We start from the raw sequence: 64,343 nt of genomic DNA on the forward strand, positions 1-64,343 counted from the left end.
GCCAGTTGTACAACAGTAATGCTCGCCCTTTGCTCTGTAAGTGGGTGTTGCGGAGCGCCAACTATAGGTTCCTCAAACTATAAGCGCTCACTGGTGAGCCACAACAACCTGCTTCGAGAGGTCAAAGCGTTACCGCAGCGGCGTATAACGAGGAGGTGACAATGTGCGGTGTCGGGGTTTTTTTTTGGCACGTTTCTCAGAGGTCTTTTGTTGGACTACTTGCTGAAATTTTAATGAAAGGCAGATCGTAAAAGAAGTGGAAATAAGGGGTTTTAAAACAACAAAAGTTTGTGTCGAACTTGCACCTTTACAATGTACTATAGCAAAGCTACTGGAACACAAAATGCTCATAAGCCAAAACAAATGATGATTGATATATTAAGCATATTTAAGTCACTAACTGCCATTGACGGCTATAGACGTCAAATATCCACTTTAACGGTGCTAAATAAATACAATTAATTACTTACAATACTAAAATTTCCTCCCAAAAAGACAATGACAGACCATTTTAAAGAAAAACCCCATGTTAAATATAGCTTGTTTTTTTCTTAAAATTACATAAAACGAATGGAAATTTCCTTTTCTTCTATTCTGATCGTAAAACACAAAAGGGTGGCCAATAAAATCTTGATCTCTACAACACTAATCTACAGTCAATCAGCATTTAGTCCAATGTGTAACTAATTTCATTTGAGAATGCATTAAAAAATAATATCAGGAAAGAGAGGAAGTCATCATTTAAGAAATAGCAGCGTTGACACAATTTGTTCATTTTTCTCGACGGATGTGTTCAACTTTATCTGCAACAGCAACAAACACTTTACGATTCAACCCGACGCCTTTTCTCGCAAACACTACCGGCTCGTCGTAGGAGCGGGTGAACCTGTGAAGTTTGATTAATACAACTTCGACACAAGAGTCCAGAGAGTGAGGCCAACGCTCACAGTCGCTGCCTGAAAATAATGAGCCTTCAGCATGAAGGAATACTATGCATAGGAGAAGAGGGACACTTAAGAATCCAAGATGAATATATTCCAATGAAATGAGACGAGACCTTTCTAACTGATTAGGCTCGCCTCCGAGAGAGAGAACGGGGGGAGAAATATGTTTCCGCTCCTACGTCCATGTGTTTAACTGTCACCTCTCCGCTCTAACAGTCCAACGTGGCAGCGAAGCATTTGCATACGCCGGCTATAAATACCTGGACCTCTACCTGTAATACCGGTCGTGTTGGAGTACAGACGAGCCTTATTGGTCTTATGGGAACCCAAAAGCCACATGGGAAAGAGCCAATAGCAACACAGCGTACTCATCAAGCCGGCCGAGTTCTCATACATTATAGAGTAGGCTTTATGATTTACCTAAGCTTGTCAAAGGAGAAAAATTATCAGGCAAATGCGGGGTAATAAATTGTAATCCATGCTGCATATGCTTGACTCGTGACCCTTGGCATTTTAGAGGTTGCGTGGAGGAGTTGGAGCACACTGGAAGACAGGGAGGGTGAAGGATTGTAAAGAAACTTTGAAGACACTGTGCTTTGGACCTGGTTGGAATGGTTGTTTCAATTTAAAATGACAACAAATGTGTCATCATGCAAGTATGTTATGTTAATTGTGTGCATATAGTGTGTAGTTTGTGTGCATCGTGATGTGTTAAAATTGAAATTATTTGCTACTTTATTCTGCAGAAGATAGAATTTAAAAACAAAAAAATAATGATTATAAAATACAGTAATAGGACACTGTGTAATGCATGGTACCACGATTGTGCCACATAAATAAATATACAAAAAAAAGGTAAGGCCTGCCTTTAAGTTTATTCTTAGGAGGGTCCTTGCTGAAATTTTTGAAGGAAAGATGAAGATGAATATCCAGAGGGAATAAAAAGAGTGGCATTTCCAATGTCTTGTTTTCTTGTTTTTTGCCTTCTTTTGTTTTCTGTTGTTATTGTGCTCTTTTGTTTTTGAAATCTTTGGTGCCACTCAAGAGAATTGTGGAGCGGGATTAAGATGAATAGGAATGCTTCGAAAGTATACAGACCAAAACAAAAATAATGGATGCCGCAAGTTTGCTGCAAAGTTGTTTTTTTTGCATGGTCGAGTGAAGGGAATGTTGTGTTTATTCCAAAAACAAACATTTTTTGTTATGTACTTTCATGAAAGTATTTAGATGCATCACTTTCTTCCCTCACCTTGTATCTTTGTGTTCTCTGTTATGGTGGCAGATGTTTGCTCCCCCCTCCCCCCAAGCCTCTCACTCGTCTCCTTCTGTGGCAAGGGCAGCGGCTGGCACGGGGGCACGGAGGCCACCAGCAGTGCGTCAGGCTGACATACAAAACTGATGGGCAGGCTGGGATGGCAGGTTGAATGTTCAGCCTACTTGGCCAGCCCCCCCTGCTCGACCCAAGCACAAGCATCCCGGCGGCTGGTGGCCTCTTGCTTTGCACCCCCATAAAAATAGTCCATGCCATTATTCTTCTGCCTCCCTAGAGGGGCACAAGGTCTCCAGCATCATTACCAAGACTAAGGATCAGACTCTGCCACCACAATGTGGCAAGCAGCCCCTCCCCTAACTCCATCACCCTAATTATAGGTCAAGCACTCTGACTTTGTAAATTACAAAACCTTTGTTCTTATCAGGAAAAGTAAATGCAAAGTAGTGACGTGGTGTGAGGAATAAAAGGAAACAAGATGAAGAAAAGGAGAATGGTGTAAAAATTAGATAGGCGAGGGGGGGGGGGGGGGGGATTTTCAATTATAAAACCAAGCTAATTTGGTATGACCAGTGACTGTCATGCATGGTGACGGAGCGCTATTATGCAGTCATTTGAGCTCTTTCAAATTAGTTATGTTAATGTCCTGCATGTGAATGTAACACTTGGATGGGACAAGATTTCAGCAATTAATTTCTACAGTCAGTGGAGAGACAAGCAAATTTATTTTCCTGCTCTCAGGGAATTGGTGGAGGAGGGAGCGAGGAGGGGAGAGAGCATTCTGGAGCAGGGAACAAGCTAAACACAAGACCTAAATAAAGCCCCAACAATGGGAGCCAATGCCTCCTCATTCATTCAATTGACAATGTTTTGCAGCTTAAACCTGTTTTATTAATTATGTTTGACATTTCCTTAATTAGTTTCATTTACACCAAATCAATCCCTGCTGCCGTACAGCGTCATTTATCATTGGGAAAAAAAATTTGCATAGCCGCTGCTGACTTTTTCTACTTAATTATACATTAAAAGTGTCAGCCACGCTTGCTGCCTGGCATTATCTGAGGCAGAAAGGTTTGTGGCTGGACAGGGGCGGCATTAATCATCAGGGCAGGCGCGGGCAAGGGGCGCTCCCACTTGCAAGCGGGGAAGCCAAGCGGGGCTTCTCCTTTTCAAAGCTTCTGAGGGCCACTGTGACCTCAATGACCTACAGGCAGAGGGAGACAAAGCGGCGACCTCCAGCCAGAAAATATCTCCAGCCAGTTCAGAGAGGAACCAGGGAAAGTACGTGGAACAAGCTAGAGGTCAGCCAGGATTAAGTAAACTATTTTCTTTTTCTAAACATCGCAAACGTTGTGTGCAGTGGTTCCTAGTAAAAAGAAAGAAAACCATTCAAGGCAGAATACTAGCTTGCCTCTTTCCATGTAAATCAATACTTACAACCATTTCACTATACGCACAAAAACAACTCCGAGTCAATTTGCTGAGCTCGGCCGTTCCGTTCCCTTCGGCGACTTTGTGAACACGGCGCGAACTGACAGCTCAAACACCTGGCAAGCTTGCTCCTGAGTAAATCTTCACAGTGTTGAGGTGAACATGGCTTTACAAATCACCCATTCAGGAGGCGAGACAGAAATTGGCAGGTAGGCTGAGCTGTGGTGTCAGGAGTGAAAATTACGCGGAAATGAGGAGTCTTGCTACGGGTGAGATACAGATGGGAAATCAAACAGTTTTTATCTTCTCCATTGTTTAGCAATCAGATGGAAAACATGGGTTAATTTCACTTCAATTACTAGTTTTTGGTAAAAAAGCAGAGAAAACAAGCTTTTAGTGCTCAATCAATCTTAAAATGTTGTCCTCAATCCCAGCTTCAAAAAAAAAACCTCCAATGACTTTAATTTCTCAGAGTGTATATAAAGACGTCAACAGTACGCCAGATCCACACATTTGCATGCAACGTCCTTAAAAGGGCAACGCAAAAACATCAGGCGACAAAGTCAAGTGGATCACGCCAGACAGGAGCAGCAAGGGGGGGCAGCAGGACAAGTGCCCCACACCAAGACTCAAATAACCTCAGAGGGTTGTTAGATTAAGAAATACAGACGCAGGCAGTCACCGAAACTGGTGGATCCATTTTAGAAAAGGGAAACAACTTAATAGTCGAGGGACTGCATAAGAATTCATTCCTAACGTGACGGAATAGAAGATTCTCACACTCAAGTATTCTTAAGGCGGAAAGTCTCCATTCAGCATATTAATGTTGGCACATTAGCAGCAAAGTTTGGAGTATTTCAAAGGAGAATACTTTAAATATTCTAGTCCCGTCATGAAAATATTATAATATATACAAGTGATCACTCTAAAATGAACTTTTCCTTCTCTTTTGGCAAACCTCCCCCGCTCCCCATCCAAACATCATTTCCCCCGACCAAAAGCAGTCCTTTAAATGCAAAACATTTCCACTATCAAGGATTAGGCTTTCCTTTCAGGATATATGAAAACCCCTTTGTGGAAAATATGATGAGGAATTCACAGGCCTAAAACTCAGGGGTAGTTTTTACACCGGGAGGGGAGGGTTGGAGGAGAAAGAAAAAAAAAAAAAAAAATCACCTATTTGGCTAGCATATATTACCATTAGTCTTGCATTGTGTCTCCACTTTTTTCTAATGACGCCGATAAGTGTCCTGCTCTCAATGCGTATCCGCTGACAATGGCGGCAGACATTACTTGGTTAAAAGCTCCAGCTCCTGTGGGTAAAGCGGCCCCAAAAATAAAGTATATCCGTCACTGGCTAACGAGCTATAAGGGTAGCGCATTGCCTTTATAAATCACACGATCTTGCTGTTTATTTAAATTCATTGGTGCCTCATTATAAGTGAGCTATGCACCTTTAGGTCTGACTTGATTAGCGGCACCATAGCTCAAAATGGCTTTTAATTCGGTGAAACGTGGCTCTGACCTTGGTGCCGTAACCCTGACTAAAACACGCCGAGACTCCCACATTAATAATGATGCTACCTTTACTGGGCCATGGAGCCGTGCCGCTGCTACTTAAAATATGTATTATTAGTTAGCAAGCAAGGCACATTTATCACAGCAAATTACCCTTCGGTGCAAAACTGCTTAATTCTGGGTCCCTGTACCCCTCTGCACTATTACCTGCTCTTTAGAAAGGCCTGAAATTAAATGTAGGGATGAAATGTCAGGCTAATGGGGAAGGGGATGTGGGTCGATGAGATGCACACTTGATCATTCCCCGGTGGCTTATACTCCATGTCGGCTATATACCGAGCGTGTCTTTCTCATAACGTAAAGTCTATTTGCGCCCTGTATTGCAAACTATTAAGATGTAAATGGTAGCTGCTTTTTTTTATATATATATGTGCTCACATCCCTTGATTTAAATCACAGGGTGTCAAACACGAGGCCCGGGGGCCCGCCACATCATTTTATGCGGCCCGCAAAGACAAATTGCGCATCGAATTCATGTGTCGATACGAAAGTTGCACGTCGTCCTCACTTTTAAAAAACATTTTAAAATAGTAGAAAAGTTTTTACTCGTCTCTGATTTGAAAACTAGTTATTCATCAGTTTCTTTCGAAGCTTATAGTGAATATAATATGAGGCGTTACATTCATTTATTTGGGTTGAAAGTCATAATGGCCCACCGAAGAAAACTATGACTACGATGCAGCCCGCGCCAAAATAATTTTAATAATTTTTTTTAAATCATAATGTTAAATCTTGAATGTAAACCAGCATATTTTTCAGACTACAAGATGCACTTAAAATCCTTTAATTTTCTCAAAAATCGACAGTGGGCCTTGTATAGATGCCAAATTAAACTTAAATAAAGTTTGACTTGTTTGCAGCTTTGTTTCCCTTATTGTGCAGTACTGCATCTTATACTATAAAAAACACGGTGATCTCTATCTCACTTAATATTTAGTCAGAAAGTGAAAGTTTTGCTGAGCAAGGAAAAAAGTTACTTTTAATTCAACAAAATATTTTAGCAAACAGACACTCCAGTGACTTGGAATATGAAGCTAGATCAACCACTCCTCTGAGTTTTCTTCGGCATATATCCAGACAATTCAAAACCGAGCCTGGTAAACACGTTATTGACATCTCATGTGGCTTCCAGTACACCAACAATCGTCCAATCACGTCGTTCCTCTGCAGTGGACTCCACCTCCAGCGTTCAGATGTTTGGCGATTTTTCCCAATACAACAAAAGAAGAAAATGGCCCAAATGAGAAGACAGCAGGAGTGTAGATACGAAACAATAGGGAGCCGTCTAAACTTCAATAGATGAAACAGAGGCGTCCCCACTAAAGCGCCTCAGGAATCAATTTTGTTTACGTGGTGCGACATCGCAAAATCATGTAAAGACAATCTGAAGTGATCTAACAGATACATCAATAAGAGTATGTTGAATGTTAGCCATGTAGTTTAAAAGCCATTGTCATGAAGCCAATGGGAATACATCGGCGTACGGAATTTGTTTTCTCCAAGGGTAACAGCAAACAATAATAATTTAGAGTGCCAGGGACCCAAACTCAACGTGGACTTTACAAAGGAACATTGCTGGCATCAACATATTTCTCCTATCAAACACTGCCATATACTACATAAATATATGCACAACACATTAATGGTTGCCGCTCATCTGAGCAAGTGGCAAGGCTGGAGCAGCAAGAGACATTACACACGTTCCATCAGATGTCGAATCAATTAATCACGACCATCTTGTGGAGTCAGAAATAACCACTCGTCCTCTAGTCTCCAAGGAACCCGCAAAAGGCCCTGGCAACAGAGGAGAGATGGGAAAGAATCCCCAGACCCAAAGGGGGGGGTAAAAAAGAGAAAACGAGAGAAAAGGCGAGAAATAAATAATGCCTTCTCTTTGAGAGCGTCTCCATTTTTCCTGCCTTTCCACACGGGCGATTCTACAGAGTCAGCAGAAGTGTTTTGCAGATCAGAGGGCGTTCATTTCCGCACTGCAAACACAATGGTCATTAATATGCAATGACATTATCTCCCTAATCACACTTCAGAGAGTCGACTTTATAATGTACACAACCGCAGCACTGTCTCAAACCTTTTTTTTTTTTTTTGACAGTATCAGCCTTTTCAATGGCCTCGTGTTGGCAATGGCTACCGTGTCTTCCCCCCCCCCCCCTTAGCGCAAAGCCTTTAATCTCTTAATCTTAAGAATAAAGCGAGTGTAAACAGCCCAGAGATCATGTGACCACTTTGCAAAAAAGGTAAAAAGACACGCTTATTGCTGTGCAAAGGCAGACACAATGGTGATCCTTTCCCCGAAGGCTAAAAATAATCTAATCTGTCATGAAGGACAACAACAGCCTTACACCTGAATAGCAAGCAATGTTAGTGGGGCGAGAAAAGCTAAAGTAATGGCCCACATTCCCAACTCTTTTTGGTAATCGGGCTGAACTAAGAGATTACAGTGATTTGTATTCCATGCAGATAAAATTGAGGAAATAAAATCACACTGAAATGCAAGCAACAAATGAGTGGTGACTGTATAAAGTGGATTTAGGGAAAAATCAAAACTACAGTGAGATTTTTTGACTCATCAGGTGTGGCCACGGGGATTACAGTATAGAGAAACTCAAAAACCTTCAGTTCCCGGTCTTATTCCGTCACATTAGTTGGCTTGTGTTTGTGCCCCGGGGATCACAGCAACTCAGCCTGTGTTTAGAATACTTTGTCACATGACTCAGTGTGTGTGTGTGTGTGTGTGATTTATGAGCTCTGGAAAGGTTGCATTTCCAGCACGCGTGGACGTCCGCATGGTAAATGGGGAAATTCTGAATTTATTAACATACAATGAATGATGATTAATGTTTCGTTGTAGATCATGCTCTCCTTTAGATGACTTAGTGTGAGCCTGATATGTGCGGCGATAAAATGATATGTATATACTCAAAAGCATATTGAATGTGTGTTGAGTCCGAGACTCCATTGATGGAGTGCTTTTATATTTTATATATTCTTTTGTGATTTTATATTAAAAAAAATGTATATAAAAAACATTTTTATATAATTTTACATAAGAATTTTTTTATATATATTTATATAAGCATTATATTTTTTTTTTTCCCCTGCATATATTATCTTTCACATAAAGTGGGCTTTTCTATTTACAGCACTCATTGAGGTCGGAAGGTATAAATTAAATCCCAGAAAGTGGTACCTCAGGATGCAATTTAGAACGACATCAGAATATATTTAGAGATCCATTCATCAAAATCCACAGCATTATTAACTTTTGAATCCTACGACATCTTGTGTCTCCCTCGTCAGCGTTTTCAATATCTTCTCAAATATATTATTGCCAGTGTGGAGCGGCTATGTTCAACCTTGGCCAATTACTGCAGTGAACCATAAAGGTAAGCCCCATGGTGAGAAGTTTTTTAATCGCCTATATTTGCCCATGTGTCACATTGAGAGCCCACAATGGGAGGTGGAAAAAAACTGTCGGAATCCCACACACCGGTCTTGTCATAAGTATTCAATATGCAGCCACATGTTTCTGACAGATTTTTTTTGGACAACATTGATATGGGCGAAAGTAAGCCTCGCCACGTTTGCATCTCAAAATGGTATATCAAGGCTGACTTGTACTTTTATCATGATCTTATCAATTCACCTTGGGAATAAGGTGGAATATTGCTTTGTGCTTGGGGTGGTCCATTCAACTGTCTGTTGTGTGGCTAAAAAGGAATAAAAATGTGCACATGCATATCTTGAACTGCTTAGCAGTTTATGTACCTGGACGTGTACATGTGTGAGTATTCATGTGTGTGGATTCTAGGAGATGTCTGCAGCTCATACAAGCTGCCTGGTGATGAAGGATGAAGAGAATCAGAAACACATTGGGCCGGGAATGGGGTGTGAGCCGCAGGGTCGCCCTGGCACAAAACACAAGTGCCTCGCACATCATTACCCTCATCCCCCTTAATGTGCTCAACACTTAGAGCGACCCACAGCCACCAGTTCAGAACACACGGCAAAAACACGCTTGAAAAAAAGTTGATGTATTTTTATTTTATTATTGTATTCTTAAGTGTGTGTATTTTTATAATTTTTTTTTTATTTATATTTTAATTTTTATATTTATATCACACACACATTGCTGTCGGTCGATTGAATTAAAAAAAAAAAAAAAAAAAAAAAAAAAGGATGATTGCAATGAAATGGTTAAAGCCTATTATTCAACCGCAAGACCCTCCATAAAAATCACCACACTTTAAAACTGTTACATTGCCGCCCCCCTTTCCCGCGTGCAGGATGAGAGGTTTTTAAGAATGGTGTAATAGGGGGAGCAGTAGGGCGAAAAGGGAAAAAGAAAAGACGAAGAAGGTACGATGCAGAAGAGTGGAAGAGAGGGGGTAAGCCAAGCATAAAATAACTTCAATCTAACATCCTCTCAGCGGGGCGGTCGGAGGCAAATAGCAATCCCGCCGATGTGGCGTACTCAAGGGGGTTTTCCCCCCCACCTCTCACTGACCCGTAGAGAAGAGGATGATAGGAGAGCCGGGATGAGACAAACCCACTTCAATTAAGGCACGGCATCGTCTCGTCAGCACACCGGATGAGGTGTCAAAGAGTTCAGGCGTGGATGGATCGCATGGCCAAAAATGCTCCTGGGTCAGCACAATTAGGACTTTTCTTTTGGTCCACCATCTGTTTTCAAACCTTGCTTTCTTCACATTTCTTTGACTGCTCAGCAGATATTTTTGAATATTTCTAGGGGTGTTCAGCAACTTTGGTGTGTTGGGAATCCACTTGGGTCACTTATTGCAGGACATTGGAATATAATGACGTTCATTTTGCTTTCTTTTAACATTTCATCATTATATCTTCTCTTGAGAAAACAATGATGTCCTACCAAACCCGGATTGCATAATCTGTACATTCCGGTGAATTCCCGCCAGGCCGGACCCCAACAGCTAATCCACCCTGCCCATTAGTTCCTTCGGGCCTGCCAATGCATTCTGCAATCAGTGTCTGCATTACACTTGAATCTGACTTTCTCATCGCAAAAATAACAGTTTAGGTATTGACCGTTAGTATATTATATTTCTCACTCACTGCCTACTATTGTTACCAAATCACAATAATGTTACACCAACAGTAGCCAAAATTGAGACTAGAAACACTTTATTTGATGTTGTTGCCAAAGATTAGTGCAAGGTTAATCTGCCAGTCAAGGCTTTCATCTGAGGTAAAGCAATGAAACTCATCTCTAATTTGTGTGACACTAAGGCTGCCTCCAAAAATCGAGAAAGTCTATTGAGTGAAAAACCTCCGAGAGGGTGGTTAGGTGGGGGAGACCCTAGGTCTCTCCTACGGATTTTACGGAGATATCGCTTTCAGCGATTAGACCGACATTACCATAATATCGGCTTTGTCAGCCAACAGGCCAATCTCTAAGGAGAGTGCCATCCTTTCCTCCTTTGCCATCAAGCAGACAGACAGGAAAACATTCCAAGGTATCGGAGACACTTTCTCCCCTCGTTTAACCCCGCAAGCCCCCCATACCACCACCCTTCCTGTGAAGCTTCGCTTTGCAGATACAAGCAGGATTTGGCTCACATCCTTGCCTCTTCCCCAACACTAATTCGCCAGCGCCAACTCTCCCAGCCCAGCTGCACCGATTAGCTCAAAAAGATTATTAGCCAGACGCGGCATACTTCTTATTTTACCCATTTTTTTTTTATTCCTCCCCATTTCAATGACTGAGCACAATTTGTTAGCAGTTCTTTGTGGCTTGGTCATCAAACTGCGAGAAGAGCTGTCGTTTTTCCATTGGTCGAGCTCGCGGCTGTCCCGCTGCCAATATTTCACCTCTTAAATCTCGGCAAGTGGGCATCCTGCACTGAAACTTGTGCGCTAGCTTATCTTTAGCGCACACGCAAACATCCAGCAACTGAGGCTTCCTCCTCGCCCTGTGCCAGAAATAGGCTTGCATCCTCACACTGCATTCTCCATTCCCTCCCTCCCTCTCTCTCTCTCTCTCTCTCTGTCTGTCTCTCTCGCCCATCCTCTCTCGAGCTTTGCATTTGAAATTGAACAGACACACAGCCAATTTATCATGTGCTGACACATGTCATGTCCAAGGCCTAACCACAGGGACTTACAGTAGGCATTTCATTTATCCCCTTTGTTGTCAGCAAGGACCAAGACAATAGCAGGAGTTATTAAAAAAAAAAAGAGATAGAGGTGGAGAAAGTGCGAATGAACCGCTGAACGTAAGCGAGCTTCGCATACCTGGGTTACAGACCTTTGGAAAGTTGAAACCAACTAATTTTCCTGACCGGTAATCCGATTAGTGGGGGGAAAAAAGTTCACACTTACAATATGAGATAGGAAAATTGTTCCGTGGCTCAAACTGTTTTTATCAATCTGCAACATCCACAAATTGAAAGTTGAAAAAAATAAATAAAGATTAAATAGAGGTCTAGCATAGCTTTAATTAATGGCGGAGAAAGTGAGTCGATGACTAATGTCAGTCCCAATTAAGCCTCGTTCACGTTTTCACAAGATGTTTTCATAAGACACAACGAAAGCATTAGCGACTTTTTTAAAGCTAATCATTCTCGAGACTTGAACGGGGGTGGGACAAACTGTTAATGCGTATCATATAAAAAGCGCTGATGTTTAATCGTTTTATCACTGTATGATGGCTCGTCTCGTTTAACAAGCTCTTTAAAATAACACGTCTTTATTGTCGTACGATGTGAAGGAGGCAGGAGAGATGACCCTTGCCTGATAATACTGTCACGTCAAAGAATGGATGTAGTCCGTGTGTAGACTCGGGGAAAAGATGAGGAGAACGGGTACAGAGGCTAATGGTGTGCGTAGTTAAGTTGTGAACGCCGCGGTTATTAATTGGCACCTCTCACATCCATGGACTTTCCTTTATTCCTCTTTGACGGTAGGCTGCCCCGAGGGAAGTCGGATTCCAGCCCCCGGCTTCAACTGGCAGACGGGGTTCACAAAAAGAAGCTAAAGCAAGCTCCCTCTTTCTCATCTCACTCACAAAAGCATCATCGGCATAACTTCGTCGTTCAGCTTTGGCCATTGGCGTAATGCTAGAACAGCATACGATCAAACTTGAGCGCCTCGGAGACTGTTCATTACCCAGTGGCGAGTGACCTTTTACAAAGTAGCTTTAGAAGCCATTTTGGCTCTTCCAGTAATTAACAAGTGGTTATGCATAGGAGACAATTAACGGAAGGTCAAGCGTTTGGCCCGCTACCCTTTTAGGGACGCTATTAGGTCGAACGGGAAGTTCAGGGCCCATCAGCTTCACATCTCGGAAAAATTCATCTTTAGTAAGGTGTTGGTTTCTTTTCTAGACTTGAAGAAAAGCGGCTAAATATGTGATACGAGTCCAAAAATTGCTCGGAGGAGAAAAGATCGTTGAGAATCGCAATGGATACACCGAGGGTTCACTTTTTTTAGGCACGGCATGAGTAACACGCGCAATAACGGCGAGCGAGGTCCTATTAGATTTGGTGGCAAACATGTCCCCACTTACATATCCTGACTTATGCCACTACACAGTGGAATTATTCCACTCTCAAAGCGACGTGTTTACCCTATTTTTACTTTCGAAAGCCCGGAGGCTGATGTTGACTGCTATTAAATTTCCCCCGAGGGCACACTCCTTCAGTCACATGCTCCTATCAAATGAGCCAACAAAGCATATCAGGGTGTCGTGTTTGTAAAACACAGCATCACCTTTGTTCACCCTTCATCAACCCTCCGCCCCCATGCTATTACCCCGCCACTATTCCCTATTCCCTGCTTAACCCCTCCATTCCAGGACCGGTGTCAGTCGGAGCGCCACTCTACCGCTCTCCACATTCCGCAGTCGCTCACCTCGGCTGACATCCCACGTTGGCTTGTCACCCCGCAAGTGCGCGCATGCATACAAAGGTACCCGAGTGCACAGTGGCAAACACCAGGAGAAAAAGGTGCCGCATGCAAACACATACGACAGTTTAATAGGAAATGTGCCTGTGGATGATTAGCCCGAGGAGGGTTTGATTTCTCCAGATCTTTGCCCTTTGTAGCACAGCCGGTTCTCGTGGGAATTTAGTTGCCATAAAACATGTAATGAGCTTTAATTAGCGGCAAAGTTTTTTTTTTTTTTCCCTTCCCACAAGAGACAGCATTTGTTAAATGCTGCAAACATAAAAACGCAAATCACACCCTAACAGGTTTAGTTTACAATACTATATAAGATAGTACCAAGAGTTTCAGGATAAATAGTATATTATATGCCCTTAAAGGGGGAAATCAACTCAAACGTGTTATTCTGATCACTATTGTGTTTCCGAAATAATGAATTAAGCGGCAAAATCATTTCAGGGGGCGGCCATTTTGAGGTGGCCGAATGGACGGAAAAACGGACATTCTTCCCCAATATTTCCTTAAAGTTCCAACGTAACAAAGACCTAAAAGCACTTATAATGGCAATCATAACCAGAAACTAGTTGCTTTAAGTTTGACTTGATGGATCTTCCTTTTTAATCAGGGTTTGGAGGAGAGTGAGTCCAGGAATGTGAAAATGGGCAAAATCCTCCAAAAAAAAAGTTGTGACAATTCCCACTTCCCCTTATTCTCCACCTTCTAAAACATATGACCCATATAGTGGAGTACATAATGAAAGAAAGTGGAGCAATGCAGCCATTTGAAGTTGTGGGCCGTTGGTTGTGTATGTGTGTGCTGGTGCCACAACACCTGCTGGGCAAATCCAATCACAGTGATCATTTAAAATGGGATACAAGTTTGTCTGTGAACTAAGTCAACAAAAACCAATCCGCTTGTTTTTTTTATTTAGTCTTTAATTAAACGTACAGAGTATTTGTTCAATCACAGGTTTTTAATTTGCATTGCAAGTAACACTGCCCCCTGCCGGTAAGCAGTTGGTACTGCATTTGACAGTCAAGCAGCATTGAGTCTTCCTGAGCAAGTTGGGACTAATTTGCGACTTCTGTTGAGCTTGGAGAAAGAGCTTGAGGGGATGGATGCAGGATGGGTCAATCTACTCCAACTCTCCATCTCGTCGTGAATGACTGTGTGCATATCGACCATCTTATTGTACGGTAGCACGTATGGCAAAAAGCCCAAGGCCAAGTTAGACTTCTAGCACACATACTGATAAACAAACAAAAAAGCATTCTCTCACTGTTTGGCCTATTTGACATTCCTGACGCACTTCTGTCCTTTACTGCCCATGCAAAGTTTCTTGTTACTTTTGCTTGTTATTTTTTTTACTCCTATTGGAAAAGTAAAGTCACTGTTAGAAGGCGATATATTATTCTCAGCTTCAGGCGCACATACGGAAAGACCACAAAAATCTTGTTAAATTTACCAGTGCCACCATCTTAGGATAAATAAAGGACTCCATACAATATAGATTCAAATATTTTTAGTAATTAAATTATTTCAACAACTCTACAGGTTTCTGTATGACAGGCTGGTAACATGATATTGAGTTACAAAATGATCATTTTCATCCCTAACTTTTTGCAAATATCTTTAATCACTATTTGCCGCACAATTGTTCAGCAGTCGAAACTAATACAGCAACACAAAAGGTTCTCGGCAAAGACTCAGACAAAAGGCGGCCGTAAGGTTGTGGCATGTAAATGATTGGCTTTATAAAGCGAGTTGCAGCTTCCCGGCGAGAGGCTGTCACAGCCAGATGATAGGGACAGAGCACCACATAAACATCTATACGAAAAAAAGCCCCTGATTTTTTTTTCTTTTTAATCCAATTTGAGGATCTTTAAAGGATCTGCGTATTCACATAGTTTGATCAAATATACTTTTCCAGACGCACATTGTATTATGAAAGAATCACAAAGACGAAGCTTCACAAAATAATTTACTGTACATTCACATCACGGTGTGATTATTCAGCCTACTATTCAGTTCAGGGACAAAAAGAGGGGGAGGGCGGCTTTCCCTGGCCTCACACTGTAAACCAATCAACATCCACAGGGTGTGGCTTATGATGGCCCATGACCTCAGCCCCTGAGGGAACATCACAACACACACACACTCACATCGATGTCGACCAAAATGCATATTGCCATTTCTTTTCGACTCTGCAAATTAAAACTATCATAAAGTTATTGAAGAGAAGCAATAATCAGGAAGGTGAAAAATACACAAGTCAGGTGTGTGTGTGTGTTTTAAATATGGTCTGGGAGTGTGTGAAAGTGTTTAAGTGTGTCACTGGCTACAATGTTTCTAATGTGGTAAAGGTGACAACACAGTGCTAAGGCCCACTGAGCTCCGATTATTCAAGATGTTAGACATGTATGAATATGTGCGTACTGAGACGACAAGGCGATTTATGGCTTCTCCTTTACAGCTCGGGGCGTTTGCCATTAATTTGGACAAAAAAAAAAAAATCATGAAATCCCTTGAGTCATTTTGCAGGAGCAAAAATATAATAAATTAATGAAAGTACAATGACATTGAAAAGACGTGTTAAAATATTTTAGCCATTACTGTATAGATATCATGCGTAATGATAAATCTACCATTTTGGGGGGAAAAAATCGAAACTTGTTCTGATTAATTTTCACTTTACTTAAATATTATTGAAAAACAATTGAGAAAACACATTTTAATCGACAATATTTAAATAAATCCCCAAATTTCAATATCCAAATATTATATATATATTTAGTTAACTGAGCACACATAACAGATGATTGTTTTTATTCATGCTTCTTTGTGTAACGTGACCCCAACTTTTATACTAGTCGGCATCTTCTGAAAAGAAAATTATTCCCTTGCACCACTGTCAAATGAAAATTATTCAGAACGTCAGCGTGAGTTTGATTTTCCTAAAAGGCTTGTCAAAATGAATTAAAATATTTGCAGGGCTACTTTGTAATTCCTTTTTACTCGACAACGTGTTTTGTGCTGCCAAAAGCTCAGCCTCTGTGTCCTTTCTTTAGGGCTCTCCCAATTGGGAAAGGCTTCCTGTACAATATTGTGTGGAACACTGGTGCCACCTAGTGGACGTCATGTGATACAAGCTACAGTTACTGTTCCAATTTCGATATTTTGTGGATGTAAATATGGAATATGCATTGTTATAAGAAAATACCTGTGTTAGTACACTACTCGGTTTCTTTAGCCTAAATTGTAGACATTTATAAACAAATCTTCATTTTAAATAAATATTTAATCAAGCTCCATCGACTAAATTTGGACATTTGGGCACGTATGTAATCTAATTGTCAAATTGAAAGCTATGCATTGGTTGGTTCTTGCAAAAATGTTTTTATTTTCGGTGACAGCATATGCTCATGAACATTTTGGTTACCATGATTAATTACCTGAGAGAATCCAATATATTATATATAACAACTCTCAGTATGATAATGTACACCACAATTAATACGGCCATAACATCATTAAATGAAATTTAAGAGAATGCCAAATAAATCTTGCATTATTAGTAGGTCGTTTTATGCTTTGTTGACTCAACCCAAGTATGTTCATTCACCTCAGTCATTGGGTAGTTGCAAAAAATTTAACCTCCCCGGAGCCCCCCCGCCCCCCCAAAATGTCCTCCTGCCTGCAGTGTCATATTTTAAAATAGCCAGATGCCAGCACACATATTTTTCACATCTTAAACCATTTTCCCCCCATACTTTTGGTCCGCAATTAATGGAAAGCAAATGTGTGGTCACGCAGATATGACAAGCGTGTGAAGAAGATAATTGTCACCATTTTGTGGCCTCTTCTCCGCATGGACGTTGTGCAGAATATCATTTTATTTTCCTTTTGCTTATAAGTGAGACTTTTACTGAACTCGGATCGGAGCCTCTTATGTTGAAATGAAGTTATTCTCGTTTGGCAGTTTTCTCTCCCCTTCAATCCTCTTGATCACAAAGAAGCCGTCAAACGGTAAGATAGGAAAGCAGCCCACAACAAGCTAACCCAAGCCGCCCGCCAATAAGCATGCCATGTTTCGTATGCAAATAGCCGAAAGAGAAGCGCTTACAAGCAGAGTTTTCAAAAGTGAGGAGACTGCGTCAATGTGGCTAATTTGTATGGGTCATCTGTGAAGGGAATAGAGCTGCCAATCATTTTCACATGTAACAAAAAAATTTCTCAAATCCACATAGTTTGCCGTTACTATGGAGACTAATCCCCTGCTACACTCTCCATTTTCATATTCTGTGAATTGACACTGTCACAGTTCTTGAAAGTACAGTGGAATGTCCAACCAAAAGTTGGCAAAGTTTTTGTTCAGTTAACATTTTTTGCTTCTATTATGACATACTATGACCACTTTGGACATCCTTGACAGGAACTATGTTTACAAGTGTGAGCACGTTTTATAACAAAAAGTGTGATGATAACCATAGAACCAAATACGACTGATCGAAAAAGCTCCGATATCTCTGAGCAGGACAATGAATGTTGAAATGTTACTTCAAATGCATTGTCTGCAGATTTTTACGAGAGGTTTTGTGATGGTAACTGGGGCCTGATTGATTCAAAATAAAAATGTTTGTTTTTCGATCGATGTATTGACAATTGACCGCCTGCTATTCAAAGGAACAGTGACAATCTGCATATAATTGACAGCTACTGAAAAAAGGCATTACAATTATATTGCATTATGATTTATTGAATAGTGCCCCGATTAATCGGTAATCTGTATTTTTTGTCAGCATTGGCCTCAAAAAATCCAAAATGGTCAGGCCCCAATAGCAACAGTGAGTTTTCCTTTCACAGTTTTGATTCAGTCTCGAAAAATAAAAAAATAAATAGATACATATTTGCGTGACGTAAAAGCTAAGCGTACAGACATCCAAGAGGAATCTGCTCATTTGTCTGTTTAAAATGCTGTGCATAGATGCTTTACCTTCTCCCTGCAAATCAAATATTCATGTACTACCTTGTTGTCTCTAGTCCTGAGGGTAGAGCTGGAATTACATATGCCTCACACGCATCTTCATGAATCATATATCACTGTATACCTACACACACTCGGAGCCGCCATTATGGGGTCCTCATGCACACAACACACACACACACACAACAAGAAAAAGGTATGTAGGAATGCATAAATACATGCGAGAGCAAGTTTATTTGGTGCTCCTGGTGTGATATATGAAACTTGTAGCACTTTGGCGTGGCGAAGAGGCCAATAAAGGGAAGACGAATGAGTGGAAAAAGTGCAAGAAGAGTAAACTGAGGGTGGCGCGTCACATTCTCGGGGCACCGGCCTTTCGGTGGGGGCCGGCGTAGGCTCGGCAGCCCCCTTCAATTAAAGTGGAGAATTGATGTGTATCATTAATTATGTCAGTACGATCATAAATCATCACAAGGCACAGTAATTAATAAATTTCAGCCGGTGTGAAGAACATGACAGAGTGGAGATAAATAAAGGGGAGAGGAGGCTGGAGTTGGGGAGTGGTCCGTCAGTGATTTGAGAAGGGTGGGGGGGGGGGTGCACTCACACGCTCTATTTACTGGACCATTGGGATGTGACGTGAATGTGACAGCACCCCGCCAAGGCCCCTCCTACACCGAGCTCACTTACCAGCCGTCTCCTGGTTTTGGCACGACAATTAAGCCAGAACCAGGCATGTACCGAAAGAGAGGCTGGAGTTCACAGTCCGGCCTGGGTCTGAGGTTGCACGGCGGAAAGGGAACAAACGTCCTCGTTCGAGTGGATTATTTATAATCAGAGATTTGATTTGATTAAATATTGCATGATTATTCTTTCAGGATTAAGCACGTATGAAACAATGTGAAGGGTAAAATATATATTTGTATCCCAAAATATACATCGTATGTGTGACCGATGTTTTTAAACTTTAATATCGTAGTAACCACAGAACAATTAATCACTTAATTGAGACAATTACTTGATTATCAAATTTATTTATTTATTTATTGACTTATTTATTCAGTGTTGTTGACTTTAGATAAATTCTCAGAATGTCAGCCTCTTAAATATAAAATATTTGCAAACACCTCCTCTTAATTTGGAAAACAACGATCAACATTATTGAATTTTTTTTTTCATTTGAATCTTAATGAGCATTTTTAAATGGTCAATTTGAATTGCTGTCCTGTTTTTGTATATAGGGCTGAAAAATAAAACTTAATTTAAAAATAAAATTGATGATCAAAAATAGTTTCTAAAACAGTTTAGTTGCAGCTTTATATTAAATTTAAAATACAGTATTTTTTACAGTGTGGCAACTGTCACCCCATGTCTAAAATGTGCAAGAAAAAGAAGCCAGAGTTCTCACTAGGAGATTTCCACTCAATTGCCTTGAGCTGCGCAAGCATAAGTTGTTGCTGACGGAGTCCGACGCTGGTATGGACCTTTGTGGATGCACGGTATCGATCGGGAAGATGGCGAGGAGATAACGGGGAGGGCAACCTGCGCCGACAAAAAGTAAACACCGCTCTAGATGACAAAACACTGATCACCCCGGAGACCTTCACCTTCCCGACGCTAGCTGTGACCTCAAGCCACGGCGATCGTAACACACGGTCTGCTCGGGAGGTGACTGTGAAGACTTAAACATTTGTTACACTTGTGCGAGTGAGACGCAATCTGCAAGCAAGTGGGGGGACATACGCATCTAAGCGAGTGTTTAATATCAAGTGTGCCTGACGGACTTTAATCAATACGAGGCCTCTTTTGTTCCCTGCCTGCTGAGGAGATCGGCCATTCACGCCGCAAAGGTTAACACTCGGGGTCAAGTGATTTCACACCCACACCGGGCTCCGCCGTGTCACCACGGCGACCACGCCTACAGTCGCCATGACAGCAGCATCCTGATTTATGGGTTGTGAGGGGGGTGATGGGAGGGGGGGGGAGTGAGGCAGTGTTACCTTATGATAATGGTGAGTGTGAGACGTGAGGCCTCATACTCCTGTGGTTTCTTGGGAAGGGGGGGTTGTATTTTTTTTTTATTTTAATTTAAGTGCTGCTTCACAAAACCAGAATCTTTGTGGTAATAATTGCTCTAAATGTGCATGTCCACTTTGGAATAATGCTCGGCGGAATCGAATATCAATAAGACCATTAGAGGAAGATTACAAAATCGGTGCAAACTGTATACGTTGCCGATCTAGCACTCCGATTCCATTTTTGGCATGAGATTTGAAATGAATAATTGAAAATGCAGGCTGTGAATGTCCCAATTGACTCCTCGCAGTACTGATGGTTTGGTTAAGAAGATGCCCAAAGAGAAAGAGGAATTAACATGAGGACTTATCTCACACAGGCCATTATTTAAAGGCTGGCTTTTCTACCCCCCTCCATGAGGAGGACGATAAATAATCTTTCCAAATAAAATGTATTCCCTGCAAACTCTCCAGGATGCAGCCCATCATTATCAGTAGGAGGGGACGGACAGCAATTAATAACACAGCCAGCCATCTCTGAGAGAGCATCCATCTTGTTTTCATTAGGTCTATTGCTGCTTGCGCGTGAGGCTGTAACATCCATGTAACGTTTAACGATTCCACTCTCAGCCAAGCCTTTGCCAGTTGAGCTGTTATTGTCTGATCCTGCCTTTAATTCTTCTTCTAATACCTTATTAACACTCAATCCAGAAGCAGCTTTGATGCGGTTCCTCATGTTTGGAGGCAGTATTCTCTCCAAAAGAGCAATGGCACGAGGGTCTCTAGGGTTGACAATAGCAATTAGCTTCAATGACGGAGCGATATGAGAAGCTGCTGATTGACAGTTGCCCCCAGAGAAGGGGCTGACTGAGGTGACAGCTGGGTCCTCAACTCTCCCTGGCTGCCCCAGGCTCTGGCCCCGTGTCATCCTACGCGCCAGCTAGCGCCGTCCTCGCGTGCATGCATACGTACAGTCGCGTGCGGGGTTTCATTTTGTGATGCGGCCAAAAGCCTTCACCATCACTCAAGCTCACTCATCGTTATATCCCGCGTGTCAACTCAAGCCTGCCCGATTGCTCCATGCCTGCTTCTTGTTATTCAAACAACTCCGTGCGATACGCCACGCTAACCTTGACCTTTCACCCCCATATAGGCTCCGACAAGGGGTCGTCATCATATTCAGAGTGCGGATTCACAGAAAGCGGCTGGATCAGTGAATAGGAAAAGTAACATGATGAATCAATGTTTCATTTTAAATTTGGATGGCAGATTACAGAAGAAAGGTGGGTAGTTTGCAAATCCACCTCTTCTTAGGCTGAAGGTTCAAATCAGGGTAACAATAATTTGGGAAGTGTCATCATAGATAGTTTTTATTATAATTGTTTTTTATTAGTTATTTTTTTATAATTATATTTTTTTATTATAATTATATATACACTACCGTTCAAAAGTTTGGGGTCACAAAATTGTTTGGGTGACCCCAAACTTTTGAACGGTAGTGTAAATATTATTATAATAAATATTATGAATTAAATATTATAAATTATATCTTATATTTGTATAAGAATATATATAATCTATGAATATAAGTATACATATATATTATAAGATTTTTTACACAGAAGATTATATATATAATCTATAAATAATTATCTAAATAAATATATACACTACCGTTCAAAAGTTTGGGGTCACCCAAACAATTTTGTGACCCCAAACTTTTGAACGGTAGTGTATATATATATATATATATATATATATATATATATATATATATATATAATTATAAGGTATTATTATTATTAATGTTATTATTAATAGTAATACAAAACTGCAAAACAAGCTTATTGCACAATCCTCGCGTTGCTGCTTTATGGTCAGTCGATAAATCAGTGCATCGCCTTCATCCCTATTGTGCATAATATCCACTACACACGTACGTATATGTTTGTATTTTTCCCCATCGAGTCCCCTAGCATTACAGTTTGCTAGCTGCTCTGCGTCAAAAAAAAAAAAAAAAACAATCGCGGCAGGCCCGACCGACGCATCAGTGAGTGGTTCTTCAGTAAAAGCCCGAGGAAATGAAGCTCTGCGCGTCTATTGATCCCCCTCCACTCCGCTGCGCATCGGGGAGACTTTGTTTTCACGGCCTAACAGAAACACGGCTCCATCAATACTCTGCTCGGCGCAAACTCCTTCCTTCCTTCCCTCACTCACGCGGGAGCGTCCCGGGGGGCTTGTGATAGACTCCACTAACTATACACAAAAGTGTACAGAGAGAGAATACAATCTGTTTGTGTGTGTTGTGATGCATTTGTCAAAGTGCGGCTCTGGGATGGCAACAGCAATTTAAGGAGCATAAAAGACGAATTGGCAACAATGCTTTGTGAATGATACATTATGTAATCTGCCCCAGGAGTGCACGTCTTCTACTCCATCTCTTCTGCTTTTTCTCCCCTACCTTCCTTCATTGCTATTTTATCCATTTTTATCTCCCTCATTCTGTGAAGTGTACGAGTGTCACTGGCAGCGCTTTAAAGGCTCACTTACACTTGCGTCAAAAGTAAGTGGCGATAAACAAATCGCTGGGCTAAACAGCATCAAGGTCGCATCACTCAGACACATACGACACTGACTGGCTTCACCTCCGTTTATTAGGGACAAACTGTAATTGGTGTGTGTGTGTGTGTGCGTGTCTTTCTAACAGGGATATATTGCAAAACACATTAGGCTGTCACCTCACCGTTTTGCGAAGGAACAACATGGCGGCCGACAAAATTGTCAGAACCGCTTAAATGCCAGACAAAGCGTATCGTAAGTGAAGGACTAAACGGTGCTGTTTACACGGTTGCTACGGCGATCACCACCGGACAAAGGAGGGGGGGGGGGGGGGGAATAACGATGCACATAAAACGGTTTGCCGATTAATTCATTATTCAATTCAATTGTGTAGGATAATTGATTACGTTCGTACAATGAACTTACATGATGAAAGGAATCTCGGTCAACACCCTCCGACAATTTCCTGCAACTCTCAAACGGCGATGCAACGGGAAAATGTCTTATTCACAGCTGTGGCAAAATTGACTATTACTTTGCGTCCCCAAAAGTAAGTGTGCTCCATGTTTGAGCTTTACCTCAGAAGCACCTCACTAACTCCCCCGCCGGCTCCAGCCGTGTCCCACTTCTGGACAACAACACTATTAAATCAGAGCAGCGAGGCTATCAATTTAATAAGCGCTGAAGCAGATCATTTGAATAAGGACGGTATTAGTATTCCGCCAGTGTTCAACTAAGAGCAGCTGACCTTTTTAACCGCCGAGAAGATCCTTGAACACATCCGGCAGAATCAGAGAAGGCCATAATAAGGCCGTCAATGTTTAACAGTGTCAAGAAGAGGGATTTCTTCTTTAGCCTGACAATAATTATTATGGTCCATCAAGCTAACTAGCACTTTCGATATGCTTAAATAGACAAATAAATTTGACAATATTTCCTTGACTAGAGAGACAAGGTTTCAACAAATGACAAGATAACTGCTTGGCAACAAATGGTAATATGAGATCAGTTTTGAAAATGTTCTTTGTGACTTGAAACTAAGCAGGCTCGCTTCAAGGTGATTGTGATGCAACAAGCAAGTCGGAAATCGATAAAGGGCTCACCAAGTCGAAGAAATGGAAAACAAGGTGTACCGCTGGTCATACAAGCGGCGCCATTTGGGTTTCATCCAGCCGTACGATAAATAAACAACGCGGCATCCCATTCAATTACCACACAGCACTTAAATAGCAAGGACAAGGAAGAGTAATAAATAATGGGCAAGTTCCACGATGGATATACGCTTGCCCTGGGAAATGGCCGGCACTTTTACAGGGGGGCCGCTCGCAATGTTGATGAATATTTGCCGGTTTGGAATCATAGCTTAATGTCAGCCTGTAATTTGTTACAATTAGCCAGGTGATTTATAGGCGTGCCACGGTTGAGTATATGGTTACGATTAACATGGCTTTCTCAAGGCTTTTTTTTTATTGTTATTATTATTATTATTAATGGAGTGTCACATGAGGGTAAGGCGTCCACCAAGTAGCCACATTTGCAAGGCTCTTCGTGTGCGGCAGAAGAAAAACAAAGTAGTGAAATAAAAGTCAGCTATCAAGCATGTGCCTTGTTTTTGCATATCATTCAAATGACTTTTCTTTTTTTAATTTTGTGTCATTCTCTCCTTAAATTCATTTGAGTCTCTAAGCAAATGTTAGGTTGTAGCAATATTGACATTTCAAAGAGAGTTCTACATTTATTTTTAGTAGCAGCATTTGGCTTTTAAAAGCAACAGTTAAAAAGGAGCCAAACATCTGTTCTGTCTGGCAATAACAGGGTTCAAGTGGAGCAATGTGCCCCTAAACGGCTAATAAATGGCACAAAATGGGCCTGCAATTAAATTTATACACTTGATTGCACTGCTGTCATGTCCACTACAGGCTTATCGAACACCTGGGATCTATTTCCTAATAGAACCTTGGGGAGAGTGGGGAAGAGAGAAAGCCAGGGCAAGAAATGAACAAAGGCTTTTTTTTTTTTTTTTTTTCCTCTCGCTGGTATTTTGGGGCTGCCGCTAGAATTGTTTGTAGATGATCCTCGGGAGTTTGAGATTTTAGAGAGGGAAGAGAAATGAAGTCTGGCTTGTTAAAAAGCAAATTGTCACAGACAGTGGTCTTTCGTATTCACTCCTATAAATAAAAAAAAAAAAAGTCATCCTGTTTGCTTCTCGCTGGCTTCCATTTAACGTCAATGCGCAATTATGAATATTGTTGCCGATCAAAGAAAATGACTGAATCCATAAGCGCTGACGTGGACTGCAAAAGCTCTCAGCCCACTCAACGCTCCATTTCATCATGGAGAAGAAGAAGAAAAGGTGTCAGCACAGCAAATTATAATCATTAATAAACCTTTACTGAAAGGTGTTTGACAAAACTGCGAAAATACTCTTACACATTAATCACTCTGAATACATAAATAAGCACTTTTTTTTTCCTGACATACCGATCGATGTACACCCAAAACTACTGACATTCGTTTACCGCATAAAATGATTTTTAATTGGCTGAGAAAGAGTAGAAACCTGATCTAGTTTTACTTTGACAATTAGGGAAAATAGTATAAGATTATATAAGAACATTGATGGCATGTCTTCATTTGATTGCTAATTACACCCTGCAATTTCATCGACGAGTCAACGTTTTAGGGACTCTCACATCCGCCGCCGAGTTATGTGGCAAGAGGCCAACAATAATTTTGCTAACCCTTTCTTAATTGTGAGAGGGTCACTCACTATGCCCAGCCGAAAGCATTAAGCCGCTGAACTGCAACTGACAAGGGCAGGTTCCCTACCAGGAGAGGCACCTTGCAAGCAAAGAATAAATGCAGACCTCTTTTTTTCTTTTTCTTTTTAAATCAAGTATATAAATACATATTTTTTTTATATTATATCTATATATTTTTTTGCCTTTAATGTAAATTGTCATGCAATTATCAGTCCAGTAAAATCCTACTAGTGTATTAATGCTAATAGAGGCAAGACCATTTTCTTCAATATTTTTTTTTCAAGAATGCAGAATTTGAAAGAGATCATTTCATTTCCTTCCTCTTTCCCTGTGCCTCAAATTATCATTGGACAAGTGACACGCCATCATCATTAAAGCAGTTACCTGCGAGAAACGGCCATAAATCTTGTTAAAGTAAGCAAAAGCGTCTCTTGCGTCGTTTCCCCTCAACAAGAGGCAACCTGTCTGTAAGCACACGCCATCTGCACATAGTTAGCGCCTTTTGCACGCAGATGGCGGCCGAGCGCTGGCGAAGTTGCACCGTCCGTGCGTATAACCTTACAAAACAAACTAATTAACAGTTAAAAAAAAAAAACACACACACCAGCACAGAGTGCGGCGCCGTTTGAAAGAATTTGTGATGACTCTAATGAGGAGAGAGAGACAGAGCAGTCATCAATATGGTAGTGCAAGTGGAATAGAGAGGGGGACGCACTAAGTTTAGTGGACTCTTTAAGAGCTTCAATGAATGCAGACTACTTAGTGCCAAGCCTCTGTCCAAAAACACAAGGCTTTAACAGCAGGACGCTGGGCAAAGGGCATGCCTCGCTGGGGTGGGGGCCATATAGCTGGAGGCTCCCTCAGTCTCATAATTAGCCTAAATGAAGGAAACAAAGCCCATCACATAAATGGGAAATGTGGAAAGTAAATTAAAGTTAGACGAAGTAGGTTTTGCTCAAGGCCCACAAAACAACCTTCATTTTGAATTCACCTATTGTGGTGCAATTAATTAAACTTTTAAAGCTTAACCCTTAAAGATTGTCAGAAAAAAAATATGACTAATATGGTGTACATAAAAATTGAAAAGTAAAAAAAATATGACTGATATGGTGTACATAAAAATTGAAAAAAAGTTATGCATTTCATACTAATATAACAATTTTTTTTTCAGTCATGTAGCCATTAGCGGGGGAGCCCGCCAAATGGAGCTAACCGCCACAACAGTTGTTTACTATGCAACATCAAAATAAAAGTGAAACAAGAAATATTAGAAGATCAATGCCTAGTAACTACTAAATTAATTCATAATAATAATAAATAATTAACTAGTAAATGAACTTGTGTGCTGCCCCGGTTACTGTGTGTTCACGAGACTATGTGGACTGTAAGCACACTTTCAATGGCTCATCCTTCAAGCTGAAGAAAGTCAGTCGGTAGAAAAGGAGGACAATTCCTTAGAAAGTTAATTAGTGGGGAAACAAGCAAATAGGGGAGAGAGAAAAAAAAAAAAAAAGTAGGAAATGGGAAACGACCCAGCTGCCAAAAAGTACTAAAACACGGTTTCGTTATTTATTTCATTATTCATTTATGGGTGTGTTCAGATAGAATTAATAATAGAAATCCCGGAGAGAAAATGTTGCTGTGGAACCCCATAATGAGCCGGCCAAGTCCAGTGGCACACTTAGTTAACACGCACCAATGTACGGCCCCCGACAAATAACACATCAAGTGGATATTTTATCTTTCTTCCTCTCAACTCTATGTCCCTCGCTCCAACCTCGGTGACCTCACCAATTAATAACGGTTATTAATTAGTTTTATGTTGAGCTGTCCGATCAGCGGACAACAATGCAGAATCAATTATAGATCCCTTCGGAGAGTGAAATTTGTGCCGCATTTCATCTTTTCAAGTCCTCGGCTTTTTATTCCCTGAACTGGCCCGTGTTTGCATTTGCTCACTGTTTACTGCAACACTTCCAGGCCAACTCACATTTGATTTTCCCTGCTGACATCAACCCAGAACTCACTTCCAATACACGCTCAGGAGAAAATGAGGCCAGAAAAAGAAAGCCAGTGTTGGGCGAATCATTCAAGGCTGTCCAAAAGATCTCAATTACAAGAACACATTTTATATTTGCTTCCAACACGGCAAGGCAAAGGCAACTGGGATGACTGTTTTTTCTCTGGGCTTATTATTTTTCATTTATCTAATGTGCTTCCCACACCGACTTCCCAACCGCAACCTGCCCACCCAATTCCTGGCTTTGTCATATTAGAAAAAAAATTGAGAACGGATGGCGTGTAGCTCATTAAATGTGGGGTGAGAGTAAATTAGTTTCATATAAATAAGCTGAGCATTTTTATATTTTGAATGTACACACACACTTTTTGGTAGCTTTAAAATGTCAGGAGCATGTGTGAACAATCACAGAGGAGGGCCTCATTGGTACTTTTGTTTTCTTAGAAGACATATTGGGAGATCAGGGTGGTGCACGTCGAAGGGGTCTTGGGATCGGGGGACACCATGAAAGCTAACACGTTTAGGTTTTGAAAATCCTCAAGTTTGTCTCATTAGCCGCTAATAGGCAAGAACACCCCCCATCTCGTATCTTTTATTCTGAATAACTTTTTGTCTCATCAGCTGTGGGCGGGTGAGTGTTTTGGAGAGAGGTGGCGGGAGGGAGGGAGGGAGGGAGGGAGGGAGGGAGGGAGGGAGGGAGGGAGGGAGGGAGGGAGGGAGGGAGGGAGGAACGTGGTCAGGTGGATGGCAAATTGCATTTTTCAAGTACTCTGCTGAGGGTGTTAAAGCCTTATTGTGGCAACAAACACATCTGCCCAACTATTAACCTGAAAAAGCAACCGAGTGCGAAACTGAACTCTCAACCCGTTCGCACCGAGATCAAGGGGAGAGTCAAATAGGAAGCGAGAGCTATTTTCCCCCTGTTGCTGCTCCTTCACCTTTCCCGAGCAGGAAATCATAGGAAAAAAAAAATAATAACAGTTAAAATGAAAATTATTAGCAAGCACTGCTCTCTGTTGCGGTTTCAGGCAGACATGAATACTTGAGTTGCCGTGTAAAAGTAACGGCTGGTAATTTTTCTAAAATTGCAGCATACTTTTACAAACATTAGAGGAGACGATAAAACATGAATGCAAATGTGCTTCGGGCGACAAGAAAACCATGAAAGACAGGTGGGGAAAAAAGATAAAAATAGAAAAGGGGCCAAACTAGTAACTTATAATTTATACATATATAATAATATCATTTAGAATACATTTTAATTTATTTAGGTCAATTGTTTTAACCTTTTTATCAATTAATTGGTCAAATAAATCAACAGATTGCGCAATTATCCAAATAATCATTAGTTGCAGCCCTAGTACATTATATTTACAAAAAAGCCAATTACTAGCAAACATCTGATCCTGAGGCCTGGGTAAGTTTCTAAACTTAAGATAAAGAGCAAGCTATTTTCCAAATAAAATTCCCACTAGCAGAATCATTATAGCTAATCTACAAAGTTTCCAGAGCAAGGGGAAAAAAAAAAAAAAAGTAGGTCATTAACAGCCAACATAGTTTTGTGCTTTATCCAGGAGATCAAGGGCCTTGAACTAAAGCACAATTGACACTGACCTCGCAGAGACCCGGCAAGTGAGAGCCCTCTAACAAGGCATTAGCAGGCACCTCGGTCGGCTATAGCTCCCAACTCCCTTCCCGGCTCTAAACACAGCTGCACGGGGATGTTTTTCAGGGTGCCGTGCAAACCCGCAAGCAACATGCGGTCCTCGGCTGAGCTCGAGGGTGCAGCTGGGAGGTCAAGAATTCAAAAGGGGCAAAGTTTACGGAGATTACATTTATTGGCGCAAGATATCGCAGAGTCAGCGTATATCACTTTTAGCAACAATCCGTCTTTTTTATATCAATTCTAAATGTGTAAGTCAATGTGTCCTCTTAAGATGTGGCCATCTAAGGGAGAGAGAACCCCCTATTTGTTAACCGGCCCACCGCATGAAGCAGAAAGACAAGGCGTCAACATTCTCGACAGTGATGGATGCCGGAGATTTCGACGCTAACTTGGCCAATTGAACGCATTAACAACAGCCACTTGTTTTCAATCTATTAAAAGATAACAGCAATGGCAGCCCGTTGCCTCTATGAGGAAATTACAGCTCTGTCTGTGACTGAGCCCACAACAAACCCCCTTAGGTTTATATTCTAATAGGTAGTCTCACAGCGCCACCCAGTGGCTGATATTTAAAATGTAGACGTCAATCCCAAAATAAAGGGCCATGATGAATGAAAGTAATAATTGACCAGGTCTTGCCTGAGAAAAAAAATGTTGAACATAAATGTGTATTTAGTAACAATTAAAAATGTAAAAAAATAATTAAAAATTGATCACCAAATTGAGCACTGTGACTTTAAGTAAAAAGAATCAAGATTTTTTTTTCATTTTCTGAGCTCGAAGGCTTGTTTTGGGAGACAATCGTATCCGACATAAAGCCATTACGACCTAGTCGAGACCTCTTCTATTAAAACATTAACAACGGACAGCTGCTTTCAACACGACACCATTACGACACGTCTTGAGCACATAAATAATCTGTGGGTAAATATTTCTGCGCACTGGCGAGACCAGTAAATACTTTTACAGCGGGCAATTTGTCGCATTGTGTAAACGTCTCCATTTCCAAACTGAACTGCTGTAAACTTTACAATCACCCGGTAAGTCGGGATGTACAAAAAAAAGGCCACTTTTTACACTCTCTCATCTCCAGCAGACCACTAAAAGCTTCTCATAAATCCAGCCCACCCCACCCCCAGGAATCTGCCGTTGTCAGATATCGTACCTCGACAGTGCCATTGTCTTGACAGAAATATGATACGCGAAACTGCAATGTCACATCACTTAACATGATTTAGTCCGAGCTGGAGCGCACCATTTTAATCAATCAAACGTGTCACCTTTCTCCTGTAATGATAGTCGAGGTATGGGCTGATCTACTAAGACTCATCCTGGCGACTGATTTATGTCTTTTGTTGGCAAATGTACTGAAAGAGTCTTTCTTTCTCATCTTTGGGGTTTCTATCAATTTTCTCTCACCAAAAAAAAAAAAAAAACACAAGATACAACGCATCAATAAAACAAGTAAATACCTGGAACTGCAATGCCATTTGGTTGACTCTGCCCAGTCTGACCTCTGACCTTGCCCACGCGGGCCTTCAAGGCTGATGTCAACCATATCTGCTCACTCGGAGAAGATTCTTTGTTTTTTTTCTTCAGCATGCTCTTTGAAACCTGGATAATTTCAAGACATTACAGTTAGTTCTTTTATTTGATGTCTCACTTCATCAATACAGCAACAGTTCATATACCGTATTTTCCGGACTATAAGGCGCACCGGACTATAAGGCGCACCTTCAATGAATGGCCCATTTGAAAACTTTGTTCTTATATAAGGCGCACCGGACTATAAGGCGCACCATTAATGCATCATGTCAGATTTTTAATCCAAATCAAATCATTCTCCATTTTATCTTTCTTTATTTCAACTTCAGACGCAACAAATTACTTTATAATCACAAAATAGTGATCCATAGTCTTTTTGATTCATGATTCATAGTCTTCAGCGGGCCACTTATGATTGATTTCATGACACAATGCTTCGGGCCAGTTTAAATTTAGGAATTTGGTCCATATATAAGGCGCACCTGACTATAAGGCGCACTGTCGGCTTTTGAGAAAATTTTTGGTTTTTAGGTGCGCCTTATAGTCCGGAAAATACGGTACATCATCTTGGTAAATCATTCTAAATGTTCTTATCGTTAATATTGAAGATGAAAGACACTAAAATTCTTCCAAACACATTTAGAATCAAATCTGTCCTCTGCTCTAATTACAATGCCACCCAGCACACATATACAGAAACTGTGAGAGGGCACAAACACACACACATACAAAAACACACACTCTCACACACACCCAACAGCAATATAACCAGCACAATTCCATCCGACTGATATTGGAATTTGACGAAAGAGCAAACCGATAGATAAGCCATTACAAAACTATAAGAGATCAATAGCTAATTTCTTGGAATTGATTACCCCTTGGACATTTAACATTCACTCTGCGGCCAAGACGCGTGTTCCGCAAGCTTCGTGTTCCGCCATTGGCTCTTGCGGGTATTAAAATTCTCGATTCCGACAGAGGACTAAAAATGTCAAGCTGTTCGTTAATCTTAATAAAGACTACACTTGACCACAGCCCCCCATTTTGTGTCATCACAGGGATACAACATTCGTACCTGTCTGTGGGTTAATGAGCTTGTGCTGTGGATTGGGATTTTGATTTTCCCTATAAAGGGATTTACTGAAGAGGTGCGAGTCTTTTTAAATGTACCTTGTGCAATACTAAATACACTTCATATTGATCGTCTACAGTACAGTTTACAAGGAACAAGAAAAGGTAGTTTGTGTTAAACGTGTTGTCGATGCTACTCACAGCCAGGACACGGCATTTTATGTTTACGAAAATGCGAGGCAGCACTTACCGTAATTTTCGGACTATAAGTCGCACCGGAGTATAAGTCGCACCAGCCATAAAATGCCCAAAAAAGTGAAAAAAACCCATATATATGTATATAAATCGCTCCTGAGTATAAGTCGCCCCCCCACCCAAACTATGAAAAAAAACCGCGACTTATAGTCCGAAAATTACGGTAGTTTAATGACTAGGCATGAATCTGAGACTTGCTTTTCGGTCTTTTCCTTTTCATTGGAATGTAGCTTGATCAGACCAAAAGCTTTCTCCCCACAAGTGAGTGTAACTGACACTCTTCCATATTAGAATCAATGTGTTTTCAATGTCATATTTGTAATTCCTTTCTATGATATTTAGGTATTATAGCAACAACAATGATTTAATGTTTGAAATATCTTTATTTTGAACTTTTATTTTCTTTGGAAAAGACAATTATAGAATAATGTGAACATTGTGAACATCCATTGTGTGCAAAACATGTTTTTTGAGGAAGACCTGGAATATGAAAAGTTTACATTTTTATTATGAAGATATTTTTTTTTAAAAATCAACCTCATCGGCTCATTTTTTACCCATTTATGCATCTAAGGGTCAGGGTTTCAAACTAGGGTTTCAAACTAGGGTTAAGGTTTCAAAGTAGTACTAGAAATTCTGGTAAAATTCCACAATGGTGGCCTGTTTAGTTTTATTCAATGCTTTTCCCATGAAATCATTTATCTAGTAAAAAAAAGAAAAACGGAATTACTCAATGATTCAAAATTGCAGCTAACATAACGAAGAAAGATTTATTTTGTGGGTTGTTTGCCAAGCATCACAATAGAGGAAAAACATCACGTGACCACACTGGCCTCCAGCACTGTCCCATTTCTCAGCATAATGAGTGGGCAATCCTATTCAACTTGGAACAATGTTTTCTTCCATTAACAGATTTATGCCCTTTAAAACTATTTGCAACTGTTGCTCATTTGCATGGATTAGATCGCCGACAGCGGTGGGAAGAAAAGTAAAAACAACTTTTATGCTTAGAGGAAGGAATTATGGAAGCATGCAAACAACAGGGGTGAAGAATCTGCGATTGTTCAAATTTCCATTGATTCGGAAGAAAAGTAAAAACAACTTTTATGCTTAGAGGAAGGAATTACGGAAGCATGCAAACAACAGGGGTGAAGAATCTGCGATTGTTCAAATTTCCATTGATTGGTTTAAAAAAAATATGTACATTTTGATGCATTAATAAACCAGCAATTGCCAACACGTTTGTTTGTGCTTCTTAAATGGAAAGTGATATGAGGAGTGACGGCGGTCCCTAGGAGTTTAGGAAAGGAATGCCACCCTACCCCACCTCACCCCTGCTTCCATTCATCCACTCACTGCAGTAATTCATGCAAGAGCGGAGAGAGGCAGCATGAAGTCCACTTCCAGCTACTTGCACTTGTTCTGTCTAACCGGCCCACTGAAGTGTTTGCAGCCATGGGGAGAACTCTGAAGTCTGTTTACCTCCTTCCGCTCTTCATTTTCACTGGTGAGACATGTTAAGAACTGTTTGTTTCTTCAACTGGTGACAGTTTATTTTTCTTTTCTTTTCTTTTTTAAGTGTCTTGCTACTCTTACCAACTTTTGCTTATAGTATCAGTGCTCCACAAAGTTATTTGTGTATGTTCCACAGCTTAATATCACAAACAAAAAGTTTTCTTGATGGCTCAGCAAACATTGGTACGGTTTGTTCAAATGTTTACTTATTTGCACTTTGATTCTAACTCATTAAATTTTAACAACTGTAAATGCAGACAGCCATGCATTTTAATGCATCAAAATATTTATTGTGTAAATGCAGAGAGACAAGCATTCACACCAAAGTAGTAGTGCTTGGTGATCCTAATTATATTTTGGAATAAAAGCGGAGAGTTACCTATTTCAAGGATTTGCAATTGACTCAAAAGCATTCTTTCGCTTCCACTTTTTGTGAGTGCACGAGGTGCATTCATGGATTGGCAACAAAACAGGACATCAAAAAAGCAGACGAAAATCTATCATCAATGAATTAAACCTAACAAGACCAAAAATCCAACAGATGGCGAAGAAGTAATACTGTAAACTACGAGGGGGGACAATGAAAACAGGTTTAACATCCCTGACTGGCTATTTTAGAAATGATTCTAAAAGACTATTATTTTTCTCCTTCCCCCTGTACAGATGTATCGGGCTTAAACATCCGAAACAAGCTGCTGGGCACATGCCTTCAAGTGGAGGACAGTTTCCCTGGAGGGAGGGTCTCGCTGGGACAATGCGACCCACATTCAGCCTTCCAAGAATGGCTGTGGCTGCCTGAGAGCCAGGCCCTTAGCAACCAGTACACCGGCGAGTGTCTGACTGCTCCCCGGGAGCAGTTTGAGGGTGTCCACCTGCAACCCTGCCACCTTCAAAACGGAAAGACCCGGGGCCAGTTCACAGCCGCGTCAGAGGTGGATAGCGACGCAGGTAGCCAACAATGGTCCTGTTCCAAAAAAGGCCACCTGACTTTGCTCGGTAAGGGGCTGCACCTCAGTGCGACACAAGATTCCACATTGGTCTTCCTATCACAGGAACATAAACAGGTAAGGATTTACTCGATTCTTTATCAATTATTTATGTATGTTCTCAGAGGGCGGCCATTTTGTCTTGTACAGTCACTTGCTGTCGACTGAAAATGACATCACATGAGATCAGGCGACAGCGAATATCAAAACGAGACAAAATGGCCGCCCCTGAGATAGAGACAAGCGTGAGGATTTTTTTTTTCAAAGGTAAAAACTATGTTTGTGCCATTCTATTATATATATATACCAGCTCAGTGGCCTAGTGGTAGAGTGTCCGCCCTGAGACTGGAAGGTTGTGGGTTCAAACCCCGGCCGGGTCATACCAAAGACTATAAAAATGGGACCCATTGCCTCCCTGCTTGGCACTCAGCATTAAGGGTTGGAATTGGGGGGTTAGATCACCAACTGATTCCCGAGCGCGGCACCGCTGCTGCTCACTGCTCCCCTCTCCCCCAGGGGATGGATTCAAATCACACGGGGATGGGTTAAATGCAGAGGACAAATTTCACCACACCCAGGTGTGTGTGTGACAATCATTGGGACTTTAATCTTTTAATCTTTAATCTATTTGGATTCACAAGCAGGGCAGCAGGTGGAAGACGCTGGACAACCAGACACTGTGTGATGGGAGGGACACCAAACACTATCAGCACCAAAACCACCAACCACACCACCACCCTCCATTGAAATCAATGGAACCAATCCTGTCTGATATGGACAGACAAGCATGTAAGAATTGTTGTACAAACAGTGGATTTGTAATCCAAGATGCATGTTGTGGTTTCACTTGAATCTACACATTAGCTTTACACTCCCTTAAGCGGAGAATGTCGTCATTTTATCCAAATCTATGTCCAGTTTAATCTGATGTATTTCTCTTCTTCCTAACAGATGAAGCTACATTTAATGATGGAGTCACAGAAAATATTTCAGTAAAAGACGTATCAGATGTTTTTTCCCAAAGCACAAAATCCCCTGAGGATCCTACCATGGTTTTCTTCACTATGGACTATGGTACAGTAATAAACATTTCAGTTGATACCACCTTGTGCAGTCTGAAGAGAGCAAAGATTAATTGCAATTTGCCTACTAAACTAAATGTTTCTTTCCTACCACTAGATGGGGCTATAGTATAACAATAAGAGGGAATGTTTAGACCGGACTGGGATGATATTAATTGTATATTTATTTGCTTCCATCGCTACAGTGAAGCAAGCCATTACTAATAGGATTCATTTATTTATAGTACAAAGAAGTTTAGAAAAGACGCAGTAACATTAATGTATCTGAATTTTAAACTTCATTTTCTACTTCTATGTACAAATACTGAAATAATTTGTTGTACAGCTCTTGATTAATATTGTGTTTGTGGAGTTAAGCACCATTTTTATCCATTTCAGGGGGCGGCCATTTTGCCACTTGTTGTCGACTGAAAATGACATCACAGTTGCCAGGTCACAATCAATCACTGCTAAGCTTCAGAAAACTGGTGAGTCGTGATTGGTTGTGACCTGAGACCTAGCAATTGTAATGTCGTCGACAGCATGTGGCAAAATGGCCGCCCCAGATGGATAAAAACAAGTGGATTTTGCCAGTTTAAGTCATATTCCACAAACAAAACACTGTTAGTCTGCACAGAACGTATTACAAAGAACATTTTTGGGTAATATTACATTTACATTTTAAGAATAAAACCCCTGCCTTGTTTTCATGAGCCCTTTTCCCTACTACACCACTGTACTTTAATGTTGGTCTTGACGGTGGTACTAAATTTAGATGGTTCTTGGTGTAAAGGCCCCAAGAACCACCGGTGTAAATATACTGCACCTCGTGGAAGCCCACAAAACATGTGGAAATGTTTAAACGACTTAATGAGTAGTTGTATCAAAGTAATGATGTGTTGCTTATGTACCTTTACAGGCATGAGCTGGAAAATAACCATGTTGGTTTTAAGCTCTTTGGCTCTCGTGCTTGGAACTGTCATTCTTATTTTCAACGTTTATTCCAATAGGTGAGTGTAAACACACCAACGTAAACTTGAGGTCAATCGCGTCACACTGTCTCAAATGTTTTGTCTGAGTGAACCAGAAGGAAGAAGGTGGTGTGTGTTTTGAAGTCGTACGCTCCAAGACCGGAGGCGGGCATTCCGGGGTCCCCCGTGCCCTGCGAGAGAGCCCCGTTAACAGAGCACGCCATGCGCCACCCGCTCTCCTCCCCTACTATGCAGAGAGGAGAAATCCTGATTGAGTGGAAAGATGGCACGGTCACTCCATTGTATGAAGCCTGAAATGCAGTCATCACAGTGAACTGGCAACAGAGGCCGTGGAAATGTCATTTTGGGCAAATTGTAGTTCAGCATTAACATTTTTTATCTTTTTTTTTTATGCATTTTTACTGCACTTTTTTACAATCTGTAAACACGTTTGTTATGCAAATGAAGTTTGTACAGCTCTAAGATTTCATGTCAATTGTGTAGAAAAGGAATTCTAAAGTATAGCCTAAATAAAGAAAGGAGTTTCTGTTAGTTCAGCTTTAACATGTTTAGTTAAGGATTTTTTTGGGCTCAAAAATAAAAGTCAAGAAAATATAACATTATCTGAATCTCTTAAAACCATTATTTTTTGTACATTTATTAAAGATCGGTTTGCACATACAGAAGATGAATGGCCAAATATTGTGTGTGCGTGTGTATGTGGAAGACAAAGCACACAAAGCCATAAATGTTTACCCATGCCTGCTCCAGTTAGTAAAGGAATAGCATGAAATATCTGAAGAGCACAACATCAGCCTGTAGCATGGAAAATTCACAGCAGGTCTTATTTTTCCCTTCACTTTTGGGGGTTGGAGTGCTGCTGGGAGTGTTAAATCACTTGCATTTCAACAACAATCAGCAGATGTGCCAAAGCCGCATTGCTTTTTGCTCATTTGTTCAAATCAACCTTGAGGGCTTACTTTTAATATTATTTCTTGGCGTTAGGATACAAATAGTGCATGCAGTCTTTAAACTAATGACAGGGAGCCGAATTGAATAAATTGCAAACTGCACCACCGCATGCCACGCCGACGCAAACCACTTCTGCATGTTTGGGAAAAACAAGTTGTTCTTATGCTTAGCGTCATTTCTTCATTCAATCATCCGAACCGCATTTACTGAATGGATCAAGTGAGATCATGTCCAAGTGGTTTACTTTCATTGCCTTAAAAGATCTCAAAAAGTTTGTTACCTAAATGGTGTCCTGCTCAGCTGTCCGTTTAAATTGACGTGCGTTCAGTCTCCTGAAGGATCTTCTTGTCATGACGTCAGAAGTCTAAATGCATTTTTTTTGCAAGAATTATTTGCACTGCCTATTTCCCACGGCTATGTCCAAATATTCACTTTATATTCCCCCACAAATCAGATGCGTGTCATGACTAAGCGGCGCATTAAGATCTCGACTATTTTGTTCCTGCTATAATAAACTTTTGAATGAACGTCCATGGTCACTACAAGTGCATTGTGGGTCATTTGAAGTGCCCTACATATAAGGCACAGGTGTCAAACTCAAGGCCCGGGGTCCAGATATGGCCCGTCACATTATTTTATGTGGCCCGCGAAGACAAATTGTGCATCAAATTCGTGTCATTACTAGAATTGCAAATTGTCTTCACTTTTAATATCTTTTTTTTTTTTATATTTGACCAGTTTTTACTCGTCTGATTTGAAAACGGGTTATTTGTCAGTTTGTTTTGTAGCTTTTACTGTATAGAATATGAGGTGCTCATACATTTATTTGGGTTTTTTTTTTTTTTTTCCTTACACATATTGAAATCCAGCCAGGTGCAAATGTTTGGGCTGAGACTTTGGTATGTACAACCTGGCCCAGAGGGTTGTAATACAGCCTTTAAAGCCATGCTCCATGACAAATGTTGTCAAATGAAATAAACTTGGTATGTACGATGCCATATTGAGGGAATTATTCAAAGGATGAAAGCATTCTGTGTTTGAAAGTAAGGATGAATGGGCTTTTTTGGAGCAGACCTACATTTCCTCCTTTCTGCGACATCTCGGCCTAGAACTTAAACCTCATGAATGTAGACTCAGGACATTTTGCCCCCCCAAGCATGAAATACAAAACACAGAACAAGCACTTGTGGAAAACATGCAGCAAAATGTAACTCATAATAATAAACTCATATAATATATAATAAAAAATTCATAATAATTTCTAAATATTGTTTAAAATACGTAATAGTAGCAGGATTGTTTACTACTTGTTTTCCAAGAAAACAACAAACCATTAAGATGGCTAGGACACATGCAGAATATATCCAAAAATATTGGTAGTATGATGCTGGAAATGGACCCGCCAGGTCGTAAAATAAAAATTTATGGATGTGATTAAGGAAGATGGGCAGACGGCTGGAGTTAGAGAGGATGCAGAGCAAAGGGAGATGAACACAGTGAGTCACCGCTGTGGCAAAACCGGACTCGAGTTAAGCCGAAAAAAAGAAAATATTGTGGACTTTTGACTGCAACAAATAAGAAATGAAAAAAATGGCAAATGTGGTCAAAGGAAATGAGCATTCGAAAAGTCAAGCCCCATATTTGAATTTTCGTCATAGAAGAAATAGAGCCAAAATGTCAATGTTGTATGAGATACAGCTGTGTATGATGCAGTCACCAAATTTGATGTTTGATTCTGAGCGTGTAGCAACTGTGGCCGCTCTAACTTGATTCCGCAGAAAAAAAAAAACTTCTCAGAGGTCCAACAAAAGACAAATGATACATTTGTTCGTATTGTCACCAAAGTTTCCAGGATTTTTAAACATCTGGGTATTGACGACTACATTAGCTTGAGAAAGCATCATCAACCACATGCAAAGGATAAAAACCTTTATTGTATTGATACAAAAGCTTCACCCACCAACCTACATACAAAAAGGCTCAAATTCCAGTCCAGCACCAAAACACGAGTCACAAAAGGTGCAGCTGTGAATCAGCAAACATTGGGTAATTCGTAACGGGGTGAATTGTGAAATAAGAAAAATAAAACAAAACAAAAAAACATGGTAGAACTGATTGTGATAGAACTGTTTCCACACAGTAAAATATAAAAAAAAAGAAAATTTAAATTTGAATTTAAATATTGAAATTGTCCGGACTGACATTGATATTAACTTGGAGCCACACCCACCTAAGTGCTTATTTGGACATTTAAGATATAAATCTCTTCATGAAACGGTTTTTAAAACTACATCGGTACAAAATATAAAACACTGTTTAACTTGAAGACTGGGGAACACAATGTCATCTCTTCTTAAAAAAAATTTTTTTGTGTTATGTTTACAGTCTTTCCACTACAAACGTGACGCAATCTAACAAACACAAAGAACGGAAATTAGCTTCATTTCAACATCCCGCCAATCTGGCAGTTTAACCATGGTCGGAAAAAAAATTCAACAAAATACGCAAAAGCTGCTCAATGCACTTGCTTGGTGGCCTCTGTCGATTTGTCGTTGGCGGCGACGTCGGTGAGTCGCAGGTTCTCCTCGGTCTCTGCGTTCCTCCTGTCGCGTACTTCTCCCTCCTCGTGGAAGCCAACCATCATTTGGTAGATGATCACGCCGATGATGGTGCCCAGAAAGGGGGCAAAAACGGGCACCAGGAACCAACCGTTTCTGACACTGAAAAGCATTATGGGGAATATCGTCAACAAAAGTTCATCATGAAAAGGAAAATGCACGGCGCTTACGTGAAGACTTCGACACCCCAGCCGGCCATTGCGGTAAAAAGACGAGGTCCGAGGTCTCTGGCGGGATTGACGGCGTAGCCAGAGTTGAATCCCATAGACAGGCCAATGACCAGAACCACAAAGCCCACAGTGAAGGCCTCCAGTCCTTGTGGGATGGGATTATTGTAGGGATCCACAATAGCCAGGATGCAAACAATCAGTGCTGCCGTGCCAATAATCTACACAAAGCCAAAAATAAAAATTGGGAGGTCAAGGAATGATGATGATTTTTAGTTTTTTTTTGTCAGCCGTTGCTCAAAATCTTGCCTGATCAAAGAAGCCGTTGACAAGGGTGAGATGTTTTCCGGGATAGGTGGCAAAGATTCCAGCTGTGGCATTTGGGCCAGTGACATTGAACGCACCAGGACGGTCCCACAGGGCATCTGAAAGAAAATAACACCATTGTTTATCCAAGTTAGCATTGTTGTGGTTCAGAGTGCCGTGTCATTTTTTTTTTTGTGAGCTTGGAATAGCAAAACAAAACTCTTCCAAGCCTGGAGCATATTGGCTGGGGATGGAAGATTTTTATCTATTGAATCATTTTTATTTGAGGATTTTGCCATTTCGTTTGAGTGCGTATTTGTTATAGCTTGCAGAGTAGTAAAAAGATGTGCAATTGCAAATACTACAATGTGCCAGACCCAATCAAAAATTTGCCCACACCCAATTTAAAGTTAGCGTTATTTCTTTCGTGTTCAATCATGACTCAACTCCGTTAACAGACATTTAATGTTGTCCGCATATCTTTACATGTTAAAACAACACCACAACAACAAAAACTCTTTTAGCTCACAAAATAGAGTTCACATGTTAAACAATAAGGAACGCAAATAGCACGCTTTTCTCGATACAGCGCCCCCTTGTGGCTATTAAGTATATCAATTAATTGTGTCAATTAATGGTGTTGAAATATGGGGAAAAAAAGAAACATAAATGTATATGCTAACTTGATATTCAAATATTCCCTTTCAAATATTCTACCGAAAAGCAAATTGAGATTCCTTCTTACCATAGTACATTCCAAAAATGATGGCTGCACCAAAGAAACCGCCAATTGTCTGAAAAAGGAAGTACATTGGAAACTTTCTCCAGCGTTCTCTCCCAAGTAGGCAGAGGGCAAAGGTCACCGCGGGGTTCAGATGTCCTCCTGTGATGAGTACATAGACAGTGAACAGCGTTGCAACATGTAACACTTGACGAAGTGAAAAGTGAATTACGCACCTGATATTTGGCCGCAGACTAGGATTCCCAAGGTGGCCGCAAAGCCGAAGGCAAAGTTAACCGTCAAGAACAGACCATGAGAACCACTACTCAACACCAACTGGGCCACGGCACCGCAGCCAAACATCTGCAAAACAAGATGATGCGATCGATTAAACACATCAAAACCAAACAAAACATTTTTCACGTTGTGGAAAGAAAATTCCTGAAAATTTTAAAAATACCCAAAAGTCATTATCTGCTCTGACACCTGGGAAGGGTCCAAGTATTTTCATGAGGGGGGAGGCAGTGCCCCCGTACCCCCCCACACCCATCTAGCTCCGCCACTGACGACACTGAGCTCTCCACAATTCATTCAACATTAAAATAATCAGGAGGTCAATCAACATTCCCGAATGACCTTCAGAGGTTCTAATGTATGTTCCGGTAATTTAAGTGTTGTAATGATGTGATTTGTTAGCCAGTCAAGTTCAAGCCAAGGTAGAATGATCATTATCACTGGAGCAACAAAAGCCCATTCAAAAGAGTCAGCTCAGAATTTTATAGAAGCTCTTTTGTGTCCATATCATCAAGTCACCCAAAAATTTCATGAATGTGTGTCTCGAGCAGATCATTTTCTCCAAACTAGTGATTTACTCCACATGAGGAAAACATTAAAGCTTACAGCAAACATTGCTTACTGTGAGCGTTTTTTTTTTTTATTGGTAGGTTAAGGTAATGTGCGGCTTTAAAGCTCTTAATTTTCCAATAAGACGACAGGAAGCGAAGCATCCAGATTCAAAGCATCTGGATTTTATCATCTAAACACCCAGAGGGTAATGCTCATTAAAATCCAGCAAAAATGCTGACTTTTTTGTCTGTTGCTTTTTTTTTTTTTAAGAGATTCTTAAAAGATTTGGGATGTTTTGATAAGTTTGAGAGTTTTATATTATTCCACTGTGTGAGTAATGCTTTTTTTTGTTTTGTTTTGTTTTCAAAATGTGGTGTCCGCTCAGAGCAACCAACCAAAAAGTGACTGATTCAGCAAGTTGTGGAACGGTGCGGCTAAGGACAGCGCTCTGAACACGCTTATTAAAACCAACACACAGTGTACCAAAACAAACATCTGGTCTTTTTTTGTTTCTTTAGGTCAGCAAGTTAAAATTGAAACATGTCTATGCTTTACTCTATCATTTTTACATCTATTGATACAGCCAGTGTTCGTTTCAATTCATTTTATTCTGAGACATGTTTGGAAAAACTGGCTTTGGAAAGGTTCTGCAAATAAATAGTGCGCTCACACCTACAAACATCTTCCACACCCTCGCTTGTCCCCGACGTACTCGTTTGCTTTGTCACCAGCAGAAACTCAAGTTTCATCATCGGAAGTCAAATTATATTATGCATACGATTGTTCTGCCTCCACACCTTGCGCTTCCATTATGTCTACCATACCTAACATTGTATTGTGTTTATTCATTCTTGCCTTATCTTTTTTTTGGATCCTGGTTTTAAGTTTGCTGTGCATTGTTGATCCCCTCAGGTCAAGAGTACACGCAAAGCTAACATTTACATTGCAACAATTCAAAGAATGCTTGCTTTGTTGTGGTCTATACATAACTTGGAGTTGACTCAACAAATATTGTCACAGAAAATTGATTAAAAGAAACACCATCGGCATGTGGCGCTTAACTGATTACACTCAAGCATGATAGAAAGTGTAAAAAATGACTCTTGAAAGGAGAAGGAGCAAAAGTTAAACATTCATAACAGTCTTGACCACACTGATACAAAACACATCCTCAATTGAAATCACCTTAAGACTTAATCCTACTTCTAAATGAAGAGTGACTATTTTCAAAGTGACAACTTAAATTCCAATCTCAGAATAAAAAAATGATCCATCTATAAGTCCTTACCACAAGGATGAGGGTGCCCAGACATTCTGCCAAAGCCTGGCGAAGCAGTAGGTTGCGGATCTGGAAGGTCTTGGACAATTTTTCCAAATAGATCTTTTGTCTACCCATGGCCAGCGGAAAGCGATCAGCGAGTTTCGCCGAGCAGATGTGAAGCTGGAAGGATCAGACTGGTGTTATAAAGAGCAGAATTTTTGGACTGGGCCTCTGCCAATCCTGAGGGCAGTCCCACCCTCTGCCACACACGCCTACAAGTGGCGCGTCACTATGATTCACAGACAGGTTTGCAGAACGTGCTTTCACTGACGGGCCTTTCCTACAGCTGACAGATTGATTTGTTACATACATATGTGCTGTATTCCTTTTCTGATGGCGCACGACAGTAATTATTAGTTAGACAGAGGAAGCGATGTACTGTTCAAAAAAATGTCACGCTGGCAAAAAATTGAATGAATGAAAATACTTTTGGTTAGATTGACAGGTGTACCTAATGTTGTGGCCAAGTACTACATGTGCCACTTTACACGCATTATTCTGGAGACTTGGTCTGACCTGTTTCCCTTCTGAAACTTTATTCTTCTTCCATCTCTGGTTTCAATGGAGCTGTGAGAACATGCCAGACATTACAAGTCCAGTGTTGTTCAGGTCTAAATCAACTGGCTGTGGCTATTTAATGGCCCAACCCATAATCAAGGTGGATTAGGAGAGGATTAAATTGGAGTTTTGAACAGAGCTGTTTGCGTCATATAAAAAAAATGCAGTGTCGTGCATCACCACCAGCAAGCCCAGCAGGTAAATGCATGAATCATCTCAGTTCAGGTTTACCTGCGTCCGGAATTTTGCTTGCGTCTGGCTGATTAAGATGAACTAACAGTGGTAGTAGAACATTCTCTCCCTGTCTAAAATAAAACAATGAGAAACGCATAAATTGAGGAAGTTCTGCGCAGGTGTGAAACCTGGCCTTACGTTTATTAAGTAATCAGGTCAGGTTTTGTCTATGTGAAGCCCTTTGAGACTGCTTGTGATTTAGGCCTATACAAATAAACTTGACTTGACTTGACTTGACTTGACTTGTCAGGTACACTACCGTTCAAAAGTTTGGGGTCACAAAATTGTTTGGGTGACCCCAAACTTTTGAACAGTAGTGTAAATATTATTATAATAAAATATTATGAATTAAATATTATAAATTATATCTTATATTTGTATAAGATTATATATAATCTATGAATATAAGTATACATATATATTATAAGATTTTTTACACAGAAGATTATATATATAATCTATAAATAATTATCTAAATAAATATATACACTACCGTTCAAAAGTTTGGGGTCACCCAAACAATTTTGTGACCCCAAACTTTTGAACGGTAGTGTACATTCGAGACATGGTGTAGTGTAGCCAGAAGATGTACTTAAAGTACTGTTACTTTATAATTTAAGTTAAATGGAGTCTACCTAATACATTTTACGATATTTATTCGGTACTGTCGTAACAGGGGAATCATTTTTGGTTCATTTTAATCAGTATGATTAACAAATAGTCCAAAACATAAAATTGAAATGTGAAATGTGAGATATTGTCCGACTTTATCACCAAATACGAAACAATAAATCAAATGGTTATAGAATAACATATTGAGAAAAATTCTGAAATGTGTAATTCAAAGTCAAACTATAAGTTTTTTGTCACACTGGATGTTTTCCACCATGTTTCACGTAAATTAAAACTTTGCTTGGGGGTGCTATAGTACTGGAAGAAATCTGTTATTCTACCTTTATTTATAAATTATTTTCGTAAGCAAATAATGGAGGACGGGTACAAGGAATCGTTGTATATTAATTCCTCATGTTTTGGTTGCATCATTTTTCCCCCCAGGTAATTTGGACTGAACGTGGAGCATATTTAATGCTGATTTCAACAAATACTCAACTTTTAATTTCAAATGTATTATAAGCAGGAAAACCAGATGTTCTTTTACAGTGAAAAAAAAAGGCTCAACCAGTGCAAGAGAATGTTGAAGTGAAAACAATACTCCCCAACCACAACTATGAAAAGCAGGGAAATACAGAACAATGTCTGCTTAGGTGTTGCTTGTTTTGCTCTGAAAACAGTTTCAAATGTTTGATGAGCATCGTATGAAGCATGTGTCAACCAGATGTGTTTATCGGTGTAGAGGTTACAAGATGTTTTCCATTGTCATAAAAAGTCAAATTGGCACACTGCTTGGGGAAAGGTAGACAGATTGTGCAACACATTTTTAATGGCAACAAAGTGCGTATTAAGGGAACGTAACTTTTCGTGACTAATGGCATCAGCAGACAGCAATGACCACAATTAATGGCTTCTTCTCATTCCCATGACACGTCATCTGCTTCCCGGTATAAAACGAGTTTTAACGCTCACTCCAGGAAGTTTTTTTCGCATGAATACAAACTCATTCTGCATTGTTGCCGAAGATAAAAACAAGAAACGTGTAATTCAACTATCGCCGCACAATTTTATAACATTGTTGATGTTTACATGATGCGCCACTTTCCCTATAATTAAGCAGGGCTGCTTGAGTCAAAACACATTTTGGCCTTGAACAGCTGTTGATGTTTTCGCACCTTATGACATCCCAATGTGTCAGCATGACGAGAAATGCTGCTTTTCGTGCTGTTGCGCAATCGAGCCGCCAATCTGTCTGCCTGTCATGTCAGAAATACGCCAAAGCATTGGTTTTAATTCAGTATTTGAAATGTCAAGGAACATCTAGTGCGGTTAATAAATTTGTTGCATGTGAGTGAAGTGAATCGACAGCCAATATTTTCAAATGTTTTCCAAGTGTGGGGGGAAATAAAATCAAACTACTTACCCTTTTGAAGATCTGACAACCACAGAATAGAGAGAACACGGAGGCGTTTTTAGAGTAGCAATAAAACTGCAGATCCGGGTCATGATCTTTCACTTGATATTCATAGCTGTTAATGTGAACCCTCAGCATCTAAAATTGAGTTGCCCTTTCACCAGCATGGAAAAACCTTCAGGTGAAATTGGACACCAAAATGTTCAACGCTGTGCCAACCAGCTGGAGAAAATCATCTCTTCCAAAACTTGGATTCATTCATTCATTCATTTTCTATCCCACTTGTCCTCATTTGGGTCACAGGTAAGCTGAGTGAGAACTGAACCCACGCGGAAGGATGGTTGAATGACCCACTGTGACTTTTGAGCTCCAAAATTGATGACATCTCTCCATTTGATACAAAAGATGTTGCATCACATTGCTGATATTCCAGAGTTGAGAAATATCACAACCACAATATGTTTCCGACTAAATACTTGTGGAAACAAGTCAAGAATAACTGGTGGTGAAGATAAGAAGAGTAGAAACAAACGGAAATAAAGTCCTTATATTTATTAGACGTGCTTCAACATGATTATATTTTTTATCCCTCAAAACACTAGAAATAAAATTCTGCTTCGGTGTGTTTTCCTAAGCAAATGTATAGAAAATTGTGAAAACATATATCAGCCTAAAATGACCACCTTTCAGTCCTGGCCTCTACAGATCTGACCAAATCCTTTCCAATGATGCTGAAGTCCTCCAGTATAGCTTCCACATTTGGAATCGTCTTTGCTTCTTCGCCGGTTACCACCACACTCCTAGCAGAGATCTGGGACGTCTACAGGAAGAAGACAGAAGAAACATTTGAGTATTTCATTCATACACCAATTCCAAACTGGGGCTGGGTACGAATCATTCTGGGCTTAAGTGCAAATTTCCGCCTTCATCTGTTTTACCTTGAAGGGCAGAGGGGCGAAGGCCTTTGGCTTCCATAAAACGGCGATCAAAGATCCTCCATAGGGGTCACAAAAGAAAAGAGCCAGGTCTCCGAATGCATCCTAAACATGGAAACCCAAAGTCCAAATTTCAGTCATTATACCTTTCTGATCAATTAAATTGAAATGAGAAATGTGATCATGGTTTAAATATTATGTGGTTAACGTGCAGAAAATGTATCAAGAGAGCCCAATGTGGCCTCGTAATTATTTCCATAATAATTTAAGACGACTCTCACCCGTAGCGCTGCCAGGTAGAGCGCGACGGGGTTGTAGTCCGTGACGGGCACCCTCCCCCCTGAGGTGGATACGTAGCCGGGGACCGTCCCCCTGCTGAAGTTGACGGTGGGAGGGTCCACGGCTTGGCCGAGTAGCGGAATATGCTTGAGGTTCAGGTGGATCAATACGTCGTAAGCTTCCAGAGGAGGACGCATGACCACCTGGGGATGGAAAGGCATGGATTCAAACGGGATCTCTTCAATGAGTCTTATGTGGTCCCCCCCCCTGGACCTCAACTAACCCTAACATCTTGGATCTGACTGCCATCCATAAGCTGGTGTTCGAGAACTTTGAGACTCTCAGCAGCCAGCATCACCACCCGCTGCAGAATCTGAGGAAACAAACATACAAAATAGTTTTGAGGGATGGATGGATGGCAGTTGTAATGTATTTACATCTGCATATTTAAGTTGAGACACACAAATGACTCCTACAATATGAAATGAACTCTGACAAACAGGTGCCTAATTTGTTTCAACTTGTCGGCGTGAAAGGAAACGCGTAAGCGTTTCAAGAGATGACTTAATATGTGCTTGGGGCAAAACTGACAATAGAGCACAGTGTCAAGTCAAAAGCTCCTTACGTCATTCAAATTGATCAAACTTTTATGGGACGATATTAAAATAAAGAAAACTCGACTGTTAGGGGGAATTGTTCATCTATTCATTTAAGTTCAGCATTTCTTCAGCCTTAAATAATAAAAAAAATAATGGCCTAAGAATTTTTGTTTCCCTTCTCACGATGCTGACCACCTCTGCTAAAACAATTTGCCACTATTGAGTTCATTTGTATTTTTTTTTTTATTGAATTGGTCTTTTTTTTTTTCAAAGTTGTGAATTGGTGAAATTTAATGCTGACAACCCCCAAAACGGCACCTCAGACAGAAACGTGACCAAAGTTCCTGCCCTCCGGCTCCCTTATAAGGGGAGGCTACTTGGAGGCTCCTTGTAATGTTGTGGGGGAAGAGTGAGGTGGAGCACGGCAAGTTTATCTGGGTCAGCGACGCATCATGACAAGCTGCTGTGTGTACTTTCTCTGCACATTGGTGTGCATCACCAAAAGCTTTTACGCCCAGGATGAGATCCGCACGGAGGAATACCAAGCTAGCCATTTACGATATTTTATGAACACGGATGGCAACGAAAAGCAGTTGGTGAGCACAAACTTTAAGCGCTCGAATCCTGCACAAAATGTTTGCCGTTGATTAGTATTTGAAAATGATCATTCATGCTTCTGTTTCCAGATCAATGATTTGCATGAAGTGTTGGATAGACTTCAGAAAAATCAACTTTCAGCTTTGAGGAAAAAACACGGCCACCTGCCCATGGTATGTGATACGACGAAGCCTGTTTGAGAATAGTTGTAACACAATACCTTATTGTATTGTTTTTTTTTTTAGTGTGATCCAGGAGAACAGTGTGCACTGAGGAGAGGCTCCAGGATCGGGAAGCTGTGCGATTGTTCCCCGCCAAGAACGTGCAATTCTTTCTTACATCGATGTTTATGATACAATCTAACCTTGAAAAAAAATAACATCTCAAGCTAACTTTAACTTATGTATTCAATTGACTGTTTGATATTGGTGCTATAAACCTGTAAACATTGTCTAAATCATTTTATAGTGTGAAAATATTGATTTTATAATGTGGATACATTGATGCTTCTTTTAATAAATGATGCAAATGGATAAAGCGTTGGTTCCATTTGTATTTGTCGGTCCACTGACCTGGACAGTGGGGGCTCGCTTGGTCCACATCGAAACATTTTTGTCTTTAGGCGTTGCTATAAACATGACTGGTAGGGATTCCCTGGAGGCCATGAAGTCATTCTTGATCTCTGTGTAGTCGGCCGCTACACGTGAGGAGAGGCGCACAACAATCACAACGTAGCGACGAGCGAGCGGGATGTTAAAGTATGTCAGATGTGTAAATAGAAAGAGGTCAGCAACTGTTTGTTTTTGCACGGCTATGTGTGAGAGTGCCTGCCTGTGAGCTGCTTGTTGAGGTTGACGACCAGCGGGTTGTTCCTCCAGTCGAAGGAGGAGAGCAGATGAAGGAAGCGGAGGAAGCCCACCTGAGGAGAACTGAGGACAGGCAAAACATGGTCACATGACCGACATAGCAAGGAAAAAAAAACAAACACAAACAAGGCTCATGGCGTCTTACCCGGGAGGGGTGAACGGCGCGGGCTGCAGGAAGAGGTAAGCCACCAGAAGGTCCGCCGCGTCCTCTGTGATATCGTCACTGAAGAGCTGGGCCCCGAGCCAACGTTTGGCCAGGCGACAAACGGCGCCGAAACACGGGTGTTGCTGCTGGAGACTGACAAAGAAAATGTAAACGTTCGTCTTCTCAACCGCCTGAAGGCCTAAAATGTACCCGAGCATATATTGAAGTGGGAAACTGTGTTTTACCCGTGCAGTGTGCTGGTTAGAAGAGGCTTGTGTAGAGTCCTCATCTCCAAGCTCTGAGCCTCCTCGTTGTCCCGGGTCATCAGCAGTCCCTCGGGACTCACTCGCTCCCTCAGCACTTGGGGCTCTCGGTGATACGCCACTTGGATGCGAAACACGAAGCCGTCCTGGGAAAGACAAAAAAATATGTTTATTATTAAAAGAAAAAACGAGATGCCTGTTCTTAACAAATCCAAAGTACCTTCCAGACGTCCAAGTGTGTGGCACAGGGTATACACGTGTAATCATGCTGCATATTGAGTAACTCTCCCAGGCGGATGTGGAAAGCAGCTCGGATGTGGCGGATGGCGAGGCGATCGTGAGGCCACTTTCCGCTGCCCTCCATGTGACAGATCACTGCGGGATACCAAAGCATCGATCGGACATTGCTGACGTACCGGTAAGCGGCAGCAAATGTCACTTATAACCCGAATATGGTTGGATTCCATACTAACCTGTGATGGGGTCCACATAAGCCGGGCAAGGTTTACCCTCCTTGGGTATCAGAATTTGGAAAGGCTTTCCTTTGTCAAAGAAGGAGTAGTCGAATTTCAGTGGCAGAGGAGGAAAAACCTGGAGAGCACAGGTTGGGATTTTAAGATGGAAAACCAGACTAGAAACGATCGTCCACTTAAAACAAGCTCACCTGTGTGTATCTGAGTGATGGATGGGCACCTTGCACCGACGTAATGGACAGTGGAAGACCCTCTAGCTTCCATAGTTTTCTGCTCAGGTCATCATATGACTGAACCACACGCAAACTTTCCTCCTCTCCAGTACTCGGCACCTAAAGGTAAGTGGGGAAAAAAATTCCAATTGTCCTTTCAGAATGTCATATTTATTAGCATATTTATCAAATTTAATGGTGAAAATAAACTGGTGAATGTGATTTTTTTTTTTTACCTTTCTTCCCATTTTGATAACGTCATCAATCTTTGCCCCGACGTGTTGCACGCAAGACTCGGGGATGTCTGCATGGCTGTTTGGAAAATGGAATGCAGTACAATTTCAAACGATCTGACGCAAAGTCATGCTTTGGGAAAAATACAAGTACGTACAGTTGTAGTAGGTGTGTGATGATCTGTTGCGGTACCAGCCGTTTCTGGCACATGCTTTCTCCTTCCCACAGGACAGCCTCAGTGATGCCGCCGTCTTGAAAACGACGGAGCTCCGAGCGAGCGCCCCAAAGCTGTCGGAACTCGGCAGCCTGACAGAAGAAGTTTTGTTTTTATTTCACCAAATGTTATTATTATTAGGAGTGTGTCTTCAATATCTGCCTAATGTCTTATTGAAGAGGGCAAAGTCACCTTCGGGCTGTCTGCTGGAGGTCCTCGTTCCAAGACAGACGTGGCCAGCTCAGGCCGCAACACCAAACCAAAGCTGAGAGGCGGCTGGGCCTTGTACTTTGGGGGTTCGCTATCCAGCGACCACTAGCACAAGAATATGAACAATTACATATGAACAATTTATTATTCACCCATCTATTTTCTGCACAATCGGAAAACTCCCAACCACACTGATTGTGTAAAAGATGATGTTCCCGATTATTTCGATTGTTACTCTCCTTAATAAAAACAATTATCTGCTGATTTCGAAACGAAGCCAGCATGCCTGGATAATGACTCACCTCAGGTTCCGGGGAAAGTGAGTGGGTGAGAAGGCTGATCCTTTGGCCGAGTCCTTTCTGAAGCAACGACAGTATAAACGGAAGCGCCGTGTGCACGTAGTTTCCGCTATGGTCCATCAGCTCACTGAGGAAGTTCAGCTTCTTACAGCTGAACTGCAGCTTGACAAGGTCACACAATCTAGGAAAGGTATGAAAAGCATCAACACAGGAGGCTCAAATAGAGACGATCAACTGGTATTTCAAAAGCCATACTGGAAGATGTGGTCACTGGTCCTTGTCATAGGCTTGGGGGTCATGAGGAGGCTGTGGAAACCATCCACAGTGGGGTCGTCCCAGAACTGCAGTGACATGGACGCCTCCTGCTGCACCTGGGGGATTTGTTCCAAGTGGTTAAAACATAGACGCGTTGAGCAGAGATTCTTTCGAGAATCCAAGGTGTACCTGCTTGTAAGTGCAAGCCGTCATATCGGCACACATGTTGAGATGTCCGGACGGATCGATGAACACGACCTGGAATGCATCGTGAAAGTCTGCCATTGAAGGCTGTGGGACAAAGCGATGACAAAAGGACATTTTTCATAAGTCTGAAGAGAAAACACACAAATGGGAGCGTTGTGAAGGTTTCACGTATTTTTAGGTTCACTCACTGCTGTCGAGTCGGGATCTTTGGCCAGAGTGATTCCATTCATTGTCAGGTCTGTGTTTGCTGGGAGTTATGCGAAAAGAAATTGAAGCAGATTTAAAATGAAGTTCGGATTGCAACTTTGCGTTCAAAAGTTTTTCATCGACGTACCCAGAAAGTTCAAAGTGTTTCGCAGCAGCTGATAGGCAGTCATGGTGTTGCTGATTCTGTGCGTGGTCAGAAGGTACGCCATGAGCATGGAGGCCAGAAAGCCGTTGAAGCACCCGGTGCCCTTAAATGGAGGCAAAAGATTAGCACATATTTCAAGCCATCTATTTACATTTTGAATCATCAGTCGGGTGAGGTTTAGATGGAACTTTTCGCTCTGACATGCCCGAGAGGCGGGTACACCCTGGAACGCTGACAAATACAATACCGTACATACAGCCTGATGTGCGGAGGAGGAAACACACCTGGTCCAGCTCTCGCTGACGTAGCCAGACTTTGAGCAAAGCCACCCCGTTAGGAAAAGCGGAGCATTGAGCGCTCACAGCAGACAGGAACTGGAGGTGAGGCCTGACCAGCAGATCACCAAGAAGGGAGCTATTGTAATGTGGAGTTGGAGGCTCACTGGCCTCTGCAGGGAATTAAAAAATAAATAAAAGGAGACAAAAGTTATTTTGGATCTTTCTCTGGCTGTGACAACGACATCCTGTATAAAGTCATTCATCTCACCGGACTGCGTGTTATTTGCCCCTGTGTACCAGCCTGTCCTGATGTTATTCATTTGAGGGTGGAAGCGTCTGGGTTTGAAGAATCCAGGAGGTGGACAAGCATGAAGGCGGACTGTCATGGTGGATGACTCTTTACCTAAAACATATCACAAAATAAAGGTTGTACTTCCTGTACAGTGGATAATATGATGTGCTGAGAATAGTTTTGACTTTTAATAGCTCACCTGGAGGTTTCAGCAGCAGAACTGGTCGAAGCCGATTACCATGAAGGCAAGAGTACGACATGGATCCGATGTCGGAGGAGGTTGACAGATACTGAGCCAGACCTGCCAGGTAGATGGCTCTTTTCCTGGGATACCTCTGGTTTAAGAAGTCTTTAGGGTGGAGGATATCCTATAAGAAATTCATCAGACCCATACTCAGACATTTCAAACTGGCTGTACTGTTCTACTCAGAAAAGCGGGACTTACAGCGGGCATTGTGACAGTCAGGTCTACTATGACGCGTGGCTTGGTGCAGGTTCCCAACGGGTAACTTCCAATCAGATCAATAGAAGCGGGAGGCGCCATGTGGAATTTGCCCTTTTGTGTTTTTGGTAACAGGAGGATAGGAACCTTCACATCATTGGACAACCATGACAGGTCGTGTATCTGTGACCAAAAGAATTCCCTTGTGAAGTTTCCAACTTTGAAAATTCCTGGAATTTTGCAATCTTATACCTTATGCACAGAACCACAGTAGGAAAAATACTACGCACCTCCACCTCAGGTGAGAGTGGTACGCTCCTCAGGAGTTTGGTGACCGTCTCAATAAAAGCATTGATTTGTAGTTTCCTGCGTTCACTGAGGGATACTTCTTTCAGCAGCTCCTCCATCTGTGATCGGGTGGAAAAGAACATTTAGTGGAGGTCTTTCTCACCACATTCAAGTTGTTGAGATTGAAGTCTTACCTGCATTTTGAGCAAGCTGCAGTGAAATAAACTTTCTGCCTCTTTCAGCTGGTTGAGCTCCTCCACTGTTGGGGGTCTGTACAGGTCACTTCTGGACATCTTCACCGGGCGGTATGCCAGCTCCCCAGAGTTGCTCTTTTTCACTTTACTAGGCGGTTCATTTTCCTCTTTCTCCTTCACGTTATTGGTCAATTCTGTTGGAATCATCTAGTGACACAAACAACAAAGTTTCACACATTTTGAAGACATATTTAAACCTGAATTATTCAAGTAGTCCAAACAAGGTGTTTGAGGCTATTTACTGTTCTTACATTGTACGCTGAGGAGAGATACAATAAGACAATTTGAAGTCAGCTAGACGTGTGACTACTGCATACTTTTTAACCTTTTTAAGTTTGCAGGGCTGCATGTCTCCATATCCCAAATACAATTCGAGGTGTCGAGGGGCTGATATTGACATTTAGGAATCAAAATGAAATGTAGGCTTACCTTGACTGACGCAGCATTTACCCGCTTCTTCTTCATGTCTAATCCACCCGAGAAAGTGAGGTTAAATTTTTAATTTCTTCAGGTTTTAGCGACACCGCAATAGACACTGTAGCGTTGTCTCACATGTGCACGGGTCATTCAAACGTGCTAACTGGCAAAACATTATGCGATTGGTTCATCGTGGGTAAATGTGAATCGTGATTGGTCCGGCGCTGATATGCTTCCGGGTGGCTTTATCAAGCTAGGTTGAAACGTCACACCAAAATATTGCAAAAGATATGATAAAGGTACACAAAAAACACAATTAAAGTTATAATTTTATTCGTAACGTTCAATCTAATCATAATCACACGAAGTCAGTTGAGTCATATTCATAGCGGAATACTTCAAATAATTAATATAATTACAGCCATATGCTGCATTTAATTTTTAAAAATCTTTTATTTCGTTTTTTTTTCTGTGCCCCACCACAAAAAACTATTTCCCCATTCTCAAATGATAAGTATATAATTTATGATTTTCTTTTATCAAGAATTTGATTTAAATCCCCCCCTCACACACACACACACACACACACACACACACACACACACACACACACACACACACACACACTCACACACACACATTGCTTTTAAATGAAGGTGAATCCATTAAAAATTTGAGCAAAGAATTTTTATTTTTTTTCAATCAAAATTTAAATTTGTCAGACGGCGACAACTGGGTAACCTGAGGTGGACGTTTTGTCGTCAACTGATCAACAGGAAAATTTGTTTCCACAGACTCACTGTTGATCGGCCTCAGCTTGGCAGCGTGAGCTTGTGATTTCAATGGGAGTGGGCCCGTTTTTGTTTTATGGGGCTCCACAAGAGATACACCTTTGGCCAAATTGATGGTGTCCATCCTCAACGCTCTAGCCATCATCTTCTCATCCTTTACGGAAGACAACCTCTCAGACTGATCTCGGGTCACAGGATTCCGCGACGTTCCTACTAAACCAGTCTGCTGACTACTAGGCACAGGTTTGGAATGTTCACCTGATTTTTTGATGCTGGATTTTGTGCATTTGTCTATCTCATAGTGAGGCGTGATCCAATGTCGAGGCAAGGAAGAATGATTGAGCTTACTTATCGTTTGATTCGCCTTTGAAGGTTGTGATGCTGTATGTTTAGAACCAGAAGGGACTTTATGATCACCATTGGTTTCCATTTTTTCTGCTGCACATGATACAGTACTTCTGGCTTTTTGTTTTTTCTTGGTGGAAGTTTTTGGTTTGGGGCAAGGACTTGGTTCTTGGCACATCTCGTCACTGACATGCCCGCTGGGGCTTATTTTCCCTTCAGGTGGCTCAGGACTTGCTTCTTGGCAAATCTCGTCACCGACCTGCCTGCTGGCACTTATTTTTCCTTCAGGTGGCTCAGGACTTACTTCTTGGCAAATCTCGTCACCGACCTGCCTGCTGGCACTTGTGTTTCCTTCAGGTTGCTCAGGAGTGATGCTGGTTTGTGGCATGGGAACATCTTGCTGATTTTCTTCAGAATATGCCAGTTCAAGGTCCTCGCAAATACTAGCTTCCTGGTTGATGTGAGTACACAAAGAGAAATATTAATCAATCAATAGAGTCAAACACAGACACAATTCATTGGCACAAGTTATTAAAAAAATAAGAAATAATGAGAGGTGAATTAAGTTGTTCCATGCCTAGGCTGTCATTATAATAATAAAAAAGATGAGACTTTTAGAAGCGACAGTTAAAAGATACCTGTGGTGGTGACACAGGCTCAGATGAAGGTGTTCCGTGGATAACAGGAAAACAACCTTCCGCCCATACATCTGGAGTGATTGGTATTGGTTCTGAGTCTTCTGTGCCGGACAATTCCATTGCATCTTCCCATATATCTCGACACATGAGTTTCTCCTCCACAGTCTGTATGAAGTAATCCATGGCCCAGTATGCAGTGAAAGATGATAACTGGGAAAAAGAATATTCACTTTCGTTGTTTATCTCTGATGCTCATGCAATAGATGTGTTTTACCTGTCTTTCAATGTGGACATTGTAACAGCCTTCCATAACATTGGTCATCAGATCAGCCATTATTTCCCCTATGACATCATCCGCCTCTTCTTGGGCCAACATTTCCACCCATTGGCTCTGAGTAAGACATCCGGGGATAATGTCTTCCTCTTCTGGATCTTGGGAGGGCGGTGGGGAAATTCGAGCAGGTGTCTTACCCTTGTCAGCTTGGGCTTTAGATGTTGAGCGCGACATCTTGACAATATTAGGTTACTTTATTTTACCTTCATAAGAAGGGAAACATATCAGAAACACTGATTACCGTAATGTCTTGAAGGTTTGTCACGGAAAAAAAGTTTGTATTGATTGTACACATGTAATTCATTTTAACACTGTCCATGTAAATATGACAAAGCATTTTCAATCAAAAGATAAATGAAGTATACTGCAAGTATTGTATCATAAGGCAAACAGTAGCGCACTCTCGTGGCGGTTTTTAAAATTGCAAAGACTCGTGCAACACTTTTTAATGCGCTTTGATTTTTCTGGTTGATCAAGTCATCGTTTATCGATATGCCACATATATTAACAGATGAAGTACATAACCGTTTTTTATGTTAAGATGCACAATGGTGTAAAATATACACTATATTTTCTGTTGATTTAGTCTGTGAGTCATTTGTGTCTTATTTGAGGATAACTATTTGTACTTCATGATGGCTTTTCTTTACAGAGCCATCAAACAATTGTGGGTAGAAAAACTCTAAAACCGAGTTAAAAGTTCTGAAAAACAATTCGAAGCGCGATTTTTTTAACGGTGTGCCAAGGTTTGCATTTGACTCACTTGCAACATATCTTTACCGTGTTGTCATTCATTACATTTACATTTATTTAAAATGCATTAATATACAAACGTACCTCCAATTATTCGGCTGACATCTGTTTTGTGTTGCTGTTTTTATAATCATATAAGCCTTTTTGACTTCGTTGTGTTTACTTCCGGGTGCGGACATCTGTTGCTTAGCAACTGAACACATGGGTCTGACGTCACATTTGTTTCTATGGCTGCGGTAGACGCCGAGGAAATCCGATCGAGATAAGAGCTTGCTTCACTATTAGTAATCACGCGCACCGGTAATCGTTCTGTAGTTGGCAACCGATCGTATGGAAGTTTTACAGTACAACATTTACAGTTTTGTTTTTTCCGCGTTTTTGGTAGTGGCCTGCTAGCAGCTACTGAGTTAGCCTAGTTGCTAGTGGCACTGAATCCATCCTTTCGATGTATCAAAAAGAGAAGAGCTTTCAGATTAAGAACAGCGCCTCAGCGTTGTACAACAACCTGTGCGTGCTGCGTATCGCTCCGCGGCGCCTCACCTACTTCACGGTGGTCCATGCCAATGTGGTCAACATGGTCAGCGTGTCGTGGGACGGCCTCAATTCCTCCCACCGTCAGCTGCAGTCCAAGGAGCCCAACGTCGCAACAAGTCCATCGCTCATCATGCAGGTTCGGTTGTGCATCAGTACAGTTCCATTTAAAACTGTTTTATGATTTTGGTTATGGTTGTTTTTAATCATTTGATTTGTGATTTGTTTTCTTGCAATAGGCTGCATTTTGTGTTTTGCCCTCTCGTGATCTGCTGGTAGTCACTTCACAGAAAGGCATCCAGGTAAACAAATGTTCGACTGATTATGAATCAAAGCTTTATCCTGTTTCTTAGTACGGAATCTTTGTCTTTTCCTTTCAAGATGTATGAATCAGATGGCTCCATCATGGTATATTGGCATGCACTGGATACTCCTGAAACACCAACAGGTAACATTAGCACTATAAAAATCAATTTCACTGATGAAACATTTTATTAAGTTATTATTTTGCCTCTCATCCTGTCATAAATGTGTCTTTTATCCCCAGCTCAGGCAGTGTTTGCTCGGGGGATTGCTGCTGTGTGGGAGAATTACATATGTGTGGGTAAGTAGGGAGCAAAACACATTTCACTTGAGCTTAGAATAATATTTGAGATGACATAATCCAATACATTTGTCTCTTCCTGTCATTCCAGGTCTGTCCTCTTGTGGAATCCTGGTGTTTGATATTCCCAATAAAGGCAGTAACATCACCCTGTCTGAAGTTCTGGAGGAGCACAAGGAGCCCATCACTGACTTGGCCCCAGAGTGCTCAGGCAGCCAGGTGTTGTTATAAAATACGATATTGCTCGTTGAACTTGTATCAGAATAACATCTGTCTTCCCCGCAGGAGTGCATTGCCGACCTGGTCAGTGCCGACGACGGCGGCACCTTGTGCGTGTGGAAGTCTGGGGAAGAGTTTCAGCTCCTCAACAAGATTGGTGGATTCGAGTAAGAATGAAATGTCCTTATTTTGTCTAGTCGCTAGTTGTCACACCGTTTGGAGCAGTGTGAAAGTCATAATAAATATATTGTGGGAACGCACCTAAGTTGAATCGAGGCAACCAGACTCTACTTGGTTGTTTGTTCCTCTGCTCAATCTTATCTTCCTAATGACTCGCTCCTCTAATGTAATTGCCGCTTTTTGTTTCCTCAATCTTCTGCCAGTATGAGCTGCTCATCTGTAAAGCTGTGGAAAGGTACAGTGGTGGCAGGTTACGGAACAGGCCAGATCCGTCTCTACGAGGCTGTGACGGGAATTTTGCACGCCGAGGTCAACGCCCACGCCCGGTGGATCTACTCACTGGATATTGCTCCTTTTTCTGGGCTGGTGAGTTGAGGAAAGCGATACTACTTGTTGGCAGGCTATGAGTCGGATTAAATGCTCGTTGGGCTCCGCAGCTCCTGTCGGCTGCCGAAGACTCTTTTGTAAGGGTGTGGCACCTGACGGTAACCCCAGAAAGCAACAGTGTGGAGGTAAGACACTGCACATTATTGAGTGTAATTTAGTGTAAAACTTTCTTTTTTTTTTTTTTCCATTTCCTCATAGGTTGCCCATCTACACAACGAGTGTGTGACCGACACACAAATCTGCGGCGCCAAGTTCTGCGATGGCGACGGCTACGCCTTTGCCGTGACAGGATATGACCTCAATGAAATTATACGCTACTCGCGGACATAAGATGTCACCTTTACCATCGTTGAGTACACGGATATCAAACGCGTGTCATACGATATTTCCGCAATTGATCCAGATGGAGCGCACACAGAAGGTCACAGATCCCGGAAGGGCCTTGGGGTTGAATTTTTAATACTTTTCGGATATGCTTATGGAAGATGAATCAAATGTTTAAATGAAGATATTTTTCAGAGGAAATGTTTACTTGCTTATAAATTAAATATCTCTAATACACAGAAATGCCACTAGAGGACAGTGTCATTTTGATAATGGACCGCAAACGTCCTTCTGAAAGTTGGAGAATAATATTTTTTCAGATGTTCTGATTTCAAAACGTTCCTGTGGTTTTGTAGTTTTATCAGGCTCAAAATCAGATGGGCAATTTAAATGCTGTAGGGGAGCCACATTTGGTCACCAGTGCTATTCAGGTCATATAGTATGACAAAAATGCTCTTTTGAATATGGACCAAAAAGCTGCATGCAGTCCATGCAGAATACATATTTCATATTTCAATACATGGATGCAAATTGTTAACCCAACAACAAATGATGTGAAGCAAACGAAGAAACAACCCCACAGTGAATTGCTCTTATCATGTGGCGAGGTATCACAAATAAACCTTGACGAGATAAGAAGAATCAGGTCAGCGAGGAATTGCACGCTGTTGTCAGTCTGCGGCTAAACTAAATCCCAGAATTGTACTCGTGTTTTTTTTTTCTGATTTGCAGTCACCACTGATCACATAACAGCAAGTGACAAGACTTGTTTTGATGTAGCACACCCATGTCATGTTATGCAACTTAAATTTGAGAGGTGCCAGCTGACCGTAAGGGTCGATGCTGATGCCCGGGTCACACCGAGCCGCACAAACGTCACACGTTCTTAATGGAGTCGATACTTTTTAGTAGGTCGCGTTGTGTCACATCTCGCGGTCGACTGGCTCAGCGGTGCACCTGATGGCTAAAACGAGGTCTCCAATAACACAGACGCTGTTACGTAACTTTTCTGGAACAGTATGATACACATAGGAAGAGATTGCTGAAAAGCAATTGAATAAAAACAAAATGCATGATGGAGCAGGGAGGGATTGTCAAACAAAGGATTTGAAATAGGGGACGATGATGTCACTTGTCTCTCAAACGCAGAGACCAACATTAATTTAGTCTTCATTGGATCAGTCGATAACACAGCGCGGTATTTTTCTCAAGCCCAGGGCCACTTCTGCAATACTTGTTGACTCTTGCCTGTTCCAGCTGAGCACACAAAAAGGAGAGACAAGAACATGAGGCCCACTTTGCATATATGTGCATGTTCCACTTCCAAATGTACCGTAATTTTCGGACTATAAGTCGCGGTTCTTTTTCATAGTTTGGGTGGGGGGGCGACTTATACTCAGGAGCGACTTATATACATATATATGGGTTTTTTTTCACTTTTTTGGGCATTTTATGGCTGGTGCGACTTATACTCCGGTAGGACTTATAGTCCGAAAATTACGGTATAAGACTAGTGAGGCTTCTTTATTTTTGCCCGGAAACATTTGGGTCAATTAAATGTTAATAGAAAAAAAAACAGGCTTCAGATGAGGAGCAAACTTGTTTTACCCAATGCAGCATCAAATACGCCGACGTATAGAAAATGTGGCGGATACACGCATGTTTACGTGCTCAATTTCATTACCGTGCCGAAGAGTGAGCAGTTTATCCCGCGCCGGGCCGTCCACGTTCGTGGCAGCTGCTGGTTCTGTGTGGCTAAGCCGGCCGGGATAGAGCCTAAAGCCCCTCCAGTCTGCTGCCATGGATGAACCAACTCACTGATAAAAACAAACAGCTGAGCAGCTCCCCAATACGCTGCTGGTACTTTGCAAATTTGGAAAAGAACTTCACCCTGAATGAATCTCACTCCTTTGCATTCAGAAGGTCATCAATTCCAAACTGACATTGTCCAAATACTCTCAGACCTGACTCCATAATGTATTCCCTAATGTGTCATCAAGACGGCTTGGTTAGGAAATGGGATTTAAGTGCATTAGAAGAAAGCAAACTAAACATCAGAGCCTGCCATCTGGGATGGCATCGTTGCCTAGCACTGGGCACTGTTTGACGTTAGCGTGCTGACGTTAGCCAGGATGCAGGCTGCCTGGCTGTGGATAGATAGGCACCACAGAAATGTTGATGGATTCATGTTCCGGTAGGGTACTCCAAATCAAGTCAGATTCAATTCTCCCTCTTGAGTGATATGACTCGGCCTCTTTACGGCGCTACAGGAAGTCTGAATAGGTCTCCCGGAGCAAATTTAATTGTGCGTCTTCATCGCTTTGTGGATCTTTTTCGAGGTGTTTTGATGGCTCATTCATGTCCACACGCACGTCATGATAGCAATAGAGCACACAACACTGCAGAGACATCACACCAATTTTCTAGAACACAATAGGAGAGTGGTAAGGGACAAAGTAGTATGTGATGGAATCATCCCAGGAGAAAGAAAACTGCTCGCTCTCATCTGTGGTAAAAAATAAATGGAATATTCCTCATTCAGTGCCATCGACGGTTATAGACGTCACTCATTTTAACTGGGCTGGCACTGAAGTGAAAATAACATTGACAGATGGTCTCTGTTGCACCCTTAGTGCATATCAGGGCATGCTTTTGTCAGCATGCGAGTGATGGCGGAATGTCGTCAGCGTTCAAACGTAATTGATAGCGGTACGCATTTCACAGCAATATATCAAAAGATTATGTATTTTGACACTCAAGTGCTGAATCTGCCATGAACTCAAAGCCATTCATAAATAAGATCTATCACTATTAATAAATAAGATCTATCACAAAGTCTGTCACTTTTTTGGGAATTGGAAGCCTAATTATAGTGACTTGATTTCCAGAAATGTAATCATCAAGCATAAATCTCACAATTTCTTATTGTATGTTGTCAAACATATGAGGCTGGAAATGCTTACAAGCAGTTCATGTTCTTATTGTATTGGCCAACTGCAGTTTGGTGGAGCGTCAAATATATTTGTAGTTTGGCCCTAATGACCCTATTTGCCCGAGACATTCCGCAGCTGCTCTGTCACTCCCACGCACGGACAAATGCATCAAATGTGCTCCCAGTATACACAACCATGCTCACATCTTCACTTTATGCAGACGAGCCAGCAAAATAATTGCGGTGTGCTGTTACTTTTCATGTAACTGTCCTCGAGAACAGCCGAGGAACTGTAACGTGTTTTAAGCCTCCTGCATTGAGGCGGCACCGTAAAATGCTGAGCTTTCAAAATACCCACATCAATATTTTTTTAAACACGAAGCTGGAAAGATTTACAAAAGTACCTCTAAAACTCTTGATGTTTATCAGTCCATGGCTATAAATGGACAAAGTGCAGCACTGTTGCTACTCTCCCTAGAAACGGCCACCTCATCATGATGAATGTTCAGTCAGCTGAAGGAAAATTCTAGAGTGATGACTTAGACGCATATGCTAACATCTCTGTTGTCAAATCTACAATAAATAACATACGAATGCTTATAAATAAAATTGGGACTGCTTTGCTACCTCAGGGCCCGGACGCAACTTTTTCTACATTGGCCGCATGCTTTCAAGTGACGAGTGAGAGTCAAAAGAAGGCCGAGGATGCAGCTGAAGAGTACCGCGGGCCTTTTTGTTTCATTTTGTCAACCTCCTACCTGACATGCCATATGGCTTCCTGCCTGCCCATCGGTGCAGAGTAAATTCAACATGATCAGACACAAAGTAGTACATGGAGCAGAAATACAAACACTGCAATCTGCTCATTTTGTCCTGTGAGGAGCTTTTGTCAATTAGGCGCTGACCCGCACACCTCTCCATTAGGAGAGAGGAAGTCGAGGTAGAGGAGATTTGCAAGAAGACACATTTGTACATTACTTGAAGTGACTGCATCGGAGAAAGGCGAAATAAATATGAGGAGAAAGATAGAGGACCCGAGTTATCTTGAGAACAACTAATGATGTCAGGGCAGGGGTAGCTGTGCTCATTCTTGTTTCCATGGCAACACCAATGTGCTGCCAGGGAAGCAACACCAAGTACTGCGCTGTGGTCGTGCTGACATGAGACACACGTGCCAATGCACAGCTGACAGCGTTGACGCTACGCCAGCGTCTGGTCCTCGCACCTCACTGACGCCATACAGGGACCCGCTCGTGGGCCAAACAAGCCCAAAATCTTTTTTGACTCATCGTTACACCGAGACAAGTTTGCTGTTAGCTAAATATATCACTGAACAAAAAAATCCGGTGGTTCCATTGGATTTGCTCAAATCGGACATTGGTTGTGCATAATTAAAACATGCTAAACTTGTGTTAAATATAACGTATTCTTTTTGAGGAAACAAGGAGAAAATTAAAGTTCTTTTATTTTCATTGATACTCATTTTAAACAGAAAAATCTCTTCAGTTTTTATATACTGCTTGTCCTCATTATTATCATGATTATTTTTAATATTTTTTAATATATATAATTATTATTTGAAATAATTGACAGCAGATCCCAGCAATCTCCCACCCTTCCCAAAAGTGACCCTCCTGACACACTGAGCCATGATGTTGGCAAAGAGGTCCACAGACACCCAAGTCATTGGCTCCTTTGTGAGCGATTGTTCAAGCTCAATTGGAACTTTTGTCACGTGCTTAGTTCCAGCGATCATCAGAAAGAATAACAGCGGCTCCAGAGCAAATAGAGGCTCATTGTGGCCGCTCAGCTCCCGAACGTGTGTCATTGTGGCGGCTCAATGGCTGGTGT

The 64,343-nt window shown here is 41.3% G+C and overlaps 5 protein-coding genes across 7 annotated transcripts; 2 read left to right on the plus strand and 3 right to left on the minus strand.

The window, feature by feature from the left end:
- The first annotated feature begins 33,394 nt into the window (after window positions 1–33,394).
- Window positions 33,395–37,138, plus strand: LOC119126994. 2 transcript variants are annotated; one of them, XM_037258635.1, is made up of 6 exons: window positions 33,395–33,548; window positions 34,220–34,620; window positions 35,184–35,331; window positions 35,494–35,616; window positions 36,523–36,613; window positions 36,691–37,138. In XM_037258635.1, exons 1-6 carry the CDS (start codon window positions 33,497–33,499, stop codon window positions 36,887–36,889), a joined length of 1,014 nt encoding a protein of 337 aa, XP_037114530.1. In that variant the 5' UTR covers window positions 33,395–33,496; the 3' UTR covers window positions 36,890–37,138. The 2 variants fall into 2 exon arrangements, with proteins under 2 accessions (XP_037114530.1, XP_037114531.1); XM_037258636.1 differs by having other exon boundaries at window positions 35,187–35,331.
- Window positions 37,139–39,458: 2,320 nt separating this feature from the next.
- aqp3a (aquaporin 3a) lies at window positions 39,459–46,508 on the minus strand. Its single transcript, XM_037258637.1, has 8 exons — window positions 46,353–46,508; window positions 44,315–44,388; window positions 43,493–43,645; window positions 41,595–41,721; window positions 41,383–41,520; window positions 40,641–40,756; window positions 40,335–40,552; window positions 39,459–40,266 (listed from the first exon to the last, which is right to left on the minus strand). Exons 3-8 carry the CDS (start codon window positions 43,598–43,600, stop codon window positions 40,062–40,064), a joined length of 912 nt encoding a protein of 303 aa, XP_037114532.1. The 5' UTR covers window positions 43,601–43,645; window positions 44,315–44,388; window positions 46,353–46,508; the 3' UTR covers window positions 39,459–40,061.
- A 372-nt stretch (window positions 46,509–46,880) lies between these two features.
- On the minus strand, window positions 46,881–54,624 carry nol6 (nucleolar protein 6 (RNA-associated)). The gene is made up of 26 exons (XM_037258633.1): window positions 54,467–54,624; window positions 53,978–54,184; window positions 53,786–53,902; window positions 53,499–53,678; window positions 53,253–53,421; window positions 53,030–53,164; window positions 52,768–52,931; window positions 52,466–52,586; window positions 52,320–52,378; window positions 52,114–52,215; window positions 51,925–52,040; window positions 51,673–51,850; window positions 51,353–51,475; window positions 51,104–51,252; window positions 50,949–51,024; window positions 50,692–50,832; window positions 50,501–50,618; window positions 50,248–50,402; window positions 50,010–50,173; window positions 49,765–49,917; window positions 49,585–49,682; window positions 49,326–49,450; window positions 47,841–47,930; window positions 47,560–47,760; window positions 47,282–47,383; window positions 46,881–47,163 (listed from the first exon to the last, which is right to left on the minus strand). Exons 1-26 carry the CDS (start codon window positions 54,500–54,502, stop codon window positions 47,014–47,016), a joined length of 3,429 nt encoding a protein of 1,142 aa, XP_037114528.1. The 5' UTR covers window positions 54,503–54,624; the 3' UTR covers window positions 46,881–47,013.
- Window positions 54,625–55,138: 514 nt separating this feature from the next.
- Window positions 55,139–57,947, minus strand: LOC119127622 (uncharacterized protein C2orf81 homolog). Of its 2 annotated transcripts, none has more exons than XM_037259611.1 (4): window positions 57,856–57,947; window positions 56,503–56,765; window positions 56,229–56,438; window positions 55,139–56,041 (listed from the first exon to the last, which is right to left on the minus strand). In XM_037259611.1, exons 2-4 carry the CDS (start codon window positions 56,734–56,736, stop codon window positions 55,157–55,159), a joined length of 1,329 nt encoding a protein of 442 aa, XP_037115506.1. In that variant the 5' UTR covers window positions 56,737–56,765; window positions 57,856–57,947; the 3' UTR covers window positions 55,139–55,156. The 2 variants fall into 2 exon arrangements, with proteins under 2 accessions (XP_037115506.1, XP_037115505.1); XM_037259610.1 differs by lacking the exon at window positions 57,856–57,947 and adding an exon at window positions 57,400–57,492.
- On the plus strand, window positions 57,449–60,218 carry wdr54 (WD repeat domain 54). Its single transcript, XM_037259612.1, has 9 exons — window positions 57,449–57,985; window positions 58,086–58,148; window positions 58,228–58,294; window positions 58,394–58,450; window positions 58,542–58,669; window positions 58,736–58,836; window positions 59,053–59,215; window positions 59,287–59,361; window positions 59,435–60,218. The coding sequence occupies exons 1-9, from the start codon at window positions 57,761–57,763 to the stop codon at window positions 59,564–59,566; spliced, it is 1,011 nt and encodes a 336-aa protein (XP_037115507.1). The 5' UTR covers window positions 57,449–57,760; the 3' UTR covers window positions 59,567–60,218.
- The last annotated feature ends 4,125 nt before the right edge of the window (window positions 60,219–64,343 follow it).

The sequence above is a fragment of the Syngnathus acus genome, chromosome 9 (assembly GCF_901709675.1).
Source record: "Syngnathus acus chromosome 9, fSynAcu1.2, whole genome shotgun sequence".
Lineage (NCBI taxonomy): Eukaryota > Metazoa > Chordata > Actinopteri > Syngnathiformes > Syngnathidae > Syngnathus > Syngnathus acus.

Coding starts and splice junctions, on each gene's coding strand:
- nol6 (XM_037258633.1), bottom strand. CDS start 54,502: ATGAAGAAGAAGCGGGTAAATGCTGCGTCAGTCAAG. Junction 49,683..49,764: donor GCGCCGTTCACCCCTCCCGG/GTAAGACGCCAT, acceptor GCCTGTCCTCAG/TTCTCCTCAGGTGGGCTTCC. Junction 49,451..49,584: donor CCTCAACAAGCAGCTCACAG/GCAGGCACTCTC, acceptor CCTCACGTGTAG/CGGCCGACTACACAGAGATC.
- wdr54 (XM_037259612.1), top strand. CDS start 57,761: ATGTATCAAAAAGAGAAGAGCTTTCAGATTAAGAACAGCGCCTCAGCG. Junction 57,986..58,085: donor GTCCATCGCTCATCATGCAG/GTTCGGTTGTGC, acceptor TTCTTGCAATAG/GCTGCATTTTGTGTTTTGCC. Junction 58,837..59,052: donor AACAAGATTGGTGGATTCGA/GTAAGAATGAAA, acceptor ATCTTCTGCCAG/TATGAGCTGCTCATCTGTAA.
- LOC119126994 (XM_037258635.1), top strand. CDS start 33,497: ATGGGGAGAACTCTGAAGTCTGTTTACCTCCTTCCGCTCTTCATTTTC. Junction 33,549..34,219: donor TCCGCTCTTCATTTTCACTG/GTGAGACATGTT, acceptor CCCCCTGTACAG/ATGTATCGGGCTTAAACATC. Junction 35,617..36,522: donor TTTCTTCACTATGGACTATG/GTACAGTAATAA, acceptor GTACCTTTACAG/GCATGAGCTGGAAAATAACC.
- LOC119127622 (XM_037259611.1), bottom strand. CDS start 56,736: ATGTCGCGCTCAACATCTAAAGCCCAAGCTGACAAGGGTAAGACACCT. Junction 56,439..56,502: donor ATGTCCACATTGAAAGACAG/GTAAAACACATC, acceptor TCTTTTTCCCAG/TTATCATCTTTCACTGCATA. Junction 56,042..56,228: donor AGCCTGTGTCACCACCACAG/GTATCTTTTAAC, acceptor CACATCAACCAG/GAAGCTAGTATTTGCGAGGA.
- aqp3a (XM_037258637.1), bottom strand. CDS start 43,600: ATGGGTAGACAAAAGATCTATTTGGAAAAATTGTCCAAGACCTTCCAG. Junction 41,521..41,594: donor AGTCTGCGGCCAAATATCAG/GTGCGTAATTCA, acceptor TACTCATCACAG/GAGGACATCTGAACCCCGCG. Junction 40,757..41,382: donor CATTTTTGGAATGTACTATG/GTAAGAAGGAAT, acceptor ATTTTCTTTCAG/ATGCCCTGTGGGACCGTCCT.